This window comes from Heterodontus francisci, chromosome 24, assembly GCF_036365525.1.
Source record: "Heterodontus francisci isolate sHetFra1 chromosome 24, sHetFra1.hap1, whole genome shotgun sequence".
Lineage (NCBI taxonomy): Eukaryota > Metazoa > Chordata > Chondrichthyes > Heterodontiformes > Heterodontidae > Heterodontus > Heterodontus francisci.
This window is the reverse complement of record NC_090394.1, coordinates 7314860-7380144: the sequence shown is the minus strand read 5'-3', so window position 1 is coordinate 7380144 and position 65285 is coordinate 7314860.

Below are 65285 nucleotides of genomic sequence, written 5' to 3'. Positions count from 1 at the left end.
GGTGTTTCAGGGTGTGGGAAAGGTGTTTCAGTGTGTGGGGAAGGGTTTAGGTGTGTGGGGAAGGGGTTTCAGTGTGTGGGGAAGGTGTTTCAGTGTGTGGGGAAGAGGTTGCAGTGTGTGGGGAAAGTGTTTCAGTGTGTTGGGAAGGTGTTTCAGTGTGTGGGGAAGATGTTTCAGTGTGAGGGGAAGCGGTCTCGGAGTGTGGGGAAGGGTGTCAGTGTGTGGGGATGGGATTTCAGTGTGTGGGGAAGGTGTTTCAGTGTGTGTGGAAGGTATTTCAGTATGTGGGGATGGTGTCTCAGTGTGAGGGGAAGGTGTTTCAGTGCGTGGGGATGTGCTTCAGTGTGTGGGTAAGGTGTTTCAGTGTGTGGGAATGGGTTTCAGTGTGTGGGGAAGGTGTTTCAGTGTGTGTGGAAGGTGTTTCAGTATGTGGGGAAGGGTTTCAGTATGTGGGTAAGGTGTTTCAGTGTGTGGTGATGCTTTTCAGTGTGTGGGGAAGGTGTTTCAGTGTGTGAGGTAGGGGTTTCAGTGTGTGGGGAAGGTGTTTCTGTGTGTGGGGAGGGGTTTCAGTGTGTGGGGAAGGTGTTTCAGTATGTGGGGATGTGTTTCAGGTTGTGGGGATCAGTTTCAGTGTGTGCAGATGGGTTCCAGTGTGTGCGGAAGGCATTTCAGTGTATGGGCAAGGTGCTTTGTGTGTGGGGATGTGTTTCAGTGTGTGGGGAAGGGATTTCAGTGTGTGTGGAAGGGGTTTCACTTTGTGGGGATGGGTTTCAGTGTGGGGCAATGGGTTTCAGTGTGTGCGGAATGGGTTTCAGTGTGTGGGGAAGGTGTTTCTGTGTGTGGGGAAGGGGTTTCAGTGTGTGGGAAAGGGGTTTCAGTGTGTGGGGAAGGTGTTTCAGTGTGTGGGGAAGGGGTTTTAGAGTGTGGGTGAGGGTTTCATTGTGTGGGGAAGGTGTTTCAGTGCGTGGGGAATGGGATTCAGAGTGTGGGGAAGGGTTTCACTGTGTGCAGAAAGGGTTTCAGTGTGTGGGGAAGGGGTTTCAGTGCGTAGGGAAGGTGTTTCAGTATCTGCGGAAGGGGTTTCAGTGTGTGGGGAAGGGGTTTCAGTGTGTGGGGAAGGTGTTTCAGTGTTTGGGGAACGGGTTTCAGTGTGTGGGTAAGGGTTTCAGTGTGTGGGGAAGGTGTTTCAGTGTGTGCGGAAGGGGTTTCAGTGTGTGGGGAAGGTGTATCATTGTGTTGGGAAGGTGTTTCAGTGTGTGGGGAAGGGGTTTCACTGTGTGGAGAAGGGGTATCAGTGTATGGGGAAGCTGTTTCAGTGTATGGGGAAGGTGTTTCAGTGTGTGCGGAAGGGGTTTCAGTGTGTGGGGAAGGTGTTTCGGTGTTACTGGAAGGTGTTTCAGTGTGTGGGGAAGGGGTTTCAGTGTGTGGGGAAGTTGTTTCAGTGTGTGGTGAAGGTGTTTCTGGGTGTGCGGAAGGGGTTTCAGTGTGTGGGGAAGGGTTTAGGTGTGTGGGGAAGGGGTTTCAGTGTGTGGGGAAGGGTTTCAGTGTGTGCGGAAGATGTTTCAGTGTGTGGGGAAGGGGTTTCAGTGTGTGGGGAAAGTGTTTCAGTGTGTGGGGAAGGTGTTTCAGTGTGTGGGGAAGGTGTTTCAGTGTGTGGGGAAGTTGTTTCAGTGTGAGGGGAAGCGGTGTCAGAGTGTGGGGAAGGGGTTTCAGTGTGTGGGGATGGGATTTCAGTGTGTGGGGGAGGTGTTTCAGTGTGTGGGGAAGGTGTTTCAGTATGTGGGGATGTCCTTCAGTGTGTGGGGAAGGGTTTCTCTGTGTGCGGAAGGGGTTTCAGTGTTTGGGGAAGGGGTTTCAGTGTGTGGGGAAGGTGATTCAGCATGTGCGGAAGGGGTTTCAGTGTGTGGGGAAGGGGTTTCAGTGTGTGGGGAAGGTGTTTCAGTGTGTGCGGAAGGGGTTTCAGTGTGTGCGGAAGGCGATTCAGTGTGTGGGAAAGGGGTTTCAGTGTGTGGGGAAGGGGTTTCAGTGTGTGGGAATGTGTTTCACTGTGTTTGGAAGGGTTTCAGTGTGTGGGGAATGTGTTTCAGTGTGTGGTGAATGGGTTTCAGTGTTTGGGGAAGGTTTTCAGTGTGTGGGGAAGGGGTTTCAGTGTGTGGGGAAGGTGTTTCAGTGTGTGGGAATGTGTTGCAGTGTGTGGGGAAGCTGTTTCAGTGTGTGCGGAAGGGCTTTCAGTGTGTGGGGAAGGTGTTTCAGTGTGTGGGGAAGGTGTTTCAGGATGTGGGGAAGGGATTTCAGAGTGTGGCGAAGGGTTTCAGTGTTTGGGGAACGGGTTTCAGTGTGTGGGTCAGGGTTTCAGTGTGTGGGGAAGGTGTTTCAGTGTGTGCGGAAGGGGTTTCAGTGTGTGGGGATGGTGTTTCATTGTGTGGGGAAGGTGTTTCAGTGTGTGGGGAAGGTGTTTCACTGAGTAGAGAAGGGGTATCAGTTTGAGGGGAAGCTGTTTCAGTGTGTGGGGAAGGTGTTTCAGTGTGTGCGGAAGGGGTTTCAGTGTGTGGGGAAGATGTTTCGGTGTTTGGGGAAGGTGTTACAGTGAGTGGGGAAGGGTTTTCAGTGTGTGGGGAAGGTGTTTCAGTGTGTGGGGAAGGTGTTTCAGGGTGTGGGAAAGGTGTTTCAGTGTGTGGGGAAGGGTTTAGGTGTGTGGGGAAGGGGTTTCAGTGTGTGGGGAAGGTGTTTCAGTGTGTGGGGAAGGGGTTTCAGTGTGTGGGGAAAGTGTTTCAGTGTGTTGGGAAGGTGTTTCAGTGTGTGGGGAAGATGTTTCAGTGTGAGGGGAAGCGGTCTCGGAGTGTGGGGAAGGGTGTCAGTGTGTGGGGATGGGATTTCAGTGTGTGGGGAAGGTGTTTCAGTGTGTGTGGAAGGTATTTCAGTATGTGGGGATGGTGTCTCAGTGTGAGGGGAAGGTGTTTCAGTGCGTGGGGATGTGCTTCAGTGTGTGGGTAAGGTGTTTCAGTGTGTGGGAATGGGTTTCAGTGTGTGGGGAAGGTGTTTCAGTGTGTGTGGAAGGTGTTTCAGTATGTGGGGAAGGGTTTCAGTATGTGGGTAAGGTGTTTCAGTGTGTGGTGATGGTTTTCAGTGTGTGGGGAAGGTGTTTCAGTGTGTGAGGTAGGGGTTTCAGTGTGTGGGGAAGGTGTTTCATTGTGTGGGGATGTGTTTCAGTGCGTGGGGATGTGTTTCAGTGTGTGGGCAAGGTGTTTCAGTGTGTGCGGAAGGGGTTTCCGTTTGTGGGGAAGGTGTTTCTGTGTGTGGGGAGGGGTTTCAGTGTGTGGGGAAGGTGTTTCAGTATGTGGGGATGGGTTTCAGGTTGTGGGGATCAGTTTCAGTGTGTGCAGATGGGTTCCAGTGTGTGCGGAAGGCATTTCAGTGTATGGGCAAGGTGCTTTGTGTGTGGGGATGTGTTTCAGTATGTGGGGAAGGGATTTCAGTGTGTGTGGAAGGGGTTTCACTGTGTGGGGATGGCTTTCAGTGTGGGGCAATGGGTTTCAGTGTGTGCGGAATGGGTTTCAGTGTGTGGGGAAGGTGTTTCAGTGTGTGGGGAAGGGGTTTCAGTGTGTGGGAAAGGTGTTTCAGTGTGTGGGGAAGGTGTTTCAGTGTGTGGGGAAGGGGTTTTAGAGTGTGGGTGAGGGTTTCATTGTGTGGGGAAGGTGTTTCAGTGCGTGGGGAATGGGATTCAGAGTGTGGGGAAGGGTTTCACTGTGTGCAGAAAGGGTTTCAGTGTGTGGGGAAGGGGTATCAGTGCGTAGGGAAGGTGTTTCAGTATCTGCGGAAGGGGTTTCAGTGTGTGGGGAAGGGGTTTCAGTGTGTGGGGAAGGTGTTTCAGTGTGTGCGGAAGGGGTTTCAGTGAGTGGGGAAGGTGTTTCAGTTTGTGGGGAAGGTGTTTCAGTGTGTGGGGTAGGTGTTTCAGTGAGTGGGGGAGGGATTTCAGTGTGTGGGGAAGGGTTTCATTGTGTGGGGAACGGGTTTCAGTGAGTGAGTAAGGGTTTCAGTGTGTGGGGAATGTGTTTCAGTGCGTGCGGAAGGGGTTTCAGTGTGTGGGGACGGTGTTTCATTGTTTGGGGAAGGTGTTTCAGTGTGTGCAGAATGGGTTTCAGTGTTTGGGGAAGGTGTTTCGGTGTTTGGGGAAGGTGTTTCAGTGTGTGATGAAGGTGTTTCAGTGTGTGGTGAAGGTGTTTCAGGGTGTGCGGAAGGGGTTTCAGTGTGTGGGGCAGGGGTTTCAGTGTGTGGTGAAGGTGTTTCAGGGTGTGCGGAAGGGGTTTCAGTGTGTGGGGAAGGGGTTTCAGTGTGTTGGGAAGGTGTTTCACTGTGTGCGGAAGGCGTTTCAGTGTGTGCGGAAGGCGATTCAGTGTGTGGGAAAGGGGTTTCAGTGCGTGAGGAATGTGTTTCAGTGTGTTTGGAAGGGTTTCAGTGTGTGGGGAATGTGTTTCAGTTTGTGGTGAATGGGTTTCAGTGTTTGGGGAAGGTTTTCAGTGTGTGGGGAAGAGGTGTCAGTGTGTGGGGAAGGTGTTTCAGTGTGTGGGGATGTGTTACAGTGTGTGGGGAAGGTGTTTCAGTGTGTGTGGAAGGGGTTTCAGTGTGTGGGGAAGGTGTTTCACTGTGTGGGGAAGGTGTTTCAGTGTGTGGGAAGGGAATTCAGAGTGTGGGGAAGGGTTTCAGTGTTTGGGGAAGGGGTTTCAGTGTGTGGGTAGGGGTTTCAGTGTGTGGGGAAGGTGTTTCAGTGTGTGCGGAAGGTGTTTCAGTCTGTGCAGAAGCGCATTTCAGTGTGTGGGGAAGGTGTTTCGGTGTTTGGGGAAGGTGTTTCAGTGTGTGGGTAAGGGGGTTCTGTGTGTGGGGAAGGTGTTTCAGTGTGTGGGGAAGGTGTTTCAGGGTGCGGGAAAGGTGTTTCAGTGTGTGGGGAAGGCTTTAGGTGTGTGGGGAAGGGGTATCAGTGTGTGGGGCAGGGTTTCCGTGTGTGGGGAAGGTGTTTCAGTGTATGGGGAAGGGGTTTCAGTGTGTGGGGAAAGTGTTTCAGTGTTTGGGGAAGGTGTTTCAGAGTGTGGGGAAGGTGTTTCAGTGTGAGGGGAAGCGGTCTCAGAGTGTGGGGAAGGGTGTCAGTGTGTGGGGATGGGATTTCAGTGTGTGGGGAAGGTGTTTCAGTGTGTGGGGAAGGTGTTTCAGTATGTGGGGATGGGGGCTCAGTGTGAGGGGAAGGTGTTTCAGTGCGTGGGGATGTGCTTCAGTGTGTGGGGATGTGTTTCAGTGTGTGGGGAAGGGTTTCAGTGTGTGGGTTAGGTGTTTCAGTGTTTGGGGATGGGTTTCAGTGTGTGGGGAAGCTGTTTCAGTGTGTGGGGTAGGGGTTTCAGTGTGTGGGGAAGGTGTTTCAGTGTGTGGGGATGTGTTTCAGTGTGTGGGGATGTGTTTCAGTGTGTGGGGAGGGGTTTCAGTGTGTGGGGAAGGTGTTTCAGTATGTGGGGATGGGTTTCAGGGTGTGGGGATCAGTTTCAGTTTGTGCGGATGGGTTCCAGTGTGTGCGGAAGGGGTTTCAGAGTGTGGGGAAGGTGCTTTGTGTGTGGGGATGTGTTTCAGTGTGTGGGGAAGGGATTTCAGTGTGTGTGGAAGGGGTTTCAGTGTGTGGGGATGGGTTTCAGTGTGGGGCAATGGGTTTCAGTTTGTGCGGAAGGGGTTTCAGTGTGTGGGGAAGGTGTTTCAGTGTGTGGGGAAGGGGTTTCAGTGTGTGGGAAAGGGGTTTCAGTGTGTGGGGAAGGTGTTTCAGTGTGTGGGGAAGTGGTTTTAGAGGTGGGTGAGGGTTTCCGTGTGTGGGGAAGGTGTTTCAGTGCGTGGGGAATGGGTTTCAGTGTGTGGGGAAGGGTTTCACTGTGTGCAGAAAGGGTTTCAGTGTGTGGGGAAGGGGTTTCAGAATGTGGGGAAGGTGTTTAAGTGTGTGCGGAAGGGGTTTCAGTGTGTGGGGAAGGGGTTTCAGTGCGTGGGGGTGTGTTTCAGTGTGTGGGGAAGGTGTTTCAGTGTGTGGGGTTGTGTTTCAGTGTGTGGTGAAGGTGTTTCAGTGTGTGGGGAAGGGTTTCACTGTGTGCGGAAGGGGTTTCAGTGTGTGGGGAAGGGGTTTCAGTGTGTAGGGAAGGTGTTTCAGTATCTGCGGAAGGGGTTTCAGTGTGTGGGGAAGGGGTTTCAGTGTGTGGGTAATGTGTTTCACTGTGTGCGGAAGGGGTTTCAGTGTGTCCGTAAGGCGTTTCAGTGTGTGGGAAAGGGGTTTCAGTGTGTGGGGAAGTGGTTTCAGTGTGTGGGAAAGGGTGTCAGTGTGTTTGGAAGGGTTTCAGGGTGTGGGGAATGTGTTTGAGTGTGTGGTGAATGGGTTTCAGTGTGAGGGGAAGCGGTCTCAGAGTGTGGGGAAGGGTGTCAGTGTGTGGGGATCGGATTTCAGTGTGTGGTGAAGGTGTTTCAGTGTGTGGGGAAGGTGTTTCAGTATGTGGGAATGGGGTCTCAGTGTGAGCGGAAGATGTTTCAGTGCGTGCGGATGTGCTTCAGTGTGTGGGGATGCGTTTCAGTGTGTGGGGAAGGGTTTCAGTGTGAGGATTATGTGTTTCAGTGTGTGGGGATGGGTTTCAGTGTGTGGGGAAGGTGTTTCAGTGTGTGGGGTAGGGGTTTCAGTGTGTGGGGAAGGTGTTTCAGTATGTCGGGATGTGTTTCAGTGTGTGGGTATGTGTTTCAGTGTGTGGGGAAGTTGATTAAGTGTGTGGGGATGTGTTTCAGTGTGTGGGGATGTGTTTCGGTGTGTGTGGAAGGTGTTTCTGTGTGTGGGCTGGGGTTTCAGTCTGTGGAGAAGGTGTTTCAGTATGTGGGGATGGGTTTCAGGGTGTGGGGATCAGTTTCAGTGTGTGCGGATGGGTTCCAGTGTGCGTGGAAGGGGTTTCAGTGTGTGGGGAAGGTTCTTTGTGTGTGGGGATGTGTTTCAGTGTGTGGGGAAGGGATTTCAGTGTGCGCGGAAGGTGTTTCAGTGTGTGGGGATGGGTTTCAGTGTGGGGCAATGGGTTTCAGTGTGTGCGGAAGAGGTTTCAGTGTGTGGGGAAGGTGTTTCAGTGGGTGGGGAAGGGGTTTCAGTGTGTGGGAAAGGGGTTTCAGTGTGTGGGGAAGGTGTTTCAGTGTGTGGGGAAGAATTTTAGAGTGTGGGTGAGGTTTTCAGTGTGTGGGGAAGGTGTTTCAGTGCGTGGGGAATGGGTTTCAGAGAGTGGGGAAGGGTTTCACTGTGTGCAGAAAGGGTTTCAGTGTGAGGGGAAGGGGTTTCAGTGTGTAGGGAAGGTGTTTCAGTATCTGCGGAAGGGGTTTCAGTGTTTGGGGAAGGGGTTTCAGTGTGTGGGGAAGGTGTTTCAGTGTGTGTGGAAGGGGTTTCAGTGTGTGGGGAAGGTGTTTCTGTTTGTGGGGAAGGTGTTTCAGTGTGTGGGGGAGGGATTTCAGTGTGTGGGGAAAGGTTTCAGTGTGTGGGGAACGGGTTTCAGTGTGTGAGTAAGGGTTTCAGTGTGTGTGGGGAATGTGTTTCAGTGTGTGCGGAAGGGGTTTCAGTGTGTGGGGAAGGTGTTTCATTGTGTGGGGAAGGTGTTTCAGTGTGTGGGGAAGGTGCTTCACTGTTTGGAGAAGTGGTTTCAGTGTGTGGGGAAGCTGTTTCAGTGTGTGGGAATAGTGTTTCAGTGTGTGCAGAAGGGGTTACAGTGCGTGGGGAAGGTGTTTCGGTGTTTGTGGAAGGTGTTTCAGAGTGTGCGGACGGGGTTTCAGTGTGTGGGGAAGGTGTTTCACTGTGTGGTGAAGGTGTTTCAGGGTGTGGGGAAGGGTTTTCAGTGTGTGGGGAAGGGTTTAGATGAGTGGGTAAGGGGTTTCAGTGTGTGGGGAAGGGTTTCATTGGGTGGGGAAGGTGTTTCAGTGCGTGGGGAAGGGGTTTCAGTGTGTGCGGAAGAGTTTCAGTGTGTGGGGAAGGGGTTTCTGTGCGTGAGGCTGTGTTTCAGTGTGTGAGGAAGGTGTTTCAGTGTGTGGGGATGTGTTTCAGTGTGTGGGGAAGGTGTTTCAGTGTGTGGGGAAGGGTTTCACTGTGTGCGGAAGGGGTTTCAGTGTTTGGGGAAGGGGTTTCATTGTGTAGGGAAGGTGTTTCAGTATTTGCGGTAGGGGTTTCAGTGTGTGGGGAAGGGGTTTCAGTGTGTAGGTAATGTGTTTCAGTGTGTGCGGAAGGGGTTTCAGTGTGTCCGGAAGACGTTTCAGTGTGTGGGAAAGGGGATTCAGTGTGTGGGGAAGTGGTTTCAGTGTGTGGGGAATGTGTTTCAGTGTGTTTGGAAGGGTTTCAGTGTGTGGTGAATGGGTTTCAGTGTTGCGGGAAGGGTTTCAGTGTGTGTGGAAGGGGTGTCAGTGTGTGGGGAAGGTGGTTCAGTTTGTGGGGAATGTGTTTCAGTGTGTGCAGAAGGGGTTTCAGTTTGTGGGGAAGGTGTTTCAGTTTGTGGGGAAGTGTATCAGTTTGTGGGGAAGGGGTTTCAGTGGGTGGGTAATGGTTTCAGTGTGTGGGGAAGGTGTTTCATTGTGTGGGGATGCTGTTTCAGTGTGTGGGGAAGGTGTTTCAGTGTGTGGGGAAGGGGTTTCAGTGTGTGGGGAAGCTGTTTCAGTGTGTGGGGAAGGTGTTTCAGTGTGTGCGGAAGGGGTTTCAGTATGTGGGGAAGGTGTTTTGGTGTGTGGGGAAGGGGATTCAGTGTGTGGGGAAGGTGTTTCAGTGTGTGGTGAAGGTGTTTCAGTTTGTGGGGAAGGGGTTTCAGTGTGTGGGGATCGGTTTCAGTGTGTGGGGAATGGGTTTCAGTGTGTGGGGAAGGGTTTCAGTGTGTGGGGAAGGTGTTTCAGTGTGTGGCGAAGTGGTTTCACTGTTTGGGGAAGGTGTTTCAGTGTGTGGGGAAGGTGTTTCAGTGTGTGGTGAATGGGGTTCAGTGTGTGGGGAAGGTGTTTCAGTGTGTGGGGATGTGTCGCAGTGTGTGGGGACGGTGTTTCAGTGTGTGGGGGAGGGATTTCAGTGTGTGGGGAAGGTGTTTCAGTGTGTGAGGAAGGTGTTTCAGAGTGGGGGGAGGGATTTCAGTGTGTGGGGAACGGTTTCAGTGTGTGGGGAACGGGTTTCAGTGTGGGGGTAAGGGTTTCAGTGTGTGGGGTAGGGGTTTCAGTGTGTGGGGAAGGTGTTTCAGTATGTCGGGATGTGTTTCAGTGTGTGGGTATGTGTTTCAGTGTGTGGGGAAGTTGATTAAGTGTGTGGGGATGTGTTTCAGTGTGTGGGGATGTGTTTCGGTGTGTGTGGAAGGTGTTTCTGTGTGTGGGCAGGGGTTTCAGTCTGTGGAGAAGGTGTTTCAGTATGTGGGGATGGGTTTCAAAATGTGGGGATCAGTTTCAGTGTGTGCGGATGGGTTCCAGTGTGCGCGGAAGGGGTTTCAGTGTGTGGGGAAGGTTCTTTGTGTGTGGGGATGTGTTTCAGTGTGTGGGGAAGGGATTTCAGTGTGTGCGGAAGGGGTTTCAGTGTGTGGGGATGGGTTTCAGTGTGGGGCAATGGGTTTCAGTGTGTGCGGAAGAGGTTTCAGTGTGTGGGGAAGGTGTTTCAGTGGGTGGGGAAGGGGTTTCAGTGTGTGGGAAAGGGGTTTCAGTGTGTGGGGAAGGTGTTTCAGTGTGTGGGGAAGAATTTTAGAGTGTGGGTGAGGGTTTCAGTGTGTGGGGAAGGTGTTTCAGTGCGTGGGGAATGGGTTTCAGAGAGTGGGGAACGGTTTCACTGTGTGCAGAAAGGGTTTCAGTGTGAGGGGAAGGGTTTTCAGTGTGTAGGGAAGGTGTTTCAGTATCTGCGGAAGGGGTTTCAGTGTTTGGGGAAGGGGTTTCAGTGTGTGGGGAAGGTGTTTCAGTGTGTGCGGAAGGTGTTTCAGTGTGTGGGGAAGGTGTTTCTGTTTGTGGGGAAGGTGTTTCAGTGTGTGGGGGAGGGATTTCAGTGTGTGGGGAAAGGTTTCAGTGTGTGGGGAACGGGTTTCAGTGTGTGAGTAAGGGTTTCAGTGTGTGTGAGGAATGTGTTTCAGTGTGTGCGGAAGGGGTTTCAGTGTGTGGGGAAGGTGTTTCATTGTGTGGGCAAGGTGTTTCAGTGTGTGGGGAAGGTGCTTCACTGTTTGGAGAAGTGGTTTCAGTGTGTGGGGAAGCTGTTTCAGTGTGTGGGAATAGTGTTTCAGTGTGTGCAGAAGGGGTTACAGTGCGTGGGGAAGGTGTTTCGGTGTTTGTGGAAGGTGTTTCAGTGTGTGGGGAAGGGGTTTCAGTGTGTGGGGAAGGTGTTTCAGTGTGTGGTGAAGGTGTTTCAGGGTGTGGGGAAGGGTTTTCAGTGTGTGGGGAAGGGTTTAGATGAGTGGGTAAGGGGTTTCAGTGTGTGGGGAAGGGTTTCATTGGGCGGGGAAGGTGTTTCAGTGCGTGGGGAAGGGGTTTCAGTGTGTGCGGAAGAGTTTCAGTGTGTGGGGAAGGGGTTTCAGTGCGTGAGGCTGTGTTTCAGTGTGTGGGGAAGGTGTTTCAGTGTGTGGGGATGTGTTTCAGTGTGTGGGGAAGGTGTTTCAGTGTGTGGGGAAGGGTTTCACTGTGTGCGGAAGGGGTTTCAGTGTTTGGGGAAGGGGTTTCATTGTGTAGGGAAGGTGTTTCCGTATCTGCGGTAGGGGTTTCAGTGTGTGGGGAAGGGGTTTCAGTGTGTGGGTAATGTGTTTCAGTGTGTGCGGAAGGGGTTTCAGTGTGTCCGGAAGACGTTTCAGTGTGTGGGAAAGGGGATTCAGTGTGTGGGGAAGTGGTTTCAGTGTGTGGGGAATGTGTTTCAGTGTGTTTGGAAGGGTTTCAGTGTGTGGTGAATGGGTTTCAGTGTTGCGGGAAGGGTTTCAGTGTGTGTGGAAGGGGTGTCAGTGTGTGGGGAAGGTGGTTCAGTGTGTGGGGAATGTGTTTCAGTGTGTGCAGAAGGGGTTTCAGTTTGTGGGGAAGGTGTTTCAGTGTGTGGGAAGGTGTTTCCGTGTGAGGAAGGGGTTTCAGTTTGTGGGGAAGTGTATCAGTTTGTGGGGAAGGGGTTTCAGTGGGTGGGTAATGGTTTCAGTGTGTGGGGAAGGTGTTTCATTGTGTGGGGATGCTGTTTCAGTGTGTGGGGAAGATGTTTCAGTGTGTGGGGAAGGGGTTTCAGTGTGTGGGGAAGCTGTTTCAGTGTGTGGGGAAGGTGTTTCAGTGTGTGCGGAAGGGGTTTCAGTATGTGGGGAAGGTGTTTTGGTGTGTGGGGAAGGGGATTCAGTGTGTGGGGAAGGTGTTTCAGTGTGTGGTGAAGGTGTTTCAGTTTGTGGGGAAGGGGTTTCAGTGTGTGGGGATCGGTTTCAGTGTGTGGGGAATGGGTTTCAGTGTGTGGGGAAGGGTTTCAGTGTGTGGGGAAGGTGTTTCAGTGTGTGGAGAAGTGGTTTCACTGTTTGGGGAAGGTGTTTCAGTGTGTGGGGAAGGTGTTTCAGTGTCTGGTGAATGGGTTTCAGTGTGTGGGGAAGGTGTTTCAGTGTGTGGGGATGTGTCGCAGTGTGTGGGGACGGTGTTTCAGTGTGTGGGGGAGGGATTTCAGTGTGTGGGGAAGGTGTTTCAGTGTGTGAGGAAGGTGTTTCAGAGTGGGGGGAGGGATTTCAGTGTGTGGGGAACGGTTTCAGTGTGTGGGGAACGGGTTTCAGTGTGGGGGTAAGGGTTTCAGTGTGTGGGGAATGTGTTTCAGTTTGTGCGGAAGGGGTTTCAGTGTGTGGGGAAGGTGTTTCAGTGTGTGGGGAAGGTGTTTCAGTTTGTGGTGAATGGGTTTCAGTGTGTGGGGAAGGTGTTTCAGTGTGTGGGGATGTGTCGCAGTGTGTGGGGACGGTGTTTCAGTGTGTGGGGGAGGGATTTCAGTGTGTGGGGATGGTGTTTCAGTGTGTGAGGAAGGTGTTTCAGAGTGGGGGAGGGATTTCAGTGTGTGGGGAAGGGTTTCAGTGTGTGGGGAACGGGTTTCAGTGTGGGGGTAAGGGTTTCAGTGTGTGGGGAATGTGTTTCAGTTTGTGCGGAAGGGGTTTCAGTGTGTGGGGAAGGTGTTTCAGTGTGTGGGGAATGTGTTTCAGTGTGTGGGGAAGGTCCTTCACTGTGTGGAGAAGGGGTTTCAGTGTGTGTGGAAGCTGTCTCAGTGTGTGGGGAAGGTGTTTCAGTGTGTGCTGAAGGGGTTTCAGTGTGTGGGGAAGGTGTTTCGGTGTTTGGGGAATGTGTTTCAATGTGTGGGGAAGGGGTTTCAGTGTGTGGGGAAGGTGTTTCAGTGTGTGGTGAAGGTGTTTCAAGGTGTAGGGAAGGGTTTAGACGTGTGGGGAAGTGGTATCAGTGTGTGGGGAAGGGTTTCAGTGTGCGGGGAAGGGTTTAGATGTGTGGGGAAGGTGTTTCAGTGTGTGGGGAAGGGGTTTCAGTGTGTGGGGAAGGAGTTTCAGAGTGTGGGGAAGGTGTTTCAGTGTGTGCGGAAGGGGTTTCAGTGTGTGTAGAAGGGGTTTCAGTGTGTTAGGAAGGGGTTTCAGTGTGTGGGGAAGGGGTTTCAGTGTGTAGGGAAGGTGTTTCAGTATCTGCAGAAGGGGTTTCAGTGTGTGGGGAAGGGGTTTCAGTGTGTGGGGAATGTGTTTCAGTGTGTGCGGAAGGGGTTTCAGTGTGTCCGGAAGGCTTTTCAGTGTGTGGGAAAGGGGTTTCAGTGTGTGGGGAAGTGGTTTCAGTGTGTGGGGAATGTGCTTCAGTGTGTTTGAAAGGCTTTCAGTGTGTGGAGAATGTGTTTCAGTGTGTGGTAAATGGGTTTCAGTGTTTCGGGAAGGGTTTCAGTCTGTGTGGAAGGGGTGTCAGTGTGTGGGGAAGGTGTTTCAGTGTGTGGGGAATGTGTTTCAGTGTGTGCAGAAGGGGTTTCAGTGTGTGGGGAAGGTGTTTCAGTGTGTGGGGAAGGTGTTTCTGTGTGTGAGGAAGGGTTTGCAGTGTGTGGGGAAGGGTTTCAGTGTGTGGGGAAGGAGCTTCAGTGGGTGGGAAATGGTTTCTGTGTGTGGGGAAGGTGTTTCATTGTGTGGGGATGCTGTTTCAGTGTGTGGGGAAGGTGTTTCAGTGTGTGGGGAAGGGGTTTCAGTGTGTGGGGAAGCTGTTTCAGTGTGTGGGGAAGTTGTTTCAGTGTGTGCGGAAGGGGTTTCAGTGTGTGGGGAAGGTGTTTTGGTGTGTGGGGAAGGTGTTTCAGTGTGTGGGGAAGGGGTTTCAGTGTGTGGGGAGGGTGTTTCAGTGTGTGGTGAAGGTGTTTCAGTATGTGCGGAAGGGGTTTCAGTGTGTGGGGATGGGTTTCAGTTTGTGGGGAAGGGGTTTCAGTGTGTGGGGAAGGATTTCAGTGTGTGGGGAAGGTGTTTCAGTGAGTGGGGAAGGGGTTTCAGTGTTTGGGAAAGGTGTTTCATTGTGTGGGGAAGGTGTTTCAGTGTGGTGTGAATGGGTTTCAGTGTGTGGGGAAGGGGTTTCAGTGTGTGGGGATGTGTTGCAGTGTGTGGGGAAGGTGTTTCAGTGTGTGCGGAAGGGGTTTCAGTGTGTGGCGAAGGTGTTGCAGTGTGTGGGAAGGTGTTTCAGTGTGTGGGGAAGGTGTTTCAGTGTGTGGGGGAGGGATTTCAGTGTGTGGGGAAGGGTTTCAGTGTGTGGGGAACGGGTTTCAGTGTGTGAGTAAGGGTTTCAGTGTGTGGGGAATGTGTTTCAGTGTGTGCGGAAGGGGTTTCAGTGTGTGGGGAAGGTGTTTCATTGTGTGGGGAAGGTGTTTCAGTGTGTGGGGAAGGTGCTTCACTGTTTGGAGAAGGGGTTTCAGTGTGTGGGGAAGCTGTTTCAGTGCGTGGGGAAGGTGTTTCAGTGTGTGCAGAAGGGGTTTCAGTGCGTGGGGAAGGTGTTTCGGTGTTTGGGGAAGGTGTTTCAGTGTGTGGGGAAGGGGTTTCAGTGTGTGGGGAAGGGTTTCAGTGTGTGGTGAAGGTGTCTCAGTGTGTGGAGAAGTGGTTTCACTGTTTGGACAAGGTGTTCCAGTGTGTGGGGAAGGTGTTTCAGTGTGTGGTGAATGGGTTTCAGTGTGTGGGGAAGGTGTTTCAGTGTGTGGGGATGTGTTCCAGTGTGTGGGGACGGTGTTTCAGTGTGTGGGGGAGGGATTTCAGTGTGTGGGGAAGGTGTTTCAGTTTGTGGGGAAGGTGTTTCTGAGTGGATGAGGGATTTCAGTGTGTGTGGAAGGGTTTCAGTGTGTGGGGAACGGGTTTCAGTGTGGGGGTAAGGGTTTCAGTGTGTGGGGAATGTGTTTCAGTTTGTGCGGAAGGGGTTTCAGTGTCTGGGCAAGGTGTTTCATTGAGTGGAGAAGGTGTTTCAGTGTGTGGGGAAGGTCCTTCACTGAGTGGAGAAGGGGTTTCAGTGTGTGGGGAAGCTGTCTCAGTGTGTGGGGAAGGTGTTTCAGTGCGTGCTGAAGGGGTTTCAGTGTGTGGGGAAGGTGTTTCGGTGTTTGGGGAATATGTTTCAATGTGTGGGGAAGGGGCTTCAGTGTGTGGGGAAGGTGTTTCAGTGTATGGTGAAGGTGTTTCAAAGTGTGGGGAAGGGTTTAGACGTGTGGGGAAGTGGTATCAGTGTGTGGGGAAGGGTTTCAGTGTGCGGGGAAGGGTTTAGATGTGTGGTGAAGGGCTTTCAGTGTGTGGGGAAGGGGTTTCAGTGTGTGGGGAAGGAGTTTCAGAGTGTGGGGAAGGTGTTTCAGTGTGTGCGGAAGGGGTTTCAGTGTGTGCAGAAAGGGTTTCAGTGTGTGGGGAAGGGGTTTCAGTGTGTGGGGAAGGGGTTTCAGTGTGTAGGGAAGGTGTTTCAGTATCTGCAGAAGGGGTTTCAGTGTGTGGGGAAGGGGTTTCAGTGTGTGGGGAATGTGTTTCAGTGTGTGCGGAAGGGGTTTCAGTGTGTCCGGAAGGCTTTTCAGTGTGTGGGAAAGGGGTTTCAGTGTGTGGGGAAGTGTTTTCAGTGTGTGGGGAATGTGTTTCAGTGTGTTTGAAAGGCTTTCAGTGTGTGGAGAATGTGTTTCAGTGTGTGGTAAATGGGTTTCAGTGTTTCGGGAAGGGTTTCAGTGTGCGTGGAAGGGGTGTCAGTGTGTGGAGAAGGTGTTTCAGTGTGTGGGGAATGTGTTTCAGTGTGTGCAGAAGGGGTTTCAGTGTGTGGGGAATGGGTTTCAGTTTGTGCGGAAGGGGTTTCAGTGTCTGGGCAAGGTGTTTCATTGAGTGGAGAAGGTGTTTCAGTGTGTGGGGAAGGTCCTTCACTGAGTGGAGAAGGGGTTTCAGTGTGTGGGGAAGCTGTCTCAGTGTGTGGGGAAGGTGTTTCAGTGTGTGCTGAAGGGGTTTCAGTGTGTGGGGAAGGTGTTTCGGTGTTTGGGGAATGTGTTTCAATGTGTGGGGAAGGGGTTTCAGTGTGTGGGGAAGGTGTTTCAGTGTGTGGTGAAGGTGTTTCAAGGTGTGGGGAAGGGTTTAGACGTGTGGGGAAGTGGTATCAGTGTGTGGGGAAGGGTTTCAGTGTGCGGGGAAGGGTTTAGATGTGTGGCGAAGGGCTTTCAGTGTGTGGGGAAGGGGTTTCAGTGTGTGGGGAAGGAGTTTCAGAGTGTGGGGAAGGTGTTTCAGTGTGTGCGGAAGGGGTTTCAGTGTGTGCAGAAGGGGTTTCAGTGTGTGGGGAAGGGGTTTCAGTGTGTGGGGAAGGGGTTTCAGTGTGTAGGGAAGGTGTTTCAGTATCTGCAGAAGGGGTTTCAGTGTGTGGGGAAGGGGTTTCAGTGTGTGGGGAATGTGTTTCAGTGTGTGCGGAAGGGGTTTCAGTGTGTCCGGAAGGCTTTTCAGTGTGTGGGAAAGGGGTTTCAGTGTGTGGGGAAGTGGTTTCAGTGTGTGGGGAATGTGTTTCAGTGTGTTTGAAAGGCTTTCAGTGTGTGGAGAATGTGTTTCAGTGTGTGGTAAATGGGTTTCAGTGTTTCGGGAAGGGTTTCAGTGTGTGTGGAAGGGGTGTCAGTGTGTGGAGAAGGTGTTTCAGTGTGTGGGGAATGTGTTTCAGTTTGTGCAGAAGGGGTTTCAGTGTGTGGGGAAGGTGTTTCAGTGTGTGGGGAAGGTGTTTCCGTGTGTGAGGAAGGGGTTGCAGTGTGTGGGGAAGGGTTTCAGTGTGTGGGGAAGGAGTTTCAGTGGGTGGGAAATGGTTTCTGTGTGTGGGGAAGGTGTTTCAGTGTGTGCGGAATGGGTTTCAGTGTGTGAAGAAGGTGTTTCATTGTGTGGGGATGCTGTTTCATTGTGTGGGGAAGGTGTTTCAGTGTGTGGGGAAGGGGTTTCAGTGTGTGGGGAAGCTGTTTCAGTGTGTGGGGAAGTTGTTTCAGTGTGTGCAGAAGGGGTTTCAGTGTGTGGGGAAGGTGTTTTGGTGTGTGGGGAAGGTGTTTCAGTGTGTGGGGAAGGGGTTTCAGTGTGTGGGGAAGGTGTTTCAGTGTGTGGTGAAGGTGTTTCAGTATGTGGGGAAGGGGTTTCAGTGTGTGGGGATGGGTTTCAGTTTGTGGGGAAGGGGTTTCAGTGTGCGGGGAAGGGTTTCAGTGTGTGGGGAAGGTGTTTCAGTGTGGTGTGAATGGGTTTCAGTGTGTGGGGAAGGTGTTTCAGTGTGTGGGGATGTGTTGCAGTGTGTGGGGAAGGTGTTTCAGTGTGTGCGGAAGGGGTTTCAGTGTGTGGCGAAGGTGTTGCAGTGTGTGGGAAGGTGTTTCAGTGTGTGGGGAAGGTGTTTCAGTGTGTGGGGGAGGGATTTCAGTGTGTGGGGAAGGGTTTCAGTGTGTGGGGAACGGGTTTCAGTGTGTGAGTAAGGGTTTCAGTGTGTGGGGAATGTGTTTCAGTGTGTGCGGAAGGGGTTTCAGTGTGTGGGGAAGGTTTTTCATTGTGTGGGGAAGGTGTTTCAGTGTGTGGGGAAGGTGCTTCACTGTTTGGAGAAGGGGTTACAGTGTGTGGGGGAGCTGTTTCAGTGTGTGGGGAAGGTGTTTCAGTGTGTGCAGAAGGGGTTTCAGTGCGTGGGGAAGGTGTTTCGGTGTTTGGGGAAGGTGTTTCAGTGTGTGGGGAAGGGGTTTCAGTGTGTGGGGAAGGTGTTTCAGTGTGTGGTCAAGGTGTTTCAGGGTGTGGGGAAGGGGTTTCAGTGTGTGGGGAAGGGTTTAGATGTGTGGGTAAGGGGGTTCATTGTGTGGGGAAGGGTTTCAGTGTGCGGGGAAGGTGTTTCAGTGCGTGGGGAAGGGGTTTCAGTGTGTGCGGAAGGGGTTTCAGTGTGTGGGGAAGGGGTTTCAGTGTGTGGGGATGTGTTTCAGTGTGTGGGGAAGGTGTTTCAGTGTGTGGGGATGTGTTTCAGTGTGTGGGGATGGTGTTTCAGTGTGTTGGGAAGGGGTTCTCTGTGTGCGGAAGGGGTTTCAGTGTGTGGGGAAGGGGTTTCAGTGTGTAGGGAAGGTGTTTCAGTATCTGTGGAAGGGGTTTCAGTGTGTGGGGAAGGTGTTTCAGAGTGTGGGGAAGGAGTTTCTGAGTGGGGGAGGGATTTCAGTGTGTGGGGAAGGGTTTCAGTGTGTGGGGAACGGGTTTCAGTGTGGGGGTAAGGGTTTCAGTGTGTGGGGAATGTGTTTCAGTTTGTGCAGAAGGGGTTTCAGTGTCTGGGCAAGGTGTTTCATTGTGTGGGGAAGGTGTTTCAGTGTGTGGGGAAGGTCCTTCACTGAGTGGAGAAGGGGTTTCAGTGTGTGGGGAAGCTGTCTCAGTGTGTGGGGAAGGTGTTTCAGTGTGTGCTGAAGGGGTTTCAGTGTGTGGGGAAGGTGTTTTGGTGTTTGGGGAATGTGTTTCAATGTGTGGGGAAGGGGTTTCTGAGTGTTTGGGGAAGGTGTTTCAGTCTGTGGTGAAGGTGTTTCAAGGTGTGGGGAAGGGTTTAGACGTGTGGGGAAGTGGTATCAGTGTGTGGGGAAGGGTTTCAGTGTGCGGGGAAGGGTTTAGATGTGTGGGGAAGGGGTTTCAGTGTGTGGGGAAGGTGTTTCAGTGTGTGGGGAGGTGTTGCAGTGTGTGGGGAAGGTGTTTCAGTGTGTGCGGAAGGGGTTTCAGTGTGTGGCGAAGGTGTTGCAGTGTGTGGGAAGGTGTTTCAGTGCGTGGGGAAGGTGTTTCAGTGTGTGGGGGAGGGATTTCAGTGCGTGGGGAAGGGTTTCAGTGTTTGGGGAACGGGTTTCAGTGTGTGAGTAAGGGTTTCAGTGTGTGGGGAATGTGTTTCAGTGTGTGCGGAAGGGGTTTCAGTGTGTGGGGAAGGTGTTTCATTGTGTGGGGAAGGTGTTTCAGTGTGTGGGGAAGGTGCTTCACTGTTTGGAGAAGGGGTTTCAGTGTGTGGGGAAGCTGTTTCAGTGTGTGGGGAAGGTGTTTCAGTGTGTGCAGAAGGGGTTTCAGTGCGTGGGGAAGGTGTTTCGGTGTTTGGGGAAGGTGTTTCAGTGTGTGGGGAAGGGGTTTCAGTGTGTGGGGAAGGTGTTTCAGTGTGTGGTGAAGGTGTTTCAGGTTGTGGGGAAGGGGTTTCAGTGTGTGGGGAAGGGTTTAGATGTGTGGGTAAGGGGGTTCATTGTGTGGGGAAGGGTTTCAGTGTGTAGTGACTAGTGTTTCAGTGCGTGGGGAAGGGGTTTCAGTGTGTGCGGAAGGGGTTTCAGTGTGTGGAGAAGGGGTTTCAGTGTGTGGGGATGTGTTTCAGTGTGTGGGGAAGGTGTTTCAGTGTGTGGGGATGTGTTTCAGTGTGTGGGGATGGTGTTTCAGTGTGTTGGGAAGGGGTTCTCTGTGTGCGGAAGGGGTTTCAGTGTGTGGGGAAGGGGTTTCAGTGTGTAGGGAAGGTGTTTCAGTATCTGTGGAAGGGGTTTCAGTGTGTGGGGAAGGGGTTTCAGTGTGTGGGGAATGTGTTTCAGTGTGTGCGGAAGGGGTTACAGTGTGTCTGGAAGGCGTTTCAGTGTGTGGAAAGGGGTTTCAGTGTGTGGGGAAGTGGTTTCAGTGTGTGGTGAATGGGTTTCAGTCTGTGGGGAAGGTGTTTCAGTGTGTGGGGATGTGTTGCAGTGTGTGAGGAAGGTGTTTCAGTGTGTGCGGAAGGGGTTTCAGTGTGTGGGGAAGGTGTTTCAGTGTGTGAGGAAGGTGTTTCAGAGTGGGAGAGGGATTTCAGTGTGTGGGGAAGGGTTTCAGTGTGTGGGGAAGGGGTTTCAGTGTGGGGGTAAGGGTTTCAGTGTGTGGGGAATGTGTTTCAGTTTGAGCGGAAGGGGTTTCAGTGTGTGGGGAAGGTGTTTCATTGTGTTGTGAAGGTGTTTCAGTGTGTGGGGAAGGTCCTTCACTGTGTGGAGAAGGGGTTTCAGTGTGTGGGGAAGCTGTTTCAGTGTGTGGGGAAGGTGTTTCAGTGTGTGCTGAAGGGGTTTCAGTGTGTGGGGAAGGTGTTTCAGTGTGTGGGGAAGGTGTTTCAGTGTGTGGGGAAGGTGTTTCAGAGTGGGGAGGGATTTCAGTGTGTGGGGAAGGGTTTCAGTGTGTGGGGAACGGGTTTCAGTGTGGGGGTAAGGGTTTCAGTGTGTGGGGAATGTGTTTCAGTTTGTGCGGAAGTGGTTTCAGTGTGTGGGGAAGGTGTTTCATTGTGTTGTGAAGGTGTTTCACTGTGTGGGGAAGGTCCTTCACTGTGTGGAGAAGGGGTTTCAGTGTGTGGGGAAGCTGTTTCAGTGTGTGGGGAAGTTGTTTCAGTGTGTGCTGAAGGGTTTTCAGTGTGTGGGGAAGGTGTTTCTGTGTGTGGTGAAGGTGTTTCAAGGTGTGGGGAAGGGTTTAGACGTGTGGGGAAGTGGTATCAGTGTGTGGGGAAGGGTTTCAGTGTGCGGGGAAGGGTTTAGATGTGTGGGGAAGGGGTTTCAGTGTGTGGGGAAGGGGTTTCAGTGTGTGGGGAAGGAGTTTCAGTGTGTGGGGTAGGTGTTTCAGTGTGTGCGGAAGGGGTTTCAGTGTGTGCAGAAGGGGATTCAGTGTGTGGGGAAGGGGTTTCAGTGTGTGGGGAAGGGGTTTCAGTGTGTAGGGAAGGTGTTTCAGTATCTGCAGAAGGGGTTTCAATGTGTGGGGAAGGGGTTTCAGTGTGTGGGGAATGTGTTTCAGTGTGTGCGGAAGGGGTTTCAGTGTGTCCGGAAGGCTTTTCAGTGTGTGGGAAAGGGGTTTCAGTGTGTGGGGAAGTGGTTTCAGTGTGTGGGGAATGTGTTTCAGTGTGTTTGGAAGGCTTTCAGTGTGTGGCGAATGTGTTTCAGTGTGTGGTAAATGGGTTTCAGTGTTTCGGGAAGGGTTTAAGTGTGTGTGGAAGGGGTGTCAGTGTGTGGGGAAGGTTTTTCAATGTGTGGGGAATGTGTTTCAGTGTGTGCAGAAGGGGTTTCAGTGTGTGGGGAAGGTGTTTCAGTGTGTGGGGAAGGTGTTTCCGTGTGTGAGGAAGGGGTAGCAGTGTGTGGGGAAGGGTTTCAGTGTGTGGGGATGGAGTTTCAGTGGGTGGCAAATGGTTTCAGTGTGTGGGGAAGGTGTTTCAGTGTGTGCGGAATGGGTTTCAGTGTGTGAGGAAGGTGTTTCATTGTGTGGGGATGCTGTTTCAGTGTGTGGGGAAGGTGTCTCAGTGTGTGGGGAAGGGGTTTCAGTGTGTGGGGAAGCTGTTTCAGTGTGTGGGGAAGTTGTTTCAGTGTGTGCGGAATGGGTTTCAGTGTGTGAGGAAGGTGTTTCATTGTGTGGGGATGCTGTTTCAGTATGTGGGGAAGGTGTCTCAGTGTGTGGGGAAGGGGTTTCAGTGTGTGGGGAAGCTGTTTCAGTGTGTGGGGAAGTTGTTTCAGTGTGTGCGGAAGGGGTTTCAGTGTGTGGGGAAGGTGTTTTGTGTGTGGGGAAGGTGTTTCAGTGTGTGGGGAAGGGGTTTCAGTGTGTGGGGAAGGTGTTTCAGTGTGTGTAAAGGTGTTTCAGTATGTGGGGAAGGGGTTTCAATGTGTGGGGATGGGTTTCAGTGTGTGGGGAAGGGGTTTCAGTGTGTGAGGAAGGGTTTCAGTGTGTGGGGAAGGTTTTTCAGTGTGTGGGGAAGGTGTTTCAGTGTGTGATGAATGGGTTTCAGTGTGTGGGGAAGGAGCTTCAGTGTGTGGGGATGTGTTGCAGTTTGTGGTGAAGGTGTTTCAGTGTGTGCGGAAGGGGTTTCAGTGTGTGGGGAAGCTGTCTCAGTGTGTGGGGAAGGTGTTTCAGTGTGTGCTGAAGGGGTTTCAGTGTGTGGGGAAGGTGTTTCGGTGTTTGGGGAATGTGTTTCAATGTGTGGGGAAGGGGTTTCTGAGTGTTTGGGGAAGGTGTTTCAGTCTGTGGTGAAGGTGTTTCAAGGTGTGGGGAAGGGTTTAGACGTGTGGGGAAGTGGTATCAGTGTGTGGGGAAGGGTTTCAGTGTGCGGGGAAGGGTTTAGATGTGTGGGGAAGGGGTTTCAGTGTGTGGGGAAGGTGTTTCAGTGTGTGGGGATGTGTTGCAGTGTGTGGGGAAGGTGTTTCAGTGTGTGCGGAAGGGGTTTCAGTGTGTGCGAAGGTGTTGCAGTGTGTGGGAAGGTGTTTCAGTGTGTGGGGAAGGTGTTTCAGTGTGTGGGGGAGGGATTTCAGTGTGTGGGGAAGGGTTTCAGTGTGTGGGGAACGGGTTTCAGTGTGTGAGTAAGGGTTTCAGTGTGTGGGGAATGTGTTTCAGTGTGTGCGGAAGGGGTTTCAGTGTGTGGGGAAGGTGTTTCATTGTGTGGGGAAGGTGTTTCAGTGTGTGGGGAAGGTGCTTCACTGTTTGGAGAAGGGGTTTCAGTGTGTGGGAAAGCTGTTTCAGTGTGTGGGGAAGGTGTTTCAGTGTGTGCAGAAGGGGTTTCAGTGCGTGGGGAAGGTGTTTCGGTGTTTGGGGAAGGTGTTTCAGTGTGTGGGGAAGGGGTTTCAGTGTGTGGGGAAGGTGTTTCAGTGTGTGGTGAAGGTGTTTCAGGTTGTGGGAAAGGGGTTTCAGTGTGTGGGGAAGGGTTTAGATGTGTGGGTAAGGGGGTTCATTGTGTGGGGAAGGGTTTCAGTGTGTAGTGACTAGTGTTTCAGTGCGTGGGGAAGGGGTTTCAGTGTGTGCGGAAGGGGTTTCAGTGAGTGGAGAAGGGGTTTCAGTGTGTGGGGATGTGTTTCAGTGTGTGGGGAAGGGGTTTCAGTGAGTGGGGAAGGGGTTTCAGTGTTTGGGAAAGGTTTTTCAGTGTGTGGGGAAGGTGTTTCAGTGTGTGATGAATGGGTTTCAGTGTGTGGGGAAGGAGTTTCAGTGTGTGGGGATGTGTTGCAGTGTGTGGTGAAGGTGTTTCAGTGTGTGCGGAAGGGGTTTCAGTGTGTGGGGAAGCTGTCTCAGTGTGTGGGGAAGGTGTTTCAGTGTGTGCTGAAGGGGTTTCAGTGTGTGGGGAAGGTGTTTCGGTGTTTGGGGAATGTGTTTCAATGTGTGGGGAAGGGGTATCTGAGTGTTTGGGGAAGGTGTTTCAGTCTGTGGTGAAGGTATTTCAAGGTGTGGGGAAGTTTTTAGACGTGTGGGGAAGTGGTATCAGTGTGTGAGGAAGGGTTTCAGTGTGCGGGGAAGGGTTTAGATGTGTGGGGAAGGGGTTTCAGTGTTTGGGGAAGGTGTTTCAGTGTGTGGGGATGTGTTGCAGTGTGTGGGGAAGGTGTTTCAGTGTGTGCGGAAGGGGTTTCAGTGTGTGGCGAAGGTGTTGCAGTGTGTGGGAAGGTGTTTCAGTGTGTGGGGAAGGTGTTTCAGTGTGTGGGGGAGGGATTTCAGTGTGTGGGGAAGGGTTTCAGTGTGTGGGGAACGGGTTTCAGTGTGTGAGTAAGGGTTTCAGTGTGTGGGGAATGTGTTTCAGTGTGTGCGGAAGGGGTTTCAGTGTGTGGGGAAGGTGTTTCATTGTGTGGGGATGGTGTTTCAGTGTGTGGGGAAGGTGCTTCACTGTTTGTAGAAGGGGTTTCAGTGTTTGGGGAAGCTGTTTCAGTGTGTGGGGAAGGTGTTTCAGTGTGTGCAGAAGGGGTTTCAGTGCGTGGGGAAGGTGTTTCGGTGTTTGGGGAAGGTGTTTCAGTGTGTGGGGAAGGGGTTTCAGTGTGTGGGGAAGGTGTTTCAGTGTGTGGAGAAGGTGTTTCAGGGTGTGGGGAAGGGGTATCAGTGTGTGGGGAAGGGTTTAGATGTGTAGGTAAGGGAGTTCAGTGTGTGGGGAAGGGTTTCAGTGTGCGGGGAAGGTGTTTCAGTGCGTGGGGAAGGGGTTTCAGTGTGTGCGGAAGGGGTTTCAGTGTGTGGGGAAGGGGTTTCAGTGTGTGGGGATGTGTTTCAGTGTGTGGGGAATGTGTTTCAGTGTGTGGGGATGTGTTTCAATGTGTGGGGAATGTGTTTCAGTGTGTTGGGAAGGGGTTCTCTGTGTGCGGAAGGGGTTTCAGTGTGTGGGGAAGGGGTTTCAGTTTGTAGGGAAGGTGTTTCAGTATCTGCAGAAGGCGTTTCAGTGTGTGGGGAAGGGGTTTCAGTGTGTGGGGAATGTGTTTCAGTGTGTGCGGAAGGGGTTTCAGTGTGTCCGGAAGGTGTTTCAGTGTGCGGGATAGGGGTTTCAGTGTGTGCGGAAGTGGTTTCCGTGTGTGGGGAATGTGTTTCAGTGTGTTTGGAAGGGTTTCAGTGTGTGGGGAATGTGTTTGAGTGTGTGGTGAATGGGTTTCAGTGTTTCGGGAAGGGTTTCAGTGTGTGTGGAAGGGGGGTCAGTGTGTGGGGAAGGTGGTTCAGTGTGTGGGGAATGTGTTTCAGTGAGTGCAGAAGGGGATCCAGTGTGTGCTTAAGGTGTATCAGTGTGTGGGGAATGTGTTTCAGTGTGTGCAGAAGGGGATTCAGTGTGTGGGGAAGGAGTTTCAGTGTGTGGGGAAGGTGTTTCCGTGTGTGAGGAAGGGGTTTCAGTGTGTGGGAAAGGGTATCAGTGTGTGCAGAAGGGGTTTCAGTGTGTGGGGAAGGGGTTTCAGTGTGTGAGGAAGGGGTTTCAGAGTGTAGGGAAGGTGTTTCAGTAACTGCGGAAGGGGTTTCAGTGTGTGGTGATTGTGTTTCAGTGTGTGCGGAAGGGGTTTCAGTGTGTCCGGAAGGCTTTTCAGTGTGTGGGGAATGTGTTTCAGTGTGTTTAGAAGGGTTTCAGTGTGTGGGGAAGGTGTTTCAGTGTGTGGGGAATGTGTTTCAGTGTGTGCAGAAGGGGTTTCAGTGTGTGGGGAAGGTGTTTCAGTGTGTGGGGAAGGTGTTTCCGTGTGTGAGGAAGGGGTTGCAGTGTGTGGGGAAGGGTTTCAGTGTGTGCAGAAGGGGTTTCAGTGGGTGGGAAATGGTTTCAGTGTGTGGGGAAGGTGTTTCAGTGTGTGCGGAAAGGGTTTCAGTGTGTGAGGAAGGTGTTTCATTGTGTGGGGATGCTGTTTCAGTGTGTGGGGAAGGTGTTTCAGTGTGTGGGGAAGGGGTTTCAGTGTGTGGGGAAGCTGTTTCAGTGTGTGGGGAAGTTGTTTCAGTGTGTGCGGAAGGGGTTTCAGTGTGTGGGGAAGGTGTTTTGGTGTGTGGGGAAGGTGTTTCAGTGTGTGGGGAAGGGGTTTCAGTGTGTGGGGAAGGTGCTTCAGTGTGTGCTGAAGGTGTTTCTGTATGTGGGGAAGTGGTTTCTGTGTGTGGGGATGGGTTTCAGTGTGTAGGGAAGGGGTTTCAGTGTTTGGGAAATGTGTTTCAGTGTGTGGGGAAGGTGTTTCAGTGTGTGGTGAATGGGTTTCAGTGTGTGGGGAAGGTGTTTCAGTGTGTGCAGAAGGGGATTCAGTGTGTGGGGAAGTAGTTTCAGTGTGTGGGGATGGTGTTTCCGTGTGTGAGGAAGGGGTTTCAGTGTGTGGGGAAGGGTATCAGTGTGTGCAGAAGGGGTTTCAGTGTGTGGGGAAGGTGTTTCAGAGTGGGGAGGGATTTCAGTGTGTGGGGAAGGGTTTCAGTGTGTGGGGAACGGGTTTCAGTGTGGGGGTAAGGGTTTCAGTGTGTGGGGAATGTGTTTCAGTTTGTGCGGAAGTGGTTTCAGTGTGTGGGGAAGGTGTTTCATTGTGTTGTGAAGGTGTTTCAGTGTGTGGGGAAGGTCCTTCACTCAGTGGAGAAGGGGTTTCAGTGTGTGGGGAAGCTGTTTCAGTGTGTGGGGAAGGTGTTTCAGTGTGTGCTGAAGGGTTTTCAGTGTGTGGGGAAGGTGTTTCAGTGTGTGGTGAAGGTGTTTCAAGGTGTGGGGAAGGGTTTAGACGTGTGGGGAAGTGGTATCAGTGTGTGGGGAAGGGTTTCAGTGTACGGGGAAGGGTTTAGATGTGTGGGGAAGGGGTTTCAGTGTGTGGGGAAGGGGTTTCAGTGTGTGCAGAAGGGGTTTCAGTGCGTGGGGAAGGTGTTTCGGTGTTTGGGGAAGGTGTTTCAGGGTGTGGGGAAGGGGTATCAGTGTGTGGGGAAGGGTTTAGATGTGTAGGTAAGGGAGTTCAGTGTGTGGGGAAGGGTTTCAGTGTGCGGGGAAGGTGTTTCAGTGCGTGGGGAAGGTCCTTCACTGTGTGGAGAAGGGGTTTCAGTGTGTGGGGAAGCTGTTTCAGTGTGTGGGGAAGGTGTTTCAGTGTGTGCTGAAGGGTTTTCAGTGTGTGGGGAAGGTGTTTCAGTGTGTGGTGAAGGTGTTTCAAGGTGTGGGGAAGGGTTTAGACGTGTGGGGAAGTGGTATCAGTGTGTGGGGAAGGGTTTCAGTGTGCGGGGAAGTGTTTAGATGTGTGGGGAAGGGGTTTCAGTGTGTGGGGAAGGGGTTTCAGTGTGTGGGGAAGGAGTTTCAGTGTGTGGGGTAGGTGTTTCAGTGTGTGCGGAAGGGGTTTCAGTGTGTGCAGAAGGGGATTCAGTGTGTGGGGAAGGGGTTTCAGTGTGTGGGGAAGGGGTTTCAGTGTGTAGGGAAGGTGTTTCAGTATCTGCAGAAGGGGTTTCAATGTGTGGGGAAGGGGTTTCAGTGTGTGGGGAATGTGTTTCAGTGTGTGCGGAAGGGGTTTCAGTGTGTCCGGAAGGCTTTTCAGTGTGTGGGAAAGGGGTTTCAGTGTGTGGGGAAGTGGTTTCAGTGTGTGGGGAATGTGTTTCAGTGTGTTTGGAAGGCTTTCAGTGTGTGGAGAATGTGTTTCAGTGTGTGGTAAATGGGTTTCAGTGTTTCGGGAAGGGTTTCAGTGTGTGTGGAAGGGGTGTCAGTGTGTGGGGAAGGTGTTTCAATGTGTGGGGAATGTGTTTCAGTGTGTGCAGAAGGGGTTTCAGTGTGTGGGGAAGGTGTTTCAGTGTGTGGGGAAGGTGTTTCCGTGTGTGAGGAAGGGGTTGCAGTGTGTGGGGAAGGGTTTCAGTGTGTGGGGAAGGATTTTCAGTGGGTGGCAAATGGTTTCAGTGTGTGGGGAAGGTGTTTCAGTGTGTGCGGAATGGGTTTCAGTGTGTGAGGAAGGTGTTTCATTGTGTGGGGATGCTGTTTCAGTGTGTGGGGAAGGTGTCTCAGTGTGTGGGGAAGGGGTTTCAGTGTGTGGGGAAGCTGTTTCAGTGTGTGGGGAAGTTGTTTCAGTGTGTGCGGAATGGGTTTCAGTGTGTGGGGAAGGTGTTTTGGTGTGTGGGGAAGGTGTTTCAGTGTGTGGGGAAGGGGTTTCAGTGTGTGGGGAAAGTGTTTCAGTGTGTGTGAAGGTGTTTCAGTTTGTGGGGAAGGGGTTTCAGTGTGTGGGGATGGGTTTCAGTGTGTGGGGAAGGGGTTTCAGTGTGTGGGGAAGGTGTTTCAGTGTGTGGGGAAGGTGTTTCAGTGAGTGGGGAAGGGGTTTCAGTGTTTGGGAAAGGTGTTTCAGTGTGTGGGGAAGGTGTTTCAGTGTGTGATGAATGGGTTTCAGTGTGTGGGGAAGGAGTTTCAGTGTGTGCGGATGTGTTGCAGTGTGTGGGGAAGGTGTTTCAGTGTGTGCGGAAGGGGTTTCAGTGTGTGGGGAAGGGTTTCAGTGTGTGGGGAACGGGTTTCAGTGTGTGAGTAAGGGTTTCAGTGTGTGGGGAATGTGTTTCAGTGTGTGCGGAAGGGGTTTCAGTGTGTGGGGAAGGTGTTTCATTGTGTGGGGAAGGTGTTTCAGTGTGTGGGGAAGGTGCTTCACTGTTTGTAGAAGGGGTTTCAGTGTTTGGGGAAGCTGTTTCAGTGTGTGGGGAAGGTGTTTCAGTGTGTGCAGAAGGGGTTTCAGTGCGTGGGGAAGGTGTTTCGGTGTTTGGGGAAGGTGTTTCAGTGTGTGGGGAAGGGGTTTCAGTGTGTGGGGAAGGTGTTTCAGTGTGTGGAGAAGGTGTTTCAGGGTGTGGGGAAGGGGTATCAGTGTGTGGGGAAGGGTTTAGATGTGTAGGTAAGGGAGTTCAGTGTGTGGGGAAGGGTTTCAGTGTGCGGGGAAGGTGTTTCAGTGCGTGGGGAAGGGGTTTCAGTGTGTGCGGAAGGGGTTTCAGTGTGTGGGGAAGGGGTTTCTGTGTGTGGGGATGTGTTTCAGTGTTTGGGGAATGTGTTTCAGTGTGTGGGGATGTGTTTCAGTGTGTGGGGAAGGTGTTTCAGTGTGTTGGGAAGGTGTTCTCTGTGTGCGGAAGGGGTTTCAGTGTGTGGGGAAGGGGTTTCAGTGTGTAGGGAAGGTGTTTCAGTATCTGCGGAAGGGGTTTCAGTGTGTGGGGAAGGGGTTTCAGTATGTGGGGAATGTGTTTCAGTGCGTGCGGAAGGGGTTTCAGTGTGTCCGGAAGGCGTTTCAGTGTGTGGGAAACGGGTTTCAGTGTGTGCGGAAGTGGTTTCCGTGTGTGGGGAATGTGTTTCAGTGTGTTTGGAAGGGTTTCAGTGTGTGGGGAATGTGTTTGAGTGTGTGGTGAATGGGTTTCAGTGTTTCGGGAAGGGTTGCAGTGTGTGTGGAAGGGGGGTCAGTGTGTGGGGAATGTGGTTCAGTGTGTGGGGAATGTGTTTCAGTGAGTGCAGAAGGGGATTCAGTGTGTGCGGAAGGTGTATCAGTGTGTGGGGAATGTGTTTCAGTGTGTGCAGAAGGGGATTCAGTGTGTGGGGAAGGAGTTTCAGTGTGTGGGGAAGGTGTTTCCGTGTGAGGAAGGGGTTTCAGTGTGTGGGGAAGGGTATCAGTGTGTGCAGAAGGGGTTTCAGTGTGTGGGGAAGGGGTTTCAGTGAGTGGGGAAGGGGTTTCAGAGTGTAGGGAAGGTGTTTCAGTAACTGCGGAAGGGGTTTCAGTGTGTGGTGATTGTGTTTCAGTGTGTGCGGAAGGGGTTTCAGTGTGTCCGGAAGGCTTTTCAGTGTGTGGGAAAGGGGTTTCAGTGTGTGGGGATAGTGTTTCAGTGTGTGCGGAAGGGGTTTCAGTGTGTCCGGAAGGCTTTTCAGTGTGTGGGGAATGTGTTTCAGTGTGTTTAGAAGGGTTTCAGTGTGTGGAGAATGTGTTTCAGTGTGTGGTGAATGGGTGTCAGTGTTTCGGGAAGGGTTTCCGTGTATGTGGAAGGGGTGTCAGTGTGTGGGGAAGGTGTTTCAGTGTGTGGGGAATGTGTTTCAGTGTGTGCAGAAGGGGTTTCAGTGTGTGGGGAAGGTGTTTCAGTGTGTGGGGAAGGTGTTTCCGTGTGTGAGGAAGGGGTTGCAGTGTGTGGGGAAGGGTTTCAGTGTGTGCGGAAGGGGTTTCAGTGGGTGGGAAATGGTTTCAGTGTGTGGGGAAGGTGTTTCAGAGTGTGCGGAAAGGGTTTCAGTGTGTGAGGAAGGTGTTTCATTGTGTGGGGATGCTGTTTCAGTGTGTGGGGAAGGTGTTTCAGTGTGTGGGGAAGGGGTTTCAGTGTGAGGGGAAGCTGTTTCAGTGTGTGGGGAAGTTGTTTCAGTGTGTGCGGAAGGGGTTTCAGTGTGTGGGGAAGGTGTTTTGGTGTGTGGGGAAGGTGTTTCAGTGTGTGGGGAAGGGGTTTCAGTGTGTGGGGAAGGTGCTTCAGTGTGTGCTGAAGGTGTTTCTGTATGTGGGGAAGTGGTTTCTGTGTGTGGGGATGGGTTTCAGTGTGTGGGGAAGGGGTTTCAGTGTTTGGGAAATGTGTTTCAGTGTGTGGGGAAGGTGTTTCAGTGTGTGGTGAATGGGTTTCAGTGTGTGGGGAAGTTGTTTCAGTGTGTGGGGATGGTGTTTCCGTGTGTGAGGAAGGGGTTTCAGTGTGTGGGGAAGGGTATCAGTGTGTGCAGAAGGGGTTTCAGTGTGTGGGGAAGGGGTTTCAGTGTGTGGGGAAGGGGTTTCAGAGTGTAGGGAAGGTGGTTCAGTAACTGCGGAAGGGGTTTCAGTGTGTGGTGATTGTGTTTCAGTGTGTGCGGAAGGGGTATCAGTGTGTCCGGAAGGCTTTTCAGTGTGTGAGAAAGGGGTTTCAGTGTGTGGGGATTGTGTTTCAGTGTGTGCGGAAGGGCTTTCAGTGTGTCCGGAAGGCTTTTCAGTGTGTGGGGAATGTATTTCAGTGCGTTTAGAAGGGTTTCAGTGTGTGGAGAATGTGTTTCAGTGTGTGGTGAATGGGTGTCAGTGTTTCGGGAAGGGTTTCCGTGTATGTGGAAGGGGTGTCAGTGTGTGGGGAAGGTGTTTCAGTGTGTGGGGAATGTGTTTCAGTGTGTGCAGAAGGGGTTTCAGTGTGTGGGGAAGGTGTTTCAATGTGTGGGGAAGGTGTTTCCGTGTGTGAGGAAGGCGTTGCAGTGTGTGGGGAAGGGTTTCCGTGTGTGGGGAAGGGGTTTCAGTGGGTGGGAAATGGTTTCAGTGTGTGGGGAAGGTGTTTCAGTGTGTGCGAAAGGGTTTCAGTGTGTGAGGAAGGTGTTTCATTGTGTGGGGCTGCTGTTTCAGTGTGTGGGGAAGGTGTTTCAGTGTGTGGGGAAGGGGTTTCAGTGTGTGCGGAAGGGGTTTCAGTGTGTGGGGAAGGTGTTTTGGTGTGTGGGGAATGTGTTTCAGTGTGTGGGGAAGGGGTTTCAGTGTGTGGGGAAGGTGTTTCAGTGTGTGCTGAAGGTGTTTCTGTACGTGGGGAAGTGGTTTCTGTGTGTGGGGATGGGTTTCAGTGTGTGGGGAAGGGGTTTCAGTGTTTGGGAAATGTGTTTCAGTGTGTGGGGAAGGTGTTTCAGTGTGTGGTGAATGGGTTTCAGTGTGTGGGGAAGGTGTTTCAGTGTGTGGGGATGTCTTGCAGTGTGTGGGGAAGGTGTTTCAGTGTGTGCGGAAGGGGTTTCAGTGTGTGGGGGAGGGATTTCAGTGTGGGGAATGGTTTCAGTGTGTGGGGAACGGGTTTCAGTGTGTGTGTAAGGGTTTCAGTGTGTGGGCAAGGTGTTTCAGTGTGTGCGGAAGGGATTTCAGTGTGTGGGGAAGGAGTTTCATTGTTTGGGCAAGGTGTTTCAGTGTGTGGGGAAGGTGCTTCACTGTTTGGAGAAGGGGTTTCAGTGTGTGGGGAAGCTGTTTCAGTATGTGGGGAAGGTGTTTCAGTGTGTGCAGAAGGGGTTTCAGTGCGGGGGAAGGTGTTTCGGTGTTTGGGGAAGGTGTTTCAGTTTGTGGGGAAGGGGTTTCAGTGTGTGGGGAAGGTGTTTCAGAGTGTGGTGAAGGTGTTTCAGGGTGTGGGGAAGAGGTTTCAGTGTGTGGCGCAGGGTTTAGATGTGTGCTTAAGGGGTTTCAGTGTGTGGGGAAGGGTTTCAGTGTGCGGGGAAGGTGTTTCTGTGCGTGGGGAAGGGGTTTCAGTGTGTGCGGAAGGGGTTTCAGTGTGTGGGGAAGGGGTTTCAGTGTGTGGGGATGTGTTTCAGTGTGTGGGGAAGGTGTTTAAGTGTGTGGGGATGTGTTTCAGTGTGTGCGGAAGGTGTTTCAGTGTGTGGGGAAGGGGTTCACTGTGTGCGGAAGGGGTTTCAGTGTGTGGGGAAGGGGTTTCAGTGTGTAGGGAAGGTGTTTCAGTATCTGCGGAAGGGGTTTCAGTGAGTGGGGAAGGGGTTTCAGTGTGTGGGGTATGTGTTTCAGTGAGTGCGGAAGGGGTTTCAGTGTGTCCGGAAGGCGTTTCATTGTGTGGGAAAGGGGTTTCAGTGTGTGGGGAAGTGGTTTCAGTGTGTGGGGAATGTGTTTCAGTGTGTTTGGAAGGTTTTCAGTGTGTGGGGAATGTGTTTGAGTGTGTGGTGAATGGGTTTCAATGTTTCGGGAAGGGTTTCAGTGTCTGTGGAAGGGGTGTCAGTGTGTGGGGAAGGTGGTTCAGTGTGTGGGGAATGTGTTTCAGTGTGTGCAGAAGGGAATTCAGTGTGTGGGGAAGGTGTTTCTGTGTGTGAGGAAGGTGTTTCCGTGTGTGAGGAAGGGGTTTCAGTGTGTGGGGAAGGGTATCAGTGTGTGGGGAATGTGTTTCAGTGTGTTTGGAAGGGTTTCAGTGTGTGGGGAATGTGTTTGAGTGTGTGGTGAATGGGTTTCAATGTTTCGGGAAGGGTTTCAGTGTCTGTGGAAGGGGTGTCAGTGTGTGGGGAAGGTGGTTCAGTGTGTGGGGAATGTGTTTCAGTGTGTGCAGAAGGGGATTCAGTGTGTGGGGAAGGTGTTTCAGTGTGTGAGGAAGGTGTTTCCGTGTGTGAGGAAGGGGTTTCAGTGTGTGGGGAAGGGTATCAGTGTGTGGGGAAGGGGTTTCAGTGGGTGGGTAATGGTTTCAGTGAGTGGGGAAGGTGTTTCAGTGTGCGCGGAATGGGTTTCATTGTGTGACGAAGGTGTTTCATTGTGTGGGGATGCTGCTTCAGTGTGTGGGGAAGGTATTTCAGTGTGTGGGGAAGGGGTTTCAGTGTGTGGGGAAGCTGTTTCAGTATGTGGGGAAGGTGTTTCAGTGTGTGCGGAAGGGGTTTCAGTGGGTGGGGAAGGTGTTTTGGTGTGTTGGGATGTGTTTCAGTGTGTGGGGAAGTTGTTTCAGTGTGTGCGGAAGGGGTTCCAGTGTGCGGTCAAGGTGTTTCAGTTTGTGGGGAAGGGGTTTCAGTGTGTGGGGAAGGGTTTCAGTGTGTGGGGAAGGGGTTTCAGTGTGTGGGGAAGGGTTTCAGTGTGTGGGGAAGGTGTTTCAGTGTGTGGGGAAGTGGTTTCACTGTTTGGGAAAGGTGTTTCAGTGTGTGGGGAAGGTGTTTCAGTGTGTGGGGTAGGTGTTTCAGTGTGTGGGGATGTGTTGCAGTGTGTGGGGAAGGTCTTTCAGTGTGTGGGGAAGGTGTTTCAGTGTGTGGGGGAGGGATTTCAGTGTGTCCGGAAGGCTTTTCAGTGTGTGGGGAATGTATTTCAGTGTGTGGGGATTGTGTTTCAGTGTGTGCGGAAGGGCTTTCAGTGTCCGGAAGGCTTTTCAGTGTGTTGGGAATGTATTTCAGTGCGTTTAGAATGGTTTCAGTGTGTGGAGAATGTGTTTCAGTGTGTGGTGAATGGGTGTCAGTGTTTCGGGAAGGGTTTCCGTGTATGTGGAAGGGGTGTCAGTGTGTGGGGAAGGTGTTTCAGTGTGTGGGGAATGTGTTTCAGTGTGTGCAGAAGGGGTTTCAGTGTGTGGGGAAGGTGTTTCAATGTGTGGGGAAGGTGTTTCCGTGTGTGAGGAAGGCGTTGCAGTGTGTGGGGAAGGGTTTCAGTGTGTGGGGAAGGGGTTTCAGTGGGTGGGAAATGGTTTCAGTGTGTGGGGAAGGTGTTTCAGTGTGTGCGAAAGGGTTTCAGTGTGTGAGGAAGGTGTTTCATTGTGTGGGGCTGCTGTTTCAGTGTGTGGGGAAGGTGTTTCAGTGTGTGGGGAAGGGGTTTCAGTGTGTGGGGAAGCTGTTTCAGTGTGTGGGGAAGTTGTTTCAGTGTGTGCGGAAGGGGTTTCAGTGTGTGGGGAAGGTGTTTTGGTGTGTGGGGAATGTGTTTCAGTGTGTGGGGAAGGGGTTTCAGTGTGTGGGGAAGGTGTTTCAGTGTGTGCTGAAGGTGTTTCTGTATGTGGGGAAGTGGTTTCTGTGTGTGGGGATGGGTTTCAGTGTGTGGGGAAGGGGTTTCAGTGTTTGGGAAATGTGTTTCAGTGTGTGGGGAAGGTGTTTCTGTGTGTGGTGAATGGGTTTCAGTGTGTGGGGAAGGTGTTTCAGTGTGTGGGGATGTCTTGCAGTGTGTGGGGAAGGTGTTTCAGTGTGTGCGGAAGGGGTTTCAGTGTGTGGGGGAGGGATTTCAGTGTGGGGAATGGTTTCAGTGTGTGGGGAACGGGTTTCAGTGTGTGTGTAAAGGGGTTTTTCAGTGTGTGGGCAAGGTGTTTCAGTGTGTGCGGAAGGGATTTCAGTGTGTGGGGAAGGTGTTTCATTGTTTGGGCAAGGTGTTTCAGTGTGTGGGGAAGGTGCTTCACTGTTTGGAGAAGGGGTTTCAGTGTGTGGGGAAGCTGTTTCAGTATGTGGGGAAGGTGTTTCAGTGTGTGCAGAAGGGGTTTCAGTGCGGGGGAAGGTGTTTCGGTGTTTGGGGAAGGTGTTTCAGTTTGTGGGGAAGGGGTTTCAGTGTGTGGGGAAGGTGTTTCAGAGTGTGGTGAAGGTGTTTCAGGGTAAGTAAGGGGAAGAGGTTTCAGTGTGTGGCGCAGGGTTTAGATGTGTGCTTAAGGGTTTCAGTGTGTGGGGAAGGGTTTCAGTGTGCGGGGAAGGTGTTTCTGTGCGTGGGGAAGGGGTTTCAGTGTGTGCGGAAGGGGTTTCAGTGTGTGGGGAAGGGGTTTCAGTGTGTGGGGATGTGTTTCAGTGTGTGGGGAAGGTGTTTAAGTGTGTGGGGATGTGTTTCAGTGTGTGCGGAAGGTGTTTCAGTGTGTGGGGAAGGGGTTCACTGTGTGCGGAAGGGGTTTCAGTGTGTGGGGAAGGGGTTTCAGTGTGTAGGGAAGGTGTTTCAGTATCTGCGGAAGGGGTTTCAGTGAGTGGGGAAGGGGTTTCAGTGTGGGGGTATGTGTTTCAGTGAGTGCGGAAGGGGTTTCAGTGTGTCCGGAAGGCGTTTCATTGTGTGGGAAAGGGGTTTCAGTGTGTGGGGAAGTGGTTTCAGTGGTGGGGAATGTGTTTCAGTGTGTTTGGAAGGTTTTCAGTGTGTGGGGAATGTGTTTGAGTGTGTGGTGAATGGGTTTCAATGTTTCGGGAAGGGTTTCAGTGTCTGTGGAAGGGGTGTCAGTGTGTGAGGAAGGTGGTTCAGTGTGTGGGGAATGTGTTTCAGTGTGTGCAGAAGGGAATTCAGTGTGTGGGGAAGGTGTTTCTGTGTGTGAGGAAGGTGTTTCCGTGTGTGAGGAAGGGGTTTCAGTGTGTGGGGAAGGGTATCAGTGTGTGGGGAATGTGTTTCAGTGTGTTTGGAAGGGTTTCAGTGTGTGGGGAATGTGTTTGAGTGTGTGGTGAATGGGTTTCAATGTTTCGGGAAGGGTTTCAGTGTCTGGAAGGGGTGTCAGTGTGTGGGGAAGGTGGTTCAGTGTGTGGGGAATGTGTTTCAGTGTGTGCAGAAGGGGATTCAGTGTGTGGGGAAGGTGTTTCAGTGTGTGAGGAAGGTGTTTCCGTGTGTGAGGAAGGGGTTTCAGTGTGTGGGGAAGGGTATCAGTGTGTGGGGAAGGGGTTTCAGTGGGTGGGTAATGGTTTCAGTGAGTGGGGAAGGTGTTTCAGTGTGCGCGGAATGGGTTTCATTGTGTGACGAAGGTGTTTCATTGTGTGGGGATGCTGCTTCAGTGTGTGGGGAAGGTATTTCATTGTGTGGGGAAGGGGTTTCAGTGTGTGGGGAAGCTGTTTCAGTATGTGGGGAAGGTGTTTCAGTGTGTGCGGAAGGGGTTTCAGTGGGTGGGGAAGGTGTTTTGGTGTGTTGGGATGTGTTTCAGTGTGTGGGGAAGTTGTTTCAGTGTGTGCGGAAGGGGTTCCAGTGTGCGGTCAAGGTGTTTCAGTTTGTGGGGAAGGGGTTTCAGTGTGTGGGGAAGGGTTTCAGTGTGTGGGGAAGGGGTTTCAGTGTGTGGGGAAGGGTTTCAGTGTGTGGGGAAGGTGTTTCAGTGTGTGGGGAAGTGGTTTCACTGTTTGGGAAAGGTGTTTCAGTGTGTGGGGAAGGTGTTTCAGTGTGTGCTGAATGGGTTTCAGTGTGTGGGGTAGGTGTTTCAGTGTGTGGGGATGTGTTGCAGTGTGTGGGGAAGGTCTTTCAGTGTGTGGGGAAGGTGTTTCAGTGTGTGGGGGAGGGATTTCAGTGTGTGGGGAAGGTGTTTCAGTGTGTGGGGAAGGTGTTTCAGTGTGCGGGGAAGGGATTTCAAAGTGTGGGGAAGGGTTTCAGTGTGTGGGTAAGGGTTTCAGTGTGTGGGGAATGTGTTTCAGTGTGTGCGGAAGGGGTTTCAGTGTGTGGGGAAGGTGTTTCATTGTGTGGGGAAGGTGTTTCAGTGTGTGGTGAAGGTGTATTCACTGTGTGGAGAAGGGGTATCAGTGTGTGGGGAAGCTGTTTCAGTGTCTGGGGACGGTGTTTCAGTGTGTGCGGAAGGGGTTTCAGTGTGTGGGGAAGGTGTTTCGGTGTTTCTGGAAGGTGTTTCAGTATGTGGGGAAGGGGTTTCAGTGTGTGGGGAAGTTGTTTCAGTGTGTGGTGAAGGTGTTTCTGGGTGTGGGGAAGGGGTTTCAGTGTGTGGGGAAGGGTTTAGGTGTGTGGGGAAGGGGTTTCAGTGTGTGGGGAAGGGTTTCAGTGTGTGGGGAAGGTGTTTCAGTGTGTGGGGAAGGGGTTTCATTGTGTGGGGAAGGTGTTTCAGTGTGTGCGGATGGGGTTTCAGTGTGTGGCGAAGGTGTTTCAGTTTGTGGCGAAGGTGTTTCAGTGTGTGTGGAAGGGATTTCAGTGTGTGGGGAAGGGTTTCAGTGTGTGGGGAACGGGTTTCAGTGTGTGAGTGTTGGTTTCAGTGTGTGGGGAATGTGTTTCAGTGTGTGCGGAAGGGGTTTCAGTGTGTGGGGAAGGTGTTTCATTGTGTGGGGAAGCTGTTTCTGTGTGTGGGGAAGGTGTTTCAGTGTGTGCAGAAGGGGTTTCAGTGCGGGGGAAGGTGTTTCGGTGTTTGGGGAAGGTGTTTCAGTTTGTGGGGAAGGGGTTTCAGCGTGTGGGGAAGGTGTTTCAGAGTGTGGTGAAGGTGTGTCAGGGTGTGGGGAAGGGGTTTCAGTGTGTGGGGCAGGGTTTAGATGTGTGGGTAAGGGGTTTCAGTGTGTGGGGAAGTTTTTCAGTGTGCGGGGAAGGTGGTTCTGTGCGTGGGGAATGGGTTTCAGAGTGTGCGGAAGGGGTTTCAGTGTGTGGGGAAGGGGTTTCAGTGTGTGGGGATGTGTTTCAGTGTGTGGGGAAGGTGTTTCAGTGTGTGGGGATGTGTATCAGTGTGTGGGGAAGGTGTTTCAGTGTGTGGGGAAGGGGTTCACTGTGTGCGGAAGGGGTTTCAGTGTGTGGGGAAGGGGTTTCAGTGTGTAGAAAAGGTGTTTCAGTATCTGCGGAAGAGGTTTCAGTGTGTGGGGAAGGTGATTCAGTGTGTGGGGAATGTGTTTCAGTGAGTGCGGAAGGGGTTTCAGTGTGTCCGGAAGGCGTTTCATTGTGTGGGAAAGGGGTTTCAGTGTGTGGGGAAGTGGTTTCAGTGTGTGGGGAATGTGTTTCAGTTTGTTTGGAAGTGTTTCAGTCTGTGGGGAATGTGTTTGAGTGTGTGGTGAATGGGTTTCAGTGTTTCGGGAAAGGGTTTCAGTGTCTGCAGAAGGGGTTTCAGTGTGTGGGGAAGGGGTTTCAGTGTGTAGAAAAGGTGTTTCAGTATCTGCGGAAGGGGTTTCAGTGTGTGGGGAAGGTGTTTCAGTGAGTGGGGAATGTGTTTCAGTTTGTGCAGAAGGGGATTCAGTGTGTGGGGAAGGTGTTTCACTGTGTTAGGATGGTGTTTCCGTGTGTGAGGAAGGGGTTTCAGTGTGTGGGGAAGGGTTTCAGTGTGTGGGGAAGGGGTTTCAGTGGGTGGGTAATGGTTTCAGTGCGTGGGGAAGGTGTTTCAGTGTGCGCGGAATGGGATTCAGTGTGTGACGAAGGTGTTTCATTGTGTGGGGATGCTGCTTCAGTGGGTGGGGAAGGTGTTTCAGTGTGTGGGGAAGGGGTTCCAGTGTGTGGGGAAGCTGTTTCAGTGTGTGGGGAAGGTGTTTCAGTGTGTGCGGAAGGGGTTTCAGTGGGTGGGGAAGGTGTTTTGGTGTGTGGGGAAGGTGTTTCAGTGTGTGGGGAAGTTGTTTCAGTGTGTAGCGATGGTGTTTCAGTGTGTGGTGAAGGTGTTTCAGTTTGTGGGGAAGTGGTTTCAGTGTGTGGGGATGGGTTTCCGTGTGTGAGGAAGGGGTTTCAGTGTGTGGGGAAGGGTTTCAGTGTGTGGGGAAGGTGTTTCAGTGTGTGGGGAAGTGGTTTCACTGTTTGGGAAAGGTGTTTCAGTGTGTGGGGAAGGTGTTTCAGTGTGTGGTGAATGGGTTTCAGTGTGTGGGGAAGGTGTTTCAGTGTGTGGGGATGTGTTGCAGTGTGTGGGGAAGGTGTTTCAGTGTGTGCGGAAGGTCTTTCAGTGTGTGGGGAAGGTGTTTCAGTGTGTGGGGGAGGGATTTCAGTGTGTGGGGAAGGTGTTTCAGTGTGTGCAGAAGGGGTTTCAGTGTGTGGGGAAGGTGTTTCAGTGTGTGGGGAAGGTGTTTCAGTGTGTGGGGAAGGGATTTCAGAGTGTGGGGAAGGGTTTCAGTGTTTGGGGAACGGCTTCCAGTGTGTGGGTAAGGGTTTCAGTGTGTGGGGAAGGTGTTTCAGTGTGTGCGGAAGGGGTTTCAGTGTGTGGGGAAGGTGTTTCATTGTGTGGGGAAGGTGTTTCAGTGTGTGGGGAAGGTGTATTCACTGTGTGGAGAAGGGGTATCAGTGTGTGGGGAAGCTGTTTCAGTGTCTGGGGAAGGTGTTTCAGTATTTGCGGAAGGGGTTTCAGTGTGTGGGGAAGGTGTTTCGGTGTTTCTGGAAGTTGTTTCAGTATGTGGGGAAGGGGTTTCAGTGTGTGGGGAAGTTGTTTCAGTGTGTGGTGAAGGGGTTTCAGTGTGTGGGGAAGGGTTTCAGTGTGTGGGGAAGGGTTTAGGTGTGTGGGGAAGGGGTTTCAGTGTGTGGGGAAGGGTTTCAGTGTGTGGGGAAGGTGTTTCAGTGTGTGGGGAAGGGGTTTCAGTGTGTGGGGAAAGTGTTTCAGTGTGTGGGGAAGGTGTTTCAGTGTGTGGGGAAGGTGTTTCAGTGTGAGGGGAAGCGGTCTCAGAGTGTGGGGAAGGGGTTTCAGTGTGTGGGGATGGGATTTCAGTGTGTGGGGAAGGTGTTTCAGTGTGTGGGGAAGGTGTTTCAGTGTGTGGGGAAGGTGTCTCAGTGCGTGGGGATGTCCTTCAGTGTGTGGGGAAGGGTTTCTCTGTGTGCGGAAGGGGTTTCAGTGTTTGGGGAAGGGGTTTCAGTCTGTGGGGAAGGTGATTCAGTATGTGCGGAAGGGGTTTCAGTGTGTGCGGAAGGCGATTCAGTGTGTGGGGAAAGTGTTTCAGTGTCTGGGGAAGGTGTTTCAGTGTGTGGCGATGTGTTGCAGTGTGTGGGGAAGCTGTTTCAGTGTTTGGGGATGGTGTTTCAGTGTGTGGGGAAGGGGTTTCATTGTGTGGGGAAGGTGTTTCAGTGTGTAGTGAAGGTGTTTCAAGGTGTGGGGAAGGGATTTCAAAGTGTGGGGAAGGGTTTCAGTGTTTGGGGAACGGGTTTCAGTGTGTGGGTAAGGGTTTCAGTGTGTGGGGAATGTGTTTCAGTGTGTGCGGAAGTGGTTTCACTGTGTGGGGAAGGTGTTTCATTGTGTGGGGAAGGTGTTTCAGTGTGTGGGGAAGGTGTATTCACTGTGTGGATAAGGGGTATCAGTGTGTGGGGAAGCTGTTTCAGTGTCTGGGGACGGTGTTTCAGTGTGTGCGGAAGGGGTTTCAGTGTGTGGGGAAGGTGTTTCGGTGTTTCTGGAAGGTGTTTCAGTATGTGGGGAAGTTGTTTCAGTGTGTGGTGAAGGTGTTTCTGGGTGTGGGGAAGGGATTTCAGTGTGTGGGGAAGGGTTTAGGTGTGTGGGGAAGGGGTTTCAGTGTGTGGGGAAGGGTTTCAGTGTGTGGGGAATGTGTTTCAGTGTCTGGGGAAGGGGATTCAGTGTGTGGGGAAGGTGTTTCAGTGTGTGGGGAAGGTGTTTCAGTGTGTGGGGAAGGGATTTCAGTGTGTGGGGAAGGGTTTCAGTGTGTGGGGAACGGGTTTCAGTGTGTGAGTAAGGGTTTCAGTGTGTGGGGAATGTGTTTCAGTGTGTGCGGAAGGGGTTTCAGTGTGTGGGGAAGGTGTTTCATTGTGTGGGGAAGCTGTTTCAGTGTGTGGGGAAGGTGTTTCAGTGTGTGCAGAAGGGGTTTCAGTGCGGGGGAAGGTGTTTCGGTGTTTGGGGAAGGTGTTTCAGTTTGTGGGGAAGGGGTTTCAGCGTGTGGGGAAGGTGTTTCAGAGTGTGGTGAAGGTGTTTCAGGGTGTGGGGAAGGGGTTTCAGTGTGTGGGGCAGGGTTTAGATGTGTGGGTAAGGGGTTTCAGTGTGTGGGGAAGTTTTTCAGTGTGCGGGGAAGGTGGTTCTGTGCGTGGGGAAGGGGTTTCAGAGTGTGCGGAAGGGGTTTCAGTGTGTGGGGAAGGGGTTTCAGTGTGTGGGGATGTGTTTCAGTGTGTGGGGAAGGTGTTTCAGTGTGTGGGGATGTGTTTCAGTGTGTGGGGAAGGTGTTTCAGTGTGTGGGGAAGGGGTTCACTGTGTGCGGAAGGGGCTTCAGTGTGTGGGGAAGGGGTTTCAGTGCGTAGAAAAGGTGTTTCAGTATCTGCGGAAGGGGTTTCAGTGTGTGGGGAAGGGGTTTCAGTGTGTGGGGAATGTGTTTCAGTGTTGCGGAAGGGGTTTCAGTGTGTCCGGAAGGCGTTTCATTGTGTGGGAAAGGGGTTTCAGTGTGTGGGGAAGTGGTTTCAGTGTGTGGGGAATGTGTTTCAGTTTGTTTGGAAGTGTTTCAGTCTGTGGGGAATGTGTTTGAGTGTGTGGTGAATGGGTTTCAGTGTTTCGGGAAGGGTTTCAGTGTCTGTGGAAGGGGTGTCAGTGTGTGGGGAAGGTGGTTCAGTGAGTGGGGAATGTGTTTCAGTTTGTGCAGAAGGGGATTCAGTGTGTGGGGAAGGTGTTTCAGTGTGTGAGGATGGTGTTTCCGTGTGTGAGGAAGGGGTTTCAGTGTGTGGGGAAGGGTATCAGTGTGTGGGGAAGGGGTTTCAGTGGGTGGGTAATGGTTTCAGTGTGTGGGGAAGGTGTTTCAGTGTGCGCGGAATGGGATTCAGTGTGTGACGAAGGTGTTTCATTGTGTGAGGAAGGGTTTCAGTGTGTGGGGAAGGTGTTTCAGTGTGTGGGGAAGTGGTTTCACTGTTTGGGAAAGGTGTTTCAGTGTGTGGGGAAGGGGTTCCAGTGTGTGGGGAAGCTGTTTCAGTGTGTGGGGAAGGTGTTTCAGTGTGTGCGGAAGGGGTCTCAGTGGGTGGGGAAGGTGTTTTGGTGTGTGGGGAAGGTGTTTCAGTGTGTGGGGAAGTTGTTTCAGTGTGTGGGGATGGTGTTTCAGTGTGTGGTGAAGGTGTTTCAGTTTGTGGGGAAGTGGTTTCAGTGAGTGGGGATGGGTTTCAGTGTGTGAGGAAGGGGTTTCAGTGTGTGGGGAAGGGTTTCAGTGTGTGGGGAAGGTGTTTCAGTGTGTGGGGAAGTGGTTTCACTGTTTGGGAAAGGTGTTTCAGTGTGTGGGGAAGGTGTTTCAGTGTGTGGTGAATGGGTTTCAGTGTGTGGGGAAGGTGTTTCAGTGTGTGGGGATGTGTTGCAGTGTGTGGGGAAGGTGTTTCAGTGTGTGGGGAAGGGGTTCACTGTGTGCGGAAGGGGCTTCAGTGTGTGGGGAAGGGGTTTCAGTGCGTAGAAAAGGTGTTTCAGTATCTGCGGAAGGGGTTTCAGTGTGTGGGGAAGGGGTTTCAGTGTGTGGGGAATGTGTTTCAGTGTTGCGGAAGGGGTTTCAGTGTGTCCGGAAGGCGTTTCATTGTATGGGAAAGGGGTTTCAGTGTGTGGGGAAGTGGTTTCAGTGTGTGGGGAATGTGTTTCAGTTTGTTTGGAAGTGTTTCAGTCTGTGGGGAATGTGTTTGAGTGTGTGGTGAATGGGTTTCAGTGTTTCGGGATGGGTTTCAGTGTCTGTGGAAGGGGTGTCAGTGTGTGGGGAAGGTGGTTCAGTGAGTGGGGAATGTGTTTCAGTTTGTGCAGAAGGGGATTCAGTGTGTGGGGAAGGTGTTTCAGTGTGTGAGGATGGTGTTTCCGTGTGTGAGGAAGGGGTTTCAGTGTGTGGGGAAGGGTATCAGTGTGTGGGGAAGGGGTTTCAGTGGGTGGGTAATGGTTTCAGTGTGTGGGGAAGGTGTTTCAGTGTGCGCGGAATGGGATTCAGTGTGTGACGAAGGTGTTTCATTGTGTGAGGATGCTGCTTCAGTGGGTGGGGAAGGTGTTTCAGTGTGTGGGGAAGGGGTTCCAGTGTGTGGGGAAGCTGTTTCAGTGTGTGGGGAAGGTGTTTCAGTGTGTGCGGAAGGGGTCTCAGTGGGTGGGGAAGGTGTTTTGGTGTGTGGGGAAGGTGTTTCAGTGTGTGGGGAAGTTGTTTCAGTGTGTGGGGATGGTGTTTCAGTGTGTGGTGAAGGTGTTTCAGTTTGTGGGGAAGTGGTTTCAGTGAGTGGGGATGGGTTTCAGTGTGTGAGGAAGGGGTTTCAGTGTGTGGGGAAGGGTTTCAGTGTGTGGGGAAGGTGTTTCAGTGTGTGGGGAAGTGGTTTCACTGTTTGGGAAAGGTGTTTCAGTGTGTGGGGAAGGTGTTTCAGTGTGTGGTGAATGGGTTTCAGTGTGTGGGGAAGGTGTTTCAGTGTGTGGGGATGTGTTGCAGTGTGTGGGGAAGGTGTTTCAGTGTGTGCGGAAGGTCTTTCAGTGTGTGGGGAAGGTGTTTCAGTGTGTGGGGGAGGGATTTCAGTGTGTGGGGAAGGTGTTTCAGTGTGTGCAGAAGGGGTTTCAGTGTGTGGGGAAGGTGTTTCAGTGTGTGGGGAAGGTGTTTCAGTGTGTGGGGAAGGGATTTCAGAGTGTGGGGAAGGGTTTCAGTGTTTGGGGAACGGCTTCCAGTGTGTGGGTAAGGGTTTCAGTGTGTGGGGAAGGTGTTTCAGCGTGTGCGGAAGGGGTTTCAGTGTGTGGGGAAGGTGTTTCATTGTGTGGGGAAGGTGTTTCAGTGTGTGGGGAAGGTGTATTCACTGTGTGGAGAAGGGGTATCAGTGTGTGGGGAAGCTGTTTCAGTGTCTGGGGAGGTGTTTCACTATGTGCGGAAGGGGTTTCAGTGTGTGGGGAAGGTGTTTCGGTGTTTCTGGAAGTTGTTTCAGTATGTGGGGAAGTTGTTTCAGTGTGTGGTGAAGGTGTTTCTGGGTATGGGGAAGGGGTTTCAGTGTGTGGGGAAGGGTTTAGGTGTGTGGGGAAGGGGTTTCAGTGTGTGGGGAAGGGTTTCAGTGTGTGGGGAAGGTGTTTCAGTGTGTGGGGAAGGGGTTTCAGTGTGTGGGGAAAGTGTTTTAGTGTGTGGGGAAGGTGTTTCAGTGTGTGGGGAAGGTGTTTCAGTGTGAGGGGAAGCGGTCTCAGAGTGTCGGGAAGGGGTTTCAGTGTGTGGGGATGGGATTTCAGTGTGTGGGGAAGGTGTTTCAGTGTGTGGGGAAAGTGTCTCAGTGCGTGGGGATGTCCTTCAGTGTGTGGGGAAGGGTTTCTCTGTGTGCGGAAGGGGTTTCAGTGTTTGGGGAAGGGGTTTCAGTGTGTGGGGAAGGTGATTCAGTATGTGCGGAAGGGGTTTCAGTGTGTGCAGAAGGCGATTCAGTGTGTGGGGAAGGGGTTTCAGTGTCTGGGGAAGGTGTTTCAGTGTGTGGGGATGTGTTGCAGTGTGTGGGGAAGCTGTTTCAGTGTGTGCGGAAGGGGTTTCAGTGTGTGGGGATGTGTTTCAGTGTGTGGGCAAGGTGTTTCAGTATCTGGGGAACGGATTTCAGAGTGTGGGGAAGGGTTTCAGTGTTTGGGGAACGGGTTTCAGTGTGTGGGTAAGGGTTTCAGTGTGTGGGGAAGGTGTTTCAAGTGTTTGCGGAAGGGGTTTCGGTGTGTGTGAAAGGGGTTTCAGTGTTTGTGGAAGGTGTTTCAGTTTGTGCGGAAGGGGTTTCAGTGTGTGGGGAAGGTGTTTCATTGTGTGGGGAAGGTCTTTCAGTGTGTGGCGAAGGTGCTTCACTGTGTGGAGAAGGGGTTTCAGTGTGTGGGGAAGCTGTTTCAGTGTTTGGGGATGGTGTTTCAGTGTGTGGGGAAGGGGTTTCATTGTGTGGGGAAGGTGTTTCAGTGTGTAGTGAAGGTGTTTCAAGGTGTGGGGAAGGGATTTCAAAGTGTGGGGAAGGGTTTCAGTGTTTGGGGAACGGGTTTCAGTGTGTTGGTAAGGGTTTCAGTGTGTGGGGAATGTGTTTCATTGTGTGGGGAAGGTGTTTCAGTGTGTTGGGAAGGTGTATTCACTGTGTGGAGAAGGGGTATCAGTGTGTGGGGAAGCTGTTTCAGTGTCTGGGGACGGTGTTTCAGTGTGTGCGGAAGGGGTTTCAGTGTGTGGGGAAGGTGTTTCGGTGTTTCTGGAAGGTGTTTCAGTATGTGGGGAAGTTGTTTCAGTGTGTGGTGAAGGTGTTTCTGGGTGTGGGGAAGGGGTTTCAGTGTGTGGGGAAGGGTTTAGGTGTGTGGGGAAGGGGTTTCAGTGTGTGGGGAAGGGTTTCAGTGTGTGGGGAAGGTGGTTCAGTGAGTGGGGAATGTGTTTCAGTTTGTGCAGAAGGGGATTCAGTGTGTGGGGAAGGTGTTTCAGTGTGTGAGGATGGTGTTTCCGTGTGTGAGGAAGGGGTTTCAGTGTGTGGGGAAGGGTTTCAGTGTGTGGGGAAGGGGTTTCAGTGGGTGGGTAATGCTTTCAGAGTGTGGGGAAGGTGTTTCAGTGTGCGCGGGATGGGATTCAGTGTGTGACGAAGGTGTTTCATTGTGTGGGGATGCTGCTTCAGTGGGTGGGGAAGGTGTTTCAGTGTGTGGGGAAGGGGTTCCAGTGTGTGGGGAAGCTGCTTCAGTGTGTGGGGAAGGTGTTTCAGTGTGTGCGGAAGGGGTTTCAGTGGGTGGGGAAGGTGTTTTGGTGTGTGGGGAAGGTGTTTCAGTGTGTGGGGAAGTTGTTTCAGTGTGTGGGGATGGTGTTTCAGTGTGTGGTGAAGGTGTTTCAGTTTGTGTGGAAGTGGTTTCAGTGTGTGTGGATGGGTTTCAGTGTGTGAGGAAGGGGTTTTAGTGTGTGGGGAAGGGTTTCAGTGTTTGGGAAAGGTGTTTCAGTGTGTGGGGAAGGTGTTTCAGTGTGTGGTGAATGGGTTTCAATGTGTGGGGAAGGTGTTTCAGTGTGTGGGGATGTGTTGCAGTGTGTGGGGAAGGTGTTTCAGTGTGTGCGGAAGGTCTTTCAGTGTGTGGGGAAGGTGTTTCAGTGTGTGGGGGAGGGATTTCAGTGTGTGGGGAAGGTGTTTCAGTGTGTGCAGAAGGGGTTTCAGTGTGTGGGGAAGGTGTTTCAGTGTGTGGGGAAGGTGTTTCAGTGTGTGGGGAAGGGATTTCAGAGTGTGGGGAAGGGTTTCAGTGTTTGGGGAACGGCTTCCAGTGTGTGGGTAAGGGTTTCAGTGTGTGGGGAAGGTGTTTCAGTGTGTGCGGAAGGGGTTTCAGTGTGTGGGGAAGGTGTTTCATTGTGTGGGGAAGGTGTTTCAGTGTGTGGGGAAGGTGTATTCACTGTGTGGAGAAGGGGTATCAGTGTGTGGGGAAGCTGTTTCAGTGTCTGGGGAAGGTGTTTCAGTATGTGCAGAAGGGGTTTCAGTGTGTGGGGAAGGTGTTTCGGTGTTTCTGGAAGTTGTTTCAGTATGTGGGGAAGTTGTTTCAGTGTGTGGTGAAGTTGTTTCTGGGTATGGGGAAGGGGTTTCAGTGTGTGGGGAAGGGTTTAGGTGTGTGGGGAAGGGGTTTCAGTGTGTGGGGAAGGGTTTCAGTGTGTGGGGAAGGTGTTTCAGTGTGTGGGGAAGGGGTTTCAGTGTGTGGGGAAAGTGTTTCAGTGTGTGGGGAAGGTGTTTCAGTGTGTGGGGAAGGTGTTTCAGTGTGAGGGGAAGCGGTCTCAGAGTGTGGGGAAGGGGTTTCAGTGTGTGGGGATGGGATTTCAGTGTGTGGGGAAGGTGTTTCAGTGTGTGGGGAAGGTGTTTCAGTGTGTGGGGAAGGTGTCTCAGTGCGTGGGGATGTCCTTCAGTGTGTGGGGAAGGGTTTCTCTGTGTGCGGAAGGGGTTTCAGTGTTTGGGGAAGGGGTTTCAGTGTGTGGGCAAGGTGTTTCAGTATGTGGGGAAGGGATTTCAGAGTGTGGGGAAGGGTTTCAGTGTTTGGGGAACGGGTTTCAGTGTGTGGGTAAGGGTTTCAGTGTGTGGGGAAGGTGTTTCAAGTGTTTGCGGAAGGGGTTTCGGTGTGTGTGAAAGGGGTTTCAGTGTTTGTGGAAGGTGTTTCAGTTTGTGCGGAAGGGGTTTCAGTGTGTGGGGAAGGTGTTTCATTGTGTGGGGATGGTCTTTCAGTGTGTGGCGAAGGTGCTTCACTGTGTGGAGAAGGGGTTTCAGTGTGTGGGGAAGCTGTTTCAGTGTTTGGGGATGGTGTTTCAGTGTGTGGGGAAGGGGTTTCATTGTGTGGGGAAGGTGTTTCAGTGTGTAGTGAAGGTGTTTCAAGGTGTGGGGATGGGTTTAGACATGTGGGAAAGTGGTATCTGTGTGTGGGGAAGGGTTTCAGTGTGCGCGGAAGCGTTTAGATGTGTGGGGAAGGGGTTTCAGTGTGTGGGGAAGGGTTTTCAGTGTGTGGGGAAGGAGTTTCAGTGTGTGGGGAAGGTGGTTCAGTGTGTGCGGAAGGGGTTTCAGTGTGTGCAGAAGGGGTTTCAGTGTGTGGGGAAGGGGTTTCAGTGTGTGGGGAAGGGGTTTCAGTGTGTAGGGAAGTTGTTTCAGTAACTGCAGAAGGGGTTTCAGTGTGTGGGGAAGGGGTTTCAGTGTGTGGGGAATGTGTTTCAGTGTGTGCGGAAGGGGTTTCAGTGTGTCCGGAAGGCTTTTTACTGAGTGGGAAAGGGGTTTCAGTGTGTGGGGAAGTGGTTTCAGTGTGTGGGGAATGTGTTTCAGTGTGTTTGGAAGGGTTTCAGTGTGTGGAGAATGTGTTTCAGTGTGTGGTAAATGGGTTTCAGTGTTTCGCGAAGGGGTTCAGCGTGTGTGGAAGGGGTGTCAGTGTGTGGGGAAGGTGTTTCAGTGTGTGGGGAATGTGTTTCAGTGTGTGCAGAAGGGGTTTCAGTGTGTGGGGAAGATGTTTCAGTGTGTGGGGAAGGGGTTTCAGTGTGTGGTGAAGGTGTTTCAGTGTGTGGTGAAGGTGTTTCAGGGTGTGGGGAAGGGGTTTCAGTGTGTGGGGAAGGGTTTAGATGTGTGGGTAAGGCCTTTCAGTGTGTGGGGAAGGGTTTCAGGGTGCGGGGAAGGTGTTTCTGTGCGTGGGGAAGGGGTTTCAGTGTGTGCGGAAGGGGTTTCAGTGTGTGGGGAAGGGGTTTCAGTGTGGGGGGATGTGTTTCAGTGTGTGGGGAAGGTGTTTCAGTGTGTGGGGATGTGTTTCAGTGTGTGGTGAAGGGGTTTCAGTGTGTAGGGATGGTGTTTCAGTATCTGCGGAACGGGTTTCAGTGTGTGGGGAAGGTGTTTCAGTGTGTGGGGAATGTGTTTCAGTGTGTGCGGAAGAGGTTTCAGTGTGTCTGGAAGGCGCTTCAGTGTGTGGGAAAGGGGTTTCAGTGTGTGGGGAAGTGGTTTCAGTGTGTGGGGAATGTGTTTCAGTGTGTTTGGAAGGGTTTCAGTGTGTGGGGAATGCGTTTGAGTGTGTGGTGAATGTGTGTCAGTGTTTCGGGAAGGGTTTCAGTGTCTGTGGAAGGGGTGTCAGTGTGTGGGGAAGGTGTTTCAGTGTGTGGGGAATGTGTTTCAGTGTGTGTGGAAGGGGTTTCAGTGTGTGGGGAATGTGTTTCAGTGTGTGCAGAAGGGGATTCAGTGTGTGGGGAAGGTGTTTCAGTGTGTGCGGAAGGTGTTTCCGTGTGTGAGGAAGGGGTTTCAGTGTGTGGGGAAGGGTATCAGTGTGTGGGGAAGGGGTTTCAGTGGGTGGGTAATGGTTTCAGTGTGTGGGGAAGGTGTTTCAGTGTGCACGGAATGGGTTTCAGTGTGTGACGAAGGTGTTTCATTGTGTGGGGATGCTGCTTCAGTGTGTGGGGAAGGTGTTTCAGTGTGTGGGGAAGCTGTTTCAGTGTGTGGGGAAGGTGTTTCAGTGTGTGCGGAAGGGGTTTCAGTGGGTGGGGAAGGTGTTTTGGTGTGTGGGGAAGGTGTTTCAGTGTGTGGGGAAGGTGTTTCAGTGTGTGGGGATGGTGTTTCAGTGTGTGGTGAAGGTGTTTCAGTTTGTGGGGGAGGGGTTTCAGTGTGTGGGGATGGGTTTCAGTGTGTGGGGAAGGGGTTTCAGTGTGTGGGGAAGGGTTTCAGTGTGTGGGGAAGGTGTTTCAGTGGGTGGGGAAGTGGTTTCACTGTTTTTGAAAGGTGTTTCAGTGTGTGGGGAAGGTGTTTCAGTGTGTGGTGAATGGGTTTCAGTGTGTGATAAGTTGTTTCAGTGTGTGGGGATGTGTTGCAGTGTGTGGGGAAGGTGTTTCAGTGTGTGCAAAAGGGGTTTCAGTGTGTGGGGAAGGTGTTTCAGTGTGTGGGGAAGGTCTTTCAGTGTGTGGGGATGGTGTTTCAGTGTGTGGGGGAGGGATTTCAGTGTGTGGGGAAGGTTTTCAGTGTGTGGGGAAGGTGTTTCAGTGTGTGGGTAAGGGTTTCAGTGTGTGGGGAATGTGTTTCAGTGTGTGCGGAAGGGGTTTCAGTGTGTGGGCCAGGTGTTTCATTGTGTGGGGAAGGGGTTTCAGTGTGTGGGGAAGGTGTTTCAGTGTGTGGGGAAGCGGTCTCAGAGTGTGGGGAAGGGTGTCAGTGTGTGGGGATGGGATTTCAGTGTGTGGGGAAGGTGTTTCAGTGTGTGGGGAAGGTGTTTCAGTATGTGGGGATGGGTTTCAGTGTGTGGGGATGTGTTTCAGTGTGTGGGGATGTGTTTCAGTGTGTGGGGAAGGTGTTTCAATGTGTGAAGATGGGTTTCAGTGTGTGGGGAAGGTGTTTCAGTGTGTGGGCAAGGGGTTTCTGTGGGTGGGGAAGGTGTTTCAGTGTGTGGGGATGTGTTTCAGTGTGTGGGGATGTGTTTTAGTGTGTGGGGAAGGTGTTTCAGTGTGTGGGGAAGGTGTTTCAGTGTGTGGGGATGGTGTTTCAGTGTGTGGTGAAGGTGTTTCAGTGTGTGGGGATGGTGTTTCAGTGTGTGGTGAAGGTGTTTCAGTTTGTGGGGTAGGGGTTTCAGTGTGTGGGGATGGGTTTCAGTGTGTGGGGAAGGGGTTTCAGTGTGTGGGGAAGGGTTTCAGTGTGTGGGGAAGGTGTTTCAGTGGGTGGGGAAGTGGTTTCACTGTTTTTGAAAGGTGTTTCAGTGTGTGGGGAAGGTGTTTCAGTGTGTGGTGAATGGGTTTCAGTGTGTGATAAGTTGTTTCAGTGTGTGGGGATGTGTTGCAGTGTGTGCAAAAGGGGTTTCAGTGTGTGCAAAAGGGGTTTCAGTGTGTGGGGAAGGTGTTTCAGTGTTTGGGGAAGGTCTTTCAGTGTGTGGGGATGGTGTTTCAGTGTGTGGGGGAGGGATTTCAGTGTGTGGGGAAGGTTTTCAGTGTGTGGGGAACGGGTTTCAGTGTGTGGGTAAGGGTTTCAGTGTGTGGGGAATGTGTTTCAGTGTGTGCGGAAGGGGTTTCAGTGTGTGGGCCAGGTGTTTCATTGTGTGGGGAAGGGGTTTCAGTGTGTGGGGAAGGTGTTTCAGTGTGTGGGGAAGGTGTTTCAGTATGTGGGGATGGGTTTCAGTGTGTGGGGATGTGTTTCAGTGTGTGGGGATGTGTTTCAGTGTGTGGGGAAGGTGTTTCAGTGTGTGGGGATGGGTTTCAGTGTGTGGGGATGTGTTTCAGTGTGTGGGGATGTGTTTCAGTGTGTGGGGAAGGTGTTTCAGTGTGTGCGGATGGGTTTCAGTGTGTGGGGAAGGTGTTTCAGTGTGTGGGCAAGGGGTTTCTGTGGGTGGGGAAGGTGTTTCAGTGTGTGGGGATGTGTTTCAGTGTGTGGGGATGTGTTTTAGTGTGTGGGGAAGGGTTTCAGTGTGTGGCGAAGGTGTTTCAGTATGTGGGGATGGGTCTCAGGGTGTGGGGATCAGTTTCAGTGTGTGGGGATGGGTTGCAGTGTGTGCGGAATGTGTTTTAGTGTGTAGGGAAGGTGTTTCTGTGTGTGGGGATGTGTTTCAGTGTGTGGGGAAGGGATTTCAGTGTGTGGGGAAGGGGTTTCAGTGTGTGGGGATGGGTTTCAGTGTGTGGCAATGGGTTTCAGTGTGTGCGGAAGGCGTTTCAGTGTGTGGGGAAGGTGTTTCAGTGTGTGGGGAAGGGTTTCAGTATGTGGGGATGGGTCTCAGGGTGTGGGGATCAGTTTCAGTGTGTGGGGATGGGTTGCAGTGTGTGCGGTATGTGTTTTAGTGTGTAGGGAAGGTGTTTCTGTGTGTGGGGATGTGTTTCAGTGTGTGGGGAAGGGATTTCAGTGTGTGGGGAAGGGGTTTCAGTGTGTGGGAATGGGTTTCAGTGTGTGGCAATGGGTTTCAGTGTGTGCGGAAGGCGTTTCAGTGTGTGGGGAAGGTGTTTCAGTGTGTGGGGAAGGGTTTCAGTGTTTGGGGAACGGCTTCCAGTGTGTGGGTAAGGGTTTCAGTGTGTGGGGAAGGTGTTTCAGTGTGTGCGGAAGGGGTTTCAGTGTGTGGGGAAGGTGTTTCATTGAGTGGGGAAGGTGTTTCAGTGTGTGGGGAAGGTGTATTCACTGTGTGGAGAAGGGGTATCAGTGTGTGGGGAAGCTGTTTCCGTGTCTGGGGAAGGTGTTTCAGTATGTGCAGAAGGGGTTTCAGTGTGTGGGGAAGGTGTTTCGGTGTTTCTGGAAGTTGTTTCAGTATGTGGGGAAGTTGTTTCAGTGTGTGGTGAAGGTGTTTCTGGGTATGGGGAAGGGGTTTCAGTGTGTGGGGAAGGGTTTAGGTGTGTGGGGAAGGGGTTTCAGTGTGTGGGGAAGGGTTTCAGTGTGTGGGGAAGGTGTTTCAGTGTGTGGGGAAGGGGTTTCAGTGTGTGGGGAAAGTGTTTCAGTGTGTGGGGAAGGTGTTTCAGTGTGTGGGGAAGGTGTTTCAGTGTGAGGGGAAGCGGTCTCAGAGTGTGGGGAAGGGGTTTCAGTGTGTGGGGATGGGATTTCAGTGTGTGGGGAAGGTGTTTCAGTGTGTGGGGAAGGTGTTTCAGTGTGTGGGGAAGGTGTCTCAGTGCGTGGGGATGTCCTTCAGTGTGTGGGGAAGGGTTTCTCTGTGTGCGGAAGGGGTTTCAGTGTTTGGGGAAGGGGTTTCAGTGTGTGGGGAAGGTGATTTAGTATGTGCGGAAGGGGTTTCAGTGTGTGCGGAAGGCGATTCAGTGTGTGGGAAAGTGGTTTCAGTATGTGGGGAAGGGGTTTCAGTGTCTGGGGAAGGTGTTTCAGTGTGTGGGAATGTGTTGCAGTGTGTGGGGAAGCTGTTTCAGTGTGTGTGGAAGGGTTTTCAGTGTGTGGGGATGTGTTTCAGTGTGTGGGCAAGGTGTTTCAGTATGTGGGGAAGGGATTTCAGAGTGTGGGGAAGGGTTTCAGTGTTTGGGGAACGGGTTTCAGTGTGTGGGTAAGGGTTTCAGTGTGTGGGGAATGTGTTTCAAGTGTTTGCGGAAGGGGTTTCGGTGTGTGTGAAAGGGGTTTCAGTGTTTGTGGAAGGTGTTTCAGTTTGTGCGGAAGGGGTTTCAGTGTGTGGGGAAGGTGTTTCATTGTGTGGGGAAGGTCTTTCAGTGTGTGGCGAAGGTGCTTCACTGTGTGGAGAAGGGGTTTCAGTGTGTGGGGAAGCTGTTTCAGTGTTTGGGGATGGTGTTTCAGTGTGTGGGGAAGGGGTTTCATTGTGTGGGGAAGGTGTTTCAGTGTGTAGTGAAGGTGTTTCAAGGTGTGGGGATGGGTTTAGACATGTGGGGAAGTGGTATCTGTGTGTGGGGAAGGGTTTCAGTGTGCGGGGAAGCGTTTAGATGTGTGGGGAAGGGGTTTCAGTGTGTGGGGAAGGGTTTTCAGTGTGTGGGCAAGGAGTTTCAGTGTGTGGGGAAGGTGGTTCAGTGTGTGCGGAAGGGGTTTCAGTGTGTGCAGAAGGGGTTTCAGTGTGTGGGGAAGGGGATTCAGTGTGTGGGGAAGGGGTTTCAGTGTGTAGGGAAGTTGTTTCAGTAACTGCAGAAGGGGTTTCAGTGTGTGGGGAAGGGGTTTCAGTGTGTGGGGAATGTGTTTCAGTGTGTGCGGAAGGGGTTTCAGTGTGTCCGGAAGGCTTTTTACTGAGTGGAAAAGGGGTTTCAGTGTGTGGGGAAGTGGTTTCAGTGTGTGGGGAATGTGTTTCAGTGTGTTTGGAAGGGTTTCAGTGTGTGGAGAATGTGTTTCAGTGTGTGGTAAATGGGTTTCAGTGTTTCGCGAAGGGTTTCAGCGTGTGTGGAAGGGGTGTCAGTGTGTGGGGAAGGTGTTTCAGTGTGTGGGGAATGTGTTTCAGTGTGTGCAGAAGGGGTTTCAGTGTGTGGGGAAGGTGTTGCAGTGTGTGCGGAATGTGTTTTAGTGTGTAGGGAAGGTGTTTCTGTGTGTGGGGATGTGTTTCAGTGTGTGAGGAAGGCATTTCAGTGTGTGGGAAATGGTTTCAGTGTGTGGGGAAGGTGTTTCAGTGTGTGCGGAATGGGTTTCAGTGTGTGAGGAAGGTGTTTCATTGTGTGGGGATGATGTTTCAGTGTGTGGGGAAGGTGTTTCAGTGTGTGGGGAAGGGGTTTCAGTGTGTGGGGAAGCTGTTTCAGTGTGTGGGGAAGTTGTTTCAGTGTGTGCGGAAGGGGTTTCAGTGTGTGGGGAAGGTGTTTTGGTGTGTGGGGAAGGTGTTTCAGTGTGTGGGGTTGGGTTTCAGTGAGTGGGGAAGGGGTTTCAGTGTTCGGGAAAGGTGTTTCAGTGTGTGGGGAAGGTGTTTCAGTGTGTGGTGAAGGTGTTTCAGTGTGTGGGGAAGGTGTTTCAGTGTGTGCAGAAGGGGTTTCAGTGTGTGGTGAAGGTGTTTCAGTGTGTGGGAAGGGGTTTCAGTGTGTGGGGAAGGTGTTTCAGTGTGTGGGGGAGGGATTTCAGTGTGTGGGGAAGGGTTTCAGTGTGTGGGGAACGGGTTTCAGTTTGTGAGTAAGTGTTTCAGTGTGTGGGGAATGTGTTTCAGTGTGTGCGGAAGGCGTTTCAGTGTGTGGGGAAGGTGTTTCATTGTGTGGGGAAGGTGTTTCAGTGTGTGGGGAAGGTGCATCACTGTTTGGAGAAGGGGTTTCAGTGTGTGGGGAAGCTGTTTCAGCGTGTGGGGAAGGTGTTTCAGTGTGTGCAGAAGGGGTTTCAGAGCGTGGGGAAGGTGTTTCGGTGTTTGGGGAAGATGTTTCAGTGTGTGGGGAAGGGGTTTCAGTGTGTGGGGAAGATGTTTCAGTGTGTGGTGAAGGTGTTTCAGGGTGTGGGGAAGGGGTTTCAGTGTGTGGGAAAGGGTTTAGATGTGTGGGTAAGGGCTTTCAGTGTGTGGGGAAGGGTTTCAGGGTGCGGGGAAGGTGTTTCTGTGCGTGGGGAAGGGGTTTCAGTGTGTGCGGAAGGGGTTTCAGTGTGTGGGGAAGGGGTTTCAGTGTGGGGGGATGTGTTTCAGTGTGTGGGGAAGGTGTTTCAGTGTGTGGGGATGTGTTTCAGTGTGTGGTGAAGGGGTTTCAGTGTGTAGGGATGGTGTTTCAGTATCTGCGGAACGGGTTTCAGTGTGTGGGGAAGGTGTTTCAGTGTGTGGGGAATGTGTTTCAGTGTGTGCAGAAGAGGTTTCAGTGTGTCCGGAAGGCGCTTCAGTGTGTGGGAAAGGGGTTTCAGTGTGTGGGGAAGTGGTTTCAGTGTGTGGGGAATGTGTTTCAGTGTGTTTGGAAGGGTTTCAGTGTGTGGGGAATGCGTTTGAGTGTGTGGTGAATGTGTGTCAGTGTTTCGGGAAGGGTTTCAGTGTCTGTGGAAGGGGTGTCAGTGTGTGGGGAAGGTGGTTCAGTGTGTGGGTAATGTGTTTCAGTGTGTGCAGAAGGGGAGTCAGTGTGTGGGGAAGGTGTTTCAGTGTGTGCGGAAGGTGTTTCCGTGTGTGAGGAAGGGGTTTCAGTGTGTGGGGAAGGGTATCAGTGTGTGGGGAAGGGGTTTCAGTGGGTGGGTAATGGTTTCAGTGTGTGGGAAAGGTGTTTCAGTGTGCACGGAATGGGTTTCAGTGTGTGACGAAGGTGTTTCATTGTGTGGGGATGCTGCTTCAGTGTGTGGGGAAGGTGTTTCAGTGTGTGGGGAAGCTGTTTCAGTGTGTGGGGAAGGTGTTTCAATGTGTGCGGAAGGGGTTTCAGTGGGTGGGGAAGGTGTTTTGGTGTGTGGGGAAGGTGTTTCAGTGTGTGGGGAAGGTGTTTCAGTGTGTGGGGATGGTGTTTCAGTGTGTGGTGAAGGTGTTTCAGTTTGTGGGGTAGGGGTTTCAGTGTGTGGGGATGGGTTTCAGTGTGTGGGGATGGTGTTTCAGTGTGTGGTGAAGGTGTTTCAGTTTGTGGGGTAGGGGTTTCAGTGTGTGGGGATGGGTTTCAGTGTGTGGGGAAGGGGTTTCAGTGTGTGGGGAAGGGTTTCAGTGTGTGGGGAAGGTGTTTCAGTGGGTGGGGAAGTGGTTTCACTGTTTTTGAAAGGTGTTTCAGTGTGTGGGGAAGGTGTTTCAGTGTGTGGTGAATGGGTTTCAGTGTGTGATAAGTTGTTTCAGTGTGTGGGGATGTGTTGCAGTGTGTGGGGAAGGTGTTTCAGTGTGTGCAAAAGGGGTTTCAGTGTGTGGGGAAGGTGTTTCAGTGTGTGGGGAAGGTCTTTCAGTGTGTGGGGATGGTGTTTCAGTGTGTGGGGGAGGGATTTCAGTGTGTGGGGAAGGTTTTCAGTGTGTGGGGAACGGGTTTCAGTGTGTGGGTAAGGGTTTCAGTGTGTGGGGAATGTGTTTCAGTGTGTGCGGAAGGGGTTTCAGTGTGTGGGCCAGGTGTTTCATTGTGTGGGGAAGGGGTTTCAGTGTGTGGGGAAGGTGTTTCAGTGTGTGGGGACGCGGTCTCAGTGTGTGGGGAAGGGTGTCAGTGTGTGGGGATGGGATTTCAGTGTGTGGGGAAGGTGTTTCAGTGTGTGGGGAAGGTGTTTCAGTATGTGGGGATGGGTTTCAGTGTGTGGGGATGTGTTTCAGTGTGTGGGGATGTGTTTTAGTGTGTGGGGAAGGTGTTTCAGTGTGTGAAGATGGGTTTCAGTGTGTGGGGAAGGTGTTTCAGTGTGTGGGCAAGGGGTTTCTGTGGGTGGGGAAGGTGTTTCAGTGTGTGGGGATGTGTTTCAGTGTGTGGGGATGTGTTTTAGTGTGTGGGGAAGGTGTTTCAGTGTGTGGGGAAGGTGTTTCAGTGTGTGGGGATGGTGTTTCAGTGTGTGGTGAAGGTGTTTCAGTTTGTGGGGTAGGGGTTTCAGTGTGTGGGGATGGGTTTCAGTGTGTGGGGAAGGGGTTTCAGTGTGTGGGGAAGGGTTTCAGTGTGTGGGGAAGGTGTTTCAGTGGGTGGGGAAGTGGTTTCACTGTTTTTGAAAGGTGTTTCAGTGTGTGGTGAATGGGTTTCAGTGTGTGATAAGTTGTTTCAGTGTGTGGGGATGTGTTGCAGTGTGTGCAAAAGGGGTTTCAGTGTGTGCAAAAGGGGTTTCAGTGTGTGGGGAAGGTGTTTCAGTGTTTGGGGAAGGTCTTTCAGTGTGTGGGGATGGTGTTTCAGTGTGTGGGGGAGGGATTTCAGTGTGTGGGGAAGGTTTTCAGTGTGTGGGGAACGGGTTTCAGTGTGTGGGTAAGGGTTTCAGTGTGTGGGGAATGTGTTTCAGTGTGTGCGGAAGGGGTTTCAGTGTGTGGGCCAGGTGTTTCATTGTGTGGGGAAGGGGTTTCAGTGTGTGGGGAAGGTGTTTCAGTGTGTGGGGAAGCGGTCTCAGAGTGTGGGGAAGGGTGTCAGTGTGTGGGGATGGGATTTCAGTGTGTGGGGAAGTTGTTTCAGTGTGTGGGGAAGGTGTTTCAGTATGTGGGGATGGGATTCAGTGTGTGGGGATGTGTTTCAGTGTGTGGGGATGTGTTTCAGTGTGTGGGGAAGGTGTTTCAGTGTGTGCGGATGAGTTTCAGTGTGTGGGGAAGGTGTTTCAGTGTGTGGGCAAGGGGTTTCTGTGGGTGGGGAAGGTGTTTCAGTGTGTGGGGATGTGTTTCAGTGTGTGGGGATGTGTTTCAGTGTGTGGGGAAGGGTTTCAGTGTGTGGCGAAGGTGTTTCAGTATGTGGGGATGGGTCTCAGGGTGTGGGGATCAGTTTCAGTGTGTGGGGATGGGTTGCAGTGTGTGAGGAATGTGTTTTAGTGTGTAGGGAAGGTGTTTCTGTGTGTGGGGATGTGTTTCAGTGTGTGGGGAAGGGATTTCAGTGTGTGGGGAAGGGGTTTCAGTGTGTGGGGATGGGTTTCAGTGTGTGGCAATGGGTTTCAGTGTGTGCGGAAGGCGTTTCAGTGTGTGGCGAAGGTGTTTCAGTGTGTGGGGAAGGGTTTCAGTATGTGGGGATGGGTCTCAGGGTGTGGGGATCAGTTTCAGTGTGTGGGGATGGGTTGCAGTGTGTGCGGAATGTGTTTTAGTGTGTAGGGAAGGTGTTTCTGTGTGTGGGGATGTGTTTCAGTGTGTGGGGAAGGGATTTCAGTGTGTGGGGAAGGGGTTTCAGTGTGTGGGGATGGGTTTCAGTGTGTGGCAATGGGTTTCAGTGTGTGCGGAAGGCGTTTCAGTGTGTGGGTAAGGTGTTTCAGTGTGTGGGGAAGGGTTTCAGTGTTTGGGGAACGGCTTCCAGTGTGTGGGTAAGGGTTTCAGTGTGTGGGGAAGGTGTTTCAGTGTGTGCGGAAGGGGTTTCAGTGTGTGGGGAAGGTGTTTCATTGTGTGGGGAAGGTGTTTCAGTGTGTGGGGAAGGTGTATTCACTGTGTGGAGAAGGGGTATCAGTGTGTGGGGAAGCTGTTTCCGTGTCTGGGGAAGGTGTTTCAGTATGTGCAGAAGGGGTTTCAGTATGTGGGGAAGGTGTTTCGGTGTTTCTGGAAGTTGTTTCAGTATGTGGGGAAGTTGTTTCAGTGTGTGGTGAAGGTGTTTCTGGGTATGGGGAAGGGGTTTCAGTGTGTGGGGAAGGGTTTAGGTGTGTGGGGAATGGGTTTCAGTGTGTGGGGAAGGGTTTCAGTGTGTGGGGAAGGTGTTTCAGTGTGTGGGGAAGGGGTTTCAGTGTGTGGGGAAAGTGTTTCAGTGTGTGGGGAAGGTGTTTCAGTGTGTGGGGAAGGTGTTTCAGTGTGAGGGGAAGCGGTCTCAGAGTGTGGGGAAGGGGTTTCAGTGTGTGGGGATGGGATTTCAGTGTGTGGGGAAGGTGTTTCAGTGTGTGGGGAAGGTGTTTCAGTGTGTGGGGAAGGTGTCTCAGTGCGTGGGGATGTCCTTCAGTGTGTGGGGAAGGGTTTCTCTGTGTGCGGAAGGGGTTTCAGTGTTTGGGGAAGGGGTTTCAGTGTGTGGGGAAGGTGATTCAGTATGTGCGGAAGGGGTTTCAGTGTGTGCGGAAGGCGATTCAGTGTGTGGGAAAGGGGTTTCAGTGTGTGGGGAAGGGGTTTCAGTGTCTGGGGAAGGTGTTTCAGTGTGTGGGGATGTGTTGCAGTGTGTGGGGAAGCTGTTTCAGTGTGTGTGGAAGGGTTTTCAGTGTGTGGGGATGTGTTTCAGTGTGTGGGCAAGGTGTTTCAGTATGTGGGGAAGGGATTTCAGAGTGTGGGGAAGGGTTTCAGTGTTTGGGGAACGGGTTTCAGTGTGTGGGTAAGGGTTTCAGCGTGTGGGGAAGGTGTTTCAAGTGTTTGCGGAAGGGGTTTCGGTGTGTGTGAAAGGGGTTTCAGTGTTTGTGGAAGGTGTTTCAGTTTGTGCGGAAGGGGTTTCAGTGTGTGGGGAAGGCGTTTCATTGTGTGGGGAAGGTCTTTCAGTGTGTGGCGAAGGTGCTTCACTGTGTGGAGAAGGGGTTTCAGTGTGTGGGGAAGCTGTTTCAGTGTTTGGGGATGGTGTTTCAGTGTGTGGGGAAGGGGTTTCATTGTGTGGGGAAGGTGTTTCAGTGTGTAGTGAAGGTGTTTCAAGGTGTGGGGATGGGTTTAGACATGTGGGGAAGTGGTATCTGTGTGTGGGGAAGGGTTTCAGTGTGCGGGGAAGCGTTTAGATGTGTGGGGAAGGGGTTTCAGTGTGTGGGGAAGGGTTTTCAGTGTGTGGGGAAGGAGTTTCAGTGTGTGGGGAAGGTGGTTCAGTGTGTGCGGAAGGGGTTTCAGTGTGTGCAGAAGGGGTTTCAGTGTGTGGGGAAGGGGATTCAGTGTGTGGGGAAGGGGTTTCAGTGTGTAGGGAAGTTGTTTCAGTAACTGCAAAAGGGGTTTCAGTGTGTGGGGAAGGGGTTTCAGTGTGTGGGGAATGTGTTTCAGTGTGTGCGGAAGGGGTTTCAGTGTGTCCGGAAGGCTTTTTACTGAGTGGGAAAGGGGTTTCAGTGTGTGGGGAAGTGGTTTCAGTGTGTGGGGAATGTGTTTCAGTGTGTTTGGAAGGGTTTCAGTGTGTGGAGAATGTGTTTCAGTGTGTGGTAAATGGGTTTCAGTGTTTCGCGAAGGGTTTCAGCGTGTGTGGAAGGGGTGTCAGTGTGTGGGGAAGGTGTTTCAGTGTGTGGGGAATGTGTTTCAGTGTCTGGGGAAGGTGTTTCAGTGTGTGGGGATGTGTTGCAGTGTGTGGGGAAGCTGTTTCAGTGTGTGTGGAAGGGTTTTCAGTGTGTGGGGATGTGTTTCAGTGTGTGGGCAAGGTGTTTCAGTATGTGGGGAAGGGATTTCAGAGTGTGGGGAAGGGTTTCAGTGTTTGGGGAACGGGTTTCAGTGTGTGGGTAAGGGTTTCAGCGTGTGGGGAAGGTGTTTCAAGTGTTTGCGGAAGGGGTTTCGGTGTGTGTGAAAGGGGTTTCAGTGTTTGTGGAAGGTGTTTCAGTTTGTGCGGAAGGGGTTTCAGTGTGTGGGGAAGGCGTTTCATTGTGTGGGGAAGGTCTTTCAGTGTGTGGCGAAGGTGCTTCACTGTGTGGAGAAGGGGTTTCAGTGTGTGGGGAAGCTGTTTCAGTGTTTGGGGATGGTGTTTCAGTGTGTGGGGAAGGGGTTTCATTGTGTGGGGAAGGTGTTTCAGTGTGTAGTGAAGGTGTTTCAAGGTGTGGGGATGGGTTTAGACATGTGGGGAAGTGGTATCTGTGTGTGGGGAAGGGTTTCAGTGTGCGGGGAAGCGTTTAGATGTGTGGGGAAGGGGTTTCAGTGTGTGGGGAAGGGTTTTCAGTGTGTGGGGAAGGAGTTTCAGTGTGTGGGGAAGGTGGTTCAGTGTGTGCGGAAGGGGTTTCAGTGTGTGCAGAAGGGGTTTCAGTGTGTGGGGAAGGGGATTCAGTGTGTGGGGAAGGGGTTTCAGTGTGTAGGGAAGTTGTTTCAGTAACTGCAGAAGGGGTTTCAGTGTGTGGGGAAGGGGTTTCAGTGTGTGGGGAATGTGTTTCAGTGTGTGCGGAAGGGGTTTCAGTGTGTCCGGAAGGCTTTTTACTGAGTGGGAAAGGGGTTTCAGTGTGTGGGGAAGTGGTTTCAGTGTGTGGGGAATGTGTTTCAGTGTGTTTGGAAGGGTTTCAGTGTGTGAAGAATGTGTTTCAGTGTGTGGTAAATGGGTTTCAGTGTTTCGCGAAGGGTTTCAGCGTGTGTGGAAGGGGTGTCAGTGTGTGGGGAAGGTGTTTCAGTGTGTGGGGAATGTGTTTCAGTGTGTGCAGAAGGGGTTTCAGTGTGTGGGGAAGGTGTTTCAGTGTGTGCGGAATGTGTTTTAGTGTGTAGGGAAGGTGTTTCTGTGTGTGGGGATGTGTTTCAGTGTGTGGGGAAGGGATTTCTGTGTGTGGGGAAGGGGTTTCAGTGTGTGGGGAAGGTGTTTCAGTGTGTGCGGAATGGGTTTCAGTGTGTGAGGAAGGTGTTTCATCGTGTGGGGATGCTGTTTCAGTGTGTGGGGAAGGTGTTTCAGTGTGTGGGGAAGGGGTTTCAGTGTGTGGGGAAGCTGTTTCAGTGTGTGGGGAAGTTGTTTCAGTGTGTGCGGAAGGGGTTTCAGTGTGTGGGGAAGGTGTTTTGGTGTGTGGGGAAGGTGTTTCAGTGTGTGGGGATGGGTTTCAGTGTATGGGGAAGGGGTTTCAGTGTGTGGGGAAGGGTTTCAGTGTGTGGGGAAGGTGTTTCAGTGAGTGGGGAAGGGGTTTCAGTGTTTGGGAAAGGTGTTTCAGTGTGTGGGGAAGGTGTTTCAGTGTGTGGTGAAGGTGTTTCAGTGTGTGGGGAAGGTGTTTCAGTGTGTGTGGAAGGGGTTTCAGTGTGTGGTGAAGGTGTTTCAGTGTGTGGGAAGGGGTTTCAGTGTGTGGGGAAGGTGTTTCAGTGCGTGGGGGAGGGATTTCAGTGTGTGGGGAAGGGTTTCAGTGTGTGGGGAACGGGTTTCAGTGTGTGAGTAAGTGTTTCAGTGTGTGGGGAATGTGCTTCAGTGTGTGCGGAAGGCGTTTCAGTGTGTGGGGAAGGTGTTTCATTGTGTGGGGAAGGTGTTTCAGTGTGTGGGGAAGGTGCTTCCCTGTTTGGAGAAGGGGTTTCAGTGTGTGGGGAAGCTGTTTCAGCGTGTGGGGAAGGTGTTTCAGTGTGTGCAGAAGGGGTTTCAGAGCGTGGGGAAGGTGTTTCGGTGTTTGGGGAAGATGTTTCAGTGTGTGGGGAAGGGGTTTCAGTGTGTCGGGAAGGTGTTTCAGTGTGTGGTGAAGGTGTTTCAGGGTGTGGGGAAGGGGTTTCAGTGTGTGGGAAAGGGTTTAGATGTGTGGGTAAGGGCTTTCAGTGTGTGGGGAAGGGTTTCAGGGTGCGGGGAAGGTGTTTCTGTGCGTGGGGAAGGGGTTTCAGTGTGTGCGGAAGGGGTTTCAGTGTGTGGGGAAGGGGTTTCAGTGTGGGGGGATGTGTTTCAGTGTGTGGGGAAGGTGTTTCAGTGTGTGGGGATGTGTTTCAGTGTGTGGTGAAGGGGTTTCAGTGTGTAGGGATGGTGTTTCAGTATCTGCGGAACGGGTTTCAGTGTGTGGGGAAGGTGTTTCAGTGTGTGGGGAATGTGTTTCAGTGTGTGCGGAAGAGGTTTCAGTGTGTCCGGAAGGCGCTTCAGTGTGTGGGAAAGGGGTTTCAGTGTGTGGGGAAGTGGTTTCAGTGTGTGGGGAATGTGTTTCAGTGTGTTTGGAAGGGTTTCAGTGTGTGGGGAATGCGTTTGAGTGTGTGGTGAATGTGTGTCAGTGTTTCGGGAAGGGTTTCAGTGTCTGTGGAAGGGGTGTCAGTGTGTGCGGAAGGTGTTTCAGTGTGTGGGGAATGTGTTTCAGTGTGTGCAGAAGGGGAGTCAGTGTGTGGGGAAGGTGTTTCAGTGTGTGCGGAAGGTGTTTCCGTGTGTGAGGAAGGGGTTTCAGTGTGTGGGGAAGGGTATCAGTGTGTGGGGAAGGGGATTCAGTGTGTGGGGAAGGGGTTTCAGTGTGTAGGGAAGTTGTTTCAGTAACTGCAGAAGGGGTTTCAGTGTGTGGGGAAGGGGTTTCAGTGTGTGGGGAATGTGTTTCAGTGTGTGCGGAAGGGGTTTCAGTGTGTCCGGAAGGCTTTTTACTGAGTGGGAAAGGGGTTTCAGTGTGTGGGGAAGTGGTTTCAGTGTGTGGGGAATGTGTTTCAGTGTGTTTGGAAGGGTTTCAGTGTGTGAAGAATGTGTTTCAGTGTGTGGTAAATGGGTTTCAGTGTTTCGCGAAGGGTTTCAGCGTGTGTGGAAGGGGTGTCAGTGTGTGGGGAAGGTGTTTCAGTGTGTGGGGAATGTGTTTCAGTGTGTGCAGAAGGGGTTTCAGTGTGTGGGGAAGGTGTTTCAGTGTGTGCGGAATGTGTTTTAGTGTGTAGGGAAGGTGTTTCTGTGTGTGGGGATGTGTTTCAGTGTGTGGGGAAGGGATTTCTGTGTGTGGGGAAGGGGTTTCAGTGTGTGGGGAAGGTGTTTCAGTGTGTGCGGAATGGGTTTCAGTGTGTGAGGAAGGTGTTTCATCGTGTGGGGATGCTGTTTCAGTGTGTGGGGAAGGTGTTTCAGTGTGTGGGGAAGGGGTTTCAGTGTGTGGGGAAGCTGTTTCAGTGTGTGGGGAAGTTGTTTCAGTGTGTGCGGAAGGGGTTTCAGTGTGTGGGGAAGGTGTTTTGGTGTGTGGGGAAGGTGTTTCAGTGTGTGGGGATGGGTTTCAGTGTATGGGGAAGGGGTTTCAGTGTGTGGGGAAGGGTTTCAGTGTGTGGGGAAGGTGTTTCAGTGAGTGGGGAAGGGGTTTCAGTGTTTGGGAAAGGTGTTTCAGTGTGTGGGGAAGGTGTTTCAGTGTGTGGTGAAGGTGTTTCAGTGTGTGGGGAAGGTGTTTCAGTGTGTGTGGAAGGGGTTTCAGTGTGTGGTGAAGGTGTTTCAGTGTGTGGGAAGGGGTTTCAGTGTGTGGGGAAGGTGTTTCAGTGCGTGGGGGAGGGATTTCAGTGTGTGGGGAAGGGTTTCAGTGTGTGGGGAACGGGTTTCAGTGTGTGAGTAAGTGTTTCAGTGTGTGGGGAATGTGCTTCAGTGTGTGCGGAAGGCGTTTCAGTGTGTGGGGAAGGTGTTTCATTGTGTGGGGAAGGTGTTTCAGTGTGTGGGGAAGGTGCTTCCCTGTTTGGAGAAGGGGTTTCAGTGTGTGGGGAAGCTGTTTCAGCGTGTGGGGAAGGTGTTTCAGTGTGTGCAGAAGGGGTTTCAGAGCGTGGGGAAGGTGTTTCGGTGTTTGGGGAAGATGTTTCAGTGTGTGGGGAAGGGGTTTCAGTGTGTCGGGAAGGTGTTTCAGTGTGTGGTGAAGGTGTTTCAGGGTGTGGGGAAGGGGTTTCAGTGTGTGGGAAAGGGTTTAGATGTGTGGGTAAGGGCTTTCAGTGTGTGGGGAAGGGTTTCAGGGTGCGGGGAAGGTGTTTCTGTGCGTGGGGAAGGGGTTTCAGTGTGTGCGGAAGGGGTTTCAGTGTGTGGGGAAGGGGTTTCAGTGTGGGGGGATGTGTTTCAGTGTGTGGGGAAGGTGTTTCAGTGTGTGGGGATGTGTTTCAGTGTGTGGTGAAGGGGTTTCAGTGTGTAGGGATGGTGTTTCAGTATCTGCGGAACGGGTTTCAGTGTGTGGGGAAGGTGTTTCAGTGTGTGGGGAATGTGTTTCAGTGTGTGCGGAAGAGGTTTCAGTGTGTCCGGAAGGCGCTTCAGTGTGTGGGAAAGGGGTTTCAGTGTGTGGGGAAGTGGTTTCAGTGTGTGGGGAATGTGTTTCAGTGTGTTTGGAAGGGTTTCAGTGTGTGGGGAATGCGTTTGAGTGTGTGGTGAATGTGTGTCAGTGTTTCGGGAAGGGTTTCAGTGTCTGTGGAAGGGGTGTCAGTGTGTGCGGAAGGTGTTTCAGTGTGTGGGGAATGTGTTTCAGTGTGTGCAGAAGGGGAGTCAGTGTGTGGGGAAGGTGTTTCAGTGTGTGCGGAAGGTGTTTCCGTGTGTGAGGAAGGGGTTTCAGTGTGTGGGGAAGGGTATCAGTGTGTGGGGAAGGGGTTTCAGTGGGTGGGTAATGGTTTCAGTGTGTGGGGAAGGTGTTTCAGTGTGCACGGAATGGGTTTCAGTGTGTGACGAAGGTGTTTCATTGTGTGGGGATGCTGCTTCAGTGTGTGGGGAAGGTGTTTCAGTGTGTGGGGAAGCTGTTTCAGTGTGTGGGGAAGGTGTTTCAGTGTGTGCGGAAGGGGTTTCAGTGGGTGAGGAAGGTGTTTTGGTGTGTGGGGAAGGTGTTTCAGTGTGTGGGGAAGGTGTTTCAGTGTGTGGGGATGGTGTTTCAGTGTGTGGTGAAGGTGTTTCAGTTTGTGGGGTTGGGGTTTCAGTGTGTGGGGATGGGTTTCAGTGTGTGGGGAAGGGGTTTCAGTGTGTGGGGAAGGGTTTCAGTGTGTGGGGAAGGTGTTTCAGTGGGTGGGGAAGTGGTTTCACTGTTTTTGAAAGGTGTTTCAGTGTGTGGGGAAGGTGTTTCAGTGTGTGGTGAATGGGTTTCAGTGTGTGATAAGTTGTTTCAGTGTGTGGGGATGTGTTGCAGTGTGTGGGGAAGGTGTTTCAGTGTGTGCAAAAGGGGTTTCAGTGTGTGGGGAAGGTGTTTCAGTGTGTGGGGAAGGTCTTTCAGTGTGTGGGGATGGTGTTTCAGTGTGTGGGGGAGGGATTTCAGTGTGTGGGGAAGGTTTTCAGTGTGTGGGGAACGGGTTTCAGTGTGTGGGTAAGGGTTTCAGTGTGTGGGGAATGTGTTTCAGTGTGTGCGGAAGGGGTTTCAGTGTGTGGGCCAGGTGTTTCATTGTGTGGGGAAGGGGTTTCAGTGTGTGGGGAAGGTGTTTCAGTGTGTGGGGAAGCGGTCTCAGAGTGTGGGGAAGGGTGTCAGTGTGTGGGGATGGGATTTCAGTGTGTGGGGAAGGTGTTTCAGTGTGTGGGGAAGGTGTTTCAGTATGTGGGGATGGGTTTCAGTGTGTGGGGATGTGTTTCAGTGTGTGGGGATGTGTTTCAGTGTGTGGGGAAGGTGTTTCAGTGTGTGAAGATGGGTTTCAGTGTGTGGGGAAGGTGTTTCAGTGTATGGGCAAGGGGTTTCTGTGGGTGGGGAAGGTGTTTCAGTGTGTGGGGAAGTGTTTCAGTGTGTGGGGATGTGTTTTAGTGTGTGGGGAAGGTGTTTCAGTGTGTGGGGAAGGTGTTTCAGTGTGTGGGGATGGTGTTTCAGTGTGTAGTGAAGGTGTTTCAGTTTGTGGGGTAGGGGTTTCAGTGTGTGGGGATGGGTTTCAGTGTGTGGGGAAGGGGTTTCAGTGTGTGGGGAAGGGTTTCAGTGTGTGGGGAAGGTGTTTCAGTGGGTGGGGAAGTGGTTTCACTGTTTTTGAAAGGTGTTTCAGTGTGTGGGGAAGGTGTTTCAGTGTGTGGTGAATGGGCTTCAGTGTGTGATAAGTTGTTTCAGTGTGTGGGGATGTGTTTTAGTGTGTGGGGAAGGGTTTCAGTGTGTGGCGAAGGTGTTTCAGTATGTGGGGATGGGTCTCAGGGTGTGGGGATCAGTTTCAGTGTGTGGGGATGGGTTGCAGTGTGTGCGGAATGTGTTTTAGTGTGTAGGGAAGGTGTTTCTGTGTGTGGGGATGTGTTTCAGTGTGTGGGGAAGGGATTTCAGTGTGTGGGGAAGGGGTTTCAGTGTGTGGGGATGGGTTTCAGTGTGTGGCAATGGGTTTCAGTGTGTGCGGAAGGCGTTTCAGTGTGTGGGGAAGGTGTTTCAGTGTGTGGGGAAGGGGTTTCAGTGTGTGGGAAAGGGGTTTCAGTGTGCGGGGAATGTGTTTCAGTGTGTGCGGAAGGGGTTTCAGAGTGTGGGTGAGGGTTTCAGTGTGTGGTGAAGGTGTTTCAGTGCGTGGGGAAGGGGTTTCAGAGTATGGGGAAGGGTTTAGATGTGTGGGGATGGGGTTTCAATGTGTGCGGAAGGGTTTCAGTGTGCGGGGAACGGTTTAGATGTTTGGGGAAGGTGTTTCAGTGTGTGGGGATGGGTTTCAGTGTGCGGGGAAGGTGTTTCAGTGCGTGGGGAAGGGGTTTCATTGCGTGGGGAAGGTGATTCAGTGTGTGGGGAAGGTGTTTCAGTGTGTGGGGAAGGTGTTTCAGTGTGTGGGGAAGCGGTCTCAGAGTGTGGGGAAGGGTGTCAGTGTGTGGGGATGGGGTTTTAGTGTGTGGGGAAGGTGTTTCAGTATGTGGGGATTTGGTCTCAGTGTGTGGGGAATGTGTTTCAGTGCGTGGGGATGTGCTTCAGTGTGTGGGGATGTGTTTCAGTGAGTGGGGAAGGGTTTCAGTGTGAGGGGAAGGTGTTTCAGTGTGTGGGGATGGGTTTCAGTGTGTGGGGAAGGTGTTTCAGTGTGTGGGCA